At 36.3% G+C, this 72,089-nt stretch overlaps 3 protein-coding genes and 1 long non-coding RNA gene across 4 annotated transcripts; all 4 read left to right on the top strand.

The window, feature by feature from the left end:
• Positions 1-10,034: 10,034 nt before the first annotated feature.
• Positions 10,035-11,242, top strand: LOC113316384 (putative F-box protein At1g32420). The gene is made up of 2 exons (XM_026564576.1): positions 10,035-10,146; positions 10,260-11,242. Exons 1-2 carry the CDS (start codon positions 10,035-10,037, stop codon positions 11,240-11,242), a joined length of 1,095 nt encoding a protein of 364 aa, XP_026420361.1.
• Positions 11,243-36,701: 25,459 nt separating this feature from the next.
• Positions 36,702-39,595, top strand: LOC113319658. The gene is made up of 5 exons (XR_003345729.1): positions 36,702-38,346; positions 38,488-38,506; positions 38,794-38,885; positions 39,066-39,164; positions 39,429-39,595. It is a non-coding gene; the product is annotated as an uncharacterized LOC113319658 (long non-coding RNA).
• Positions 39,596-40,297: 702 nt separating this feature from the next.
• On the top strand, positions 40,298-42,338 carry LOC113316385 (F-box protein CPR1-like). Its single transcript, XM_026564577.1, has 3 exons — positions 40,298-40,547; positions 41,324-41,432; positions 41,630-42,338. The coding sequence occupies exons 1-3, from the start codon at positions 40,298-40,300 to the stop codon at positions 42,336-42,338; spliced, it is 1,068 nt and encodes a 355-aa protein (XP_026420362.1).
• Positions 42,339-44,695: 2,357 nt separating this feature from the next.
• Positions 44,696-46,651, top strand: LOC113315096 (F-box/kelch-repeat protein At3g23880-like). The gene is made up of 2 exons (XM_026563414.1): positions 44,696-44,900; positions 45,115-46,651. The coding sequence occupies exon 2, from the start codon at positions 45,120-45,122 to the stop codon at positions 46,401-46,403; it is 1,284 nt and encodes a 427-aa protein (XP_026419199.1). The 5' UTR covers positions 44,696-44,900; positions 45,115-45,119; the 3' UTR covers positions 46,404-46,651.
• Positions 46,652-72,089: the final 25,438 nt, after the last annotated feature.

A 72,089-nucleotide genomic window follows, 5' to 3' on the forward strand; every position in this document is an offset into this window, starting at 1 on the left:
CTAGTTGCGAATCACTAGTGACCCTGGCATTTTCTAGTTTCATTTCTATTGCGAAATTTAAGGAATGTATCACAGCTTCATATTCTGTTTCATTATTAGTGGATGCAAATTCCAATCTGAATGAAAAATCCATCTTTATTCCTTCTGGAGAAATTAAAACAATTCCAACTCCATTTCCTTCTCTATTTGATGATCCATGTCTCTTCTTCTACATCCATCATTTCTTCTACTGCTTCATCTTCTTCTAAAGGAAATTCTGCCAAGAAATCCGCAACAACTTGTGATTTTGGTGAAGACAAAACTTCATATTTAATATCAAAGTGGACTACTTGTTCATTCCATCTCTCCACCCTTCCTGATCTTTTAGAATTCTTCATCACTGATTCAATTGGTACTTTTGTTAATACCTTTATCTTGTGTGCTTGAAAGTATATGCGGATTTTAAATGATGCATAAAATAATGCTAAGATTAACTTTTCAATCTTTGAGTAATTCTTCTTTGCGGTATTAAAAGTTTTGTTAATGTAATAAATGGGTTTCTTCACTCCTGCGTCTACTCGCAATAACACAGCACTTAATGCATGCGATGTTGTCGCAAGGTAAATCAATAATTCTTCTCCTGGTTCTTCCTTTTGTAAAATATTTTTATTCATAAGATGTTCTTTGATTCCTTGAAAATCCTTTTCACATTCATCACTCCATTTAAATTTTGCACCCTTCTTGAGTATATCGAAAAAAATATTTGCATTTGTCTGATGATCGCAAAATGAATCTCCCCAGCGAAGCTAGAAGCCTATTTAACTTCTGTACATCTTTTATTGTTGCTGGTGTTGGCATGTCACGAACTGCTTGCACTTTTTCTGGATCAACCTGTATTCCTTCCTTTGATACAATGTAGCCTAAAAATTTTCCCGATGCAACTCCAATAGTACACTTCTCAAGATTCAATTTAATGTTATACTGCCGCATTTGTTCAAAAATCTCCCTCAAGTCTTGTACATGGTCTTTAGCTTCTTTACTCTTTACTAACATGTCTTCCACGTATACTTCTAATGTTTTATGTATCCATTTTGCGAACATCTTCTCTACCATTATTTAATATGTCGCTCCCGCATTTCGCAAACCAAATGACATTTTCGTGTAACAATATAAAACTCCAGGGCAAAGAAAGCAGTATGTTCTTGATCTTCTTCAGCGAGAGGGATTTGGTTATACCCTTTGTATCCATCTAAAGATGATACCCTATCGTCTCCCGCTGCGGATTCTACCATTTGAAGAATATCTGGTAGCGGAAAACTGTCTTTGGGGCAAGCTTTGTTTAAATCAGTGAAATCTATGCAAATCCTGATTCCTTTGTTGTTCTTTGGGACAATGACCATATTCGCTATCCATTCTGGGTATTTAGCTTCTCTTATGATTCCCGCATCAAACATTTTCTGCAATTCTTCTTCTATTTGGGAATGGTAAGTTTTTGCAATTTTTCTTATTCTCTGTTTAAATGGTCTCATATTTTTGTTAATCTCCAACTTGTGGCATGCAATTGATGGATCTATTCCCGGTATCTCATCCATGCTTTCTGCGAAAACATCTTTATATTCTCGCAACAAGTTAACAGTTCTTTCTTCTTCTTCCTAGTCCATTTTGGTTCCAATTCTCAATATTAGAGGTTCCTCTATAGTCCCAACGTTTATTTATTTTGTTGGTTATGCGGCAGTGTAACTAAGTTTTGGTTCTCCCATTGGTGTTGGTTTTTTTTTTTTTTCGTAGGCTCTTCTCCTTCTTCCGAAATTTCGCTGGGTATTCCTTTGACTTCTTTTTCCCTTATCATATATATTATAAATTCTTCTTCTTTCTTTGATTCCTTTGCCAATTTTCTGCGAAATTGCTTCTTTTTTGCTTGTCCTTCATAATGCTTTACTTCAATCTGATGACATAATTTCGCATTATCAACATCTCCTCTGATTTCATCTACTCCATTTGGAGTGGGGAATTTAATACATTGATGAAACGTTGATACCACAAATTCTATCGCATGTATCCATGATCTTCCTAGCAACATATTATATGGTGATTCCATATCCACTACGCACAATGTTACATGTGTTTCGATTTCTCCAAGTGGAATTCGTACCCGTGAGTTGAACTGGAAATTTCTTCATCTTTAAATCTCATTCCCCGGAATGCGTGATAAAATATTATATCAACTAAACTTCCTGTATCGATTAAAGTTCTGTTCAACATCCATTCTCCTGTGGATTTTATTGTTGTCTCCTTCTCTTTTCGTGTAATAGGAACTGTGATGACCAATGGAGACGTGTGGTTCAAATTTTCCTTTGGTATTTCTTCCGCCATGAATGCAATTTTTTTGTTTTCCCAATCTTTCAAGGGTGACGTTTTTTCTACCGCCATAACCTTCCTTCCTTCAAAATTTCGTTTATGTATTCTTCCTTTGATTTTTTCATGGAATTCATTAATCATCGTTTTTGTTATCCTATTACACTCCAATCTTTTGCCATTTTCATTAATTTTATTCATCTTCTTCTAACTGATTCACTGATTTATTTAATCACTTTCTTGACTTGAATATTCTCAATCAACAATCTTCAACTTTCGATCTTCAATCCCTGTTTCTAGCGCCATTATGTAGTTGCGGGAAATCCTACACTACACCACTCATATGATTTCATGGATGATCAGCTCATTTTTAGGTTTTCACTCTTAATTTTATTGATTAATTTTTGAATGTTCTTACAAGAAAGATAAAGAAGTCAAGAATGATCTCTGCTCTGAACTTTCCCTATCCTATTTACTTGTTTCTTACTCAAAAAAGATCTCTCCTTCTCTTTACAACTCGAATGACTATTTATAGGGAAATACATAGTGGATGACAGCTAATCTGTCCTTTATTTTCGGATATGTCTTGTGACATTCTCGCAACCTTACAAATGTTAATTTCGCAAGCTCTCTAATTTTTGCAGGACCGTCACATCTTTCTCATGATCCTAGCTGACGTCATTTGTTATATTCTTCCTGAAATTGCTCTGCGACGCTATTGTGTTGTGCTATTGATAATTTCGCTAAGACATTATTGTTGCGAGATTCTGATCCTACATTAAAGAGTCCGATACTCAGTACATATCAATATATACCGTGTTTCAGTCGGTACATATTGATATGCACTGGTTTCAATGCTAAGGTTTGTTTCTTTTGTGTCCTGTAAATTGTGATGTCTGAGTTGTTATAAGTATCCATTTTGCTAAGATAAATGCATGCACTCTCAATAGACTGATGTGATGCCCTGTACATCCTTCCAAGTTCTACTGTGAGTATTTAGAACATCAACCTCTCGAACATTAAGGGTATTCTTGCATTAACCCCTACACGCTACTTGATAGTTTTGATGTTGTTTTTGCTTAGAGTTTTCTTGTAGTTTCTATGAATCTACAATATAAACTTACGATTTGTATGTTTTTACTAAACGTGCAATTGCCAGGATGTCATGGACATTTGGCTAGACGTCAGGACGGTCAAGCTCTCTTGGATGTTGTTGGTTCTTAGAGACACAAAATTTTCTTTGACTACCAACGAGAAATTTGTATTACTTAATAAAAGATATAGTACTTTTAAAAATAGAGACCATCTGTTCGGAACTAGTTGTGAAACTTTTGGGTTTATCAATTTTTATTTATGCACGCATTGAAAGAGTTGATAGTTGTTTGTCCACCCTTTTGTTTTAGTGTAATACCTGACAATTTTGTGTTATTTCAGGAAAAGAAACAACAATATTTGATATTATAATAGTAGCTCAGTTCATTTGTTATTTAGAGATACAGGAAAAGAAACAATAATATTTGATCATTTACAGGTCCTCTTATCCAGCTTCTTCGGTTGAATTAGATATTACTTCTGCACTCCTTTCACAAGCAAGACCATTTTCTTGCCTTTGAAGTGTCAATTGACAGCTCATAGTTTATTTTTTCCTTGGGTAAACTTGCTTAAAGGAAAAAACTTGAAAGAGTCGGGTAGTCACTTAGTACATATGTACTATAGGATTATACTAAATATACAGTTGAAGAAAGTACTTCCTTTTATATGCAATGTTGGTACATATCAATATGTACTGTTGGATCAAGTATAAACTATTGCTATTTTTACCTGTACATATGGCATCACTGAATAAAAATATTTTCACCTACAGTACATATTGATATGTACCGCAGATAGGGCTGCACAAAACCGACCCAACCCACCAACCCAACCCGCACCGCCGAAAAATACCCGACCCGACCCAACCCTCCTAGGCGCGGGTCGACTATGGGTGACCATATCAGAACCCACTGTATGTTGGGTCGGGTGCAGGTAGCAACTTTTGTCACCCGACCCAACCCTCTCACCCGCCTAGAATACCCTAACCCTTAGATTAGATCCCAACCACTAATCCTAGTCATTCAATTCTTATATATAATACAAAATTTTAACCTAATACTAGTCGCTTTTTTTTCTTAGTTTCTATTATCTTCATCTCTTCTCCAGTCTTCTTCACTCCACCTCGGTACCACCTCATATCACCGTAAAGTTACACACATACAGAAGCATCCCCAACCTTATTAAATCTGAATAGAATCTCAAAGATTATCGAACGAAGACGAAGAACAATCATCAACAAAGCATATGAAGAACAGTCACCCAGCTGAGAAGAACAACCACTTAACAAAGCTTAAGAGTAATCACCTAACAGGAACAAGATAAAGCCCAAGCCACGAAGTTATTGATTGACTATTTGATTGATTAATTTTGAAACGAAAAGGGTGAGTAACATTGAAATTAATACAAGGATTTTTATTTTCCTTTCTGAATAGAGGGTTTTATCGTTTTCTTATGTTTTGGTATCATAAATTGAAATTGAAATTTGTAATTTTTGATAAGCATAAGATACAATTTTGTTTTCTTTCTGTGTCGTGAATCTGGATTGTGTTCGTATGGGTACTTCTCTAATTGTATTCAAACCCCAGAAAGTGAAGATATTCTGTTGATGGATTTCATATAAGATGTGTTAGTTTCAAATTTAGGGACTAATATATATTAATCACGATGTGAGTGGAATATTTCGCTAAGAACATATCTAAGAAAAATATATTTTTGGTTACACAATATAAAAATGGTTTTTATAAACCGAAAAGGTGGATGAACCACAGAAATTTTCATCAAGAATAAATAACGGGTATATCCACCATCCACCCGATCCAACCCGCCGTAATGTGGGTCGGGTGAAAACCGACCCACTGTAATGTTGGGTCGGTTGCGGATGACAACTCCTATTACCCGTCATCAGTGGGTTGGGTAGTGGGTGAGGCCAAAATCGACCCAAACCGACCCATGTGCAGCCCTAACCGCAGAATCATACAAAACAAAAAGCAAAAGATCAGGAGAGAAATAATAGATGTTTCAATGATAAAGAAAAAGATCAGGAGGAGATCATTTTTGATATTAAAGTTGTTTTGTTGTATTAGTCTATCCCAGTAAAGCCTTTTAGAGATATAAGGTTTCAGGTTGGTCTTTAAGTGGGCGGAACTTATGCGAAAATGACGCTCCCTTTCTTTTTACTGCGGTTAGAACCTAAAACAGGGTGAGGGTAAGGGTTCTAGCTTTGGTGGATGTATTTCTCTCTATTATTCTTTTGGTTGCATGGCTGGTATGTCCAACAATTTGTAATATTTCTTATTCTTTCATTCTAATACAGTTTCAAAGTTTTGCTGATCAAAAAATAAATAAAATCGAATGGGTTTAAGAATCTTATGCAGTCCATTTTTTTGGTATGTCCCTTTCTTTTGGCGAACAATATTTAGTAGATTTTATCAAACACAAGTAACCTTTTAATTATCGAATCTTAATTGCAGTGGAGGTATGATTGGCTTGTGAACGTATACATATCTAAATTTTAAAGTTAACAACTATATGTGACTGTAATCTCATGTCTGAAGTTGTGAGATTTTAAGCCAAGGACCTGAACTATCTTTATGACTTTATCTATTTTTTTAGTATAGAATATTGCTACTTGTGCAAGTTGTGCTGAATAAATTTGCTTCGGGTTCTAAAAATATTTCTGGTGTTGGCATCTAAACCGGCTAACGTTGCTTCAAGAAATATGCCTCCTTCAACATTACACATTTCCTGGCATAATAATTATGGTGACCACTTCTTGTTCCTTCCCGTCTATGTTGTTGGTTGTAGACCTTTTCTTTCTCCCGCTATTCTATATTTGTAGGAATGGCAGGGCCCGGTTGTCTCACGCCTAAAGGACTGATACTAAGAAAAACTATCTTGACCCAAAATTTTTATGTTATGACTTCAAATATGCCTTGTAATTGAAAGTCAGATGGTATACTTAGGCGGCTAGGCCTATGTATTAGGGTAAAATACAGAAGTAGGCCTGTTATTTTTGCATTTTGCAAATCTAAGCCTCGTCCCAGTTAAGTGATAGGTGGGAGTTACTAATTTCACGTATTAAAAAGTCTTATTTATCCATAAACCACATCTTCTTGGTGAGGAGGGTAAATGATTCAATGATCCTGAAAGCGGTGTAACAATTCTGAACTGGGATCCGCGAAACTGAAAATGATGTAATGATCCAGAACCGAGCTAGACAAACCTAAAAATTATTGTCGAAAGTCGATTTCCCACCAACTAAAAACCCCAAATCACTTGGGAATGATGAACTCTTTTAACGAATGATGTAACGAACCTGAAAATGGTGTAACGATTCTGAACCGAGCTCGACGAACCCGAAAATGATGTTGTGGCCGTAAATGCACCCTACAACAAAACTGGTGATTGATGATGATGATAATTCCAGCTATGCAAAACTGATTTAATTGAGGTTGTTAATTAATCTGTTCATCAACAATGCCGCAAATCTTCTTTCACACTACACGATTCAATTGATTATTATGCACTTACACACATGTCATTCTTTCAATGACCTTGGGAAGTACAAAACTTAATCAACGGTCAATATAAGATAATGCAGAACGGAAGCGTGAATAAAAAATTTTGGTAGTAAAGTAGAAGAATAGTTGAAAAATCTCAATATTGATTGATAATAATAATGTGTTCTAATATAAAGAACTTGTCCCCTATTTATAGAAAAGACAATAAAACTCATATTCCTAAAATAATTCTAAGACTCAAACTTGAAAAATAAGAAATCCCTAAAATAAATAATGTTCTAGAATTTTATAACTTCTAAAGATAAGTAATTCTAATAATAAAACACTTCCAAAAATAATAAAGCTCAAACATAAAATGTTCTACATCATAAGGCAAAGAAGAACCAAAATCATTCACAAATTTTATCCCCAAATTTCTCTCCCTCTCAGGGATCTCATACTCACCCAAAATCCCCACTCTCACAAATTTCTCTACAAATGTGTGCAGGAGACTCATTGGCTAAAAGCACTCCCAGCATGAACTCTTAGATCAGGTGAGTTAGTGTTTTACGACATATAAGCCTAAAGCTTAAGCAATGAACAAGAAAAAGTTGGAAGGGGCATTTATTGGTTGCCAATGGTCAACCTACCAATATATTTCATCCTCTTGAGAATCGAACAGAATTCTAAAGATGTGTGCAGGAATAATTGATTATGGTGTAAAACCGTTAGATCATTCAATTCAATATCACGCATAAATCCTTCCAACAAATACTACTGGAAATCTTTTCATTTTCTCATCAGCCAAAAAAGATTTCTAGTTTCTTCGCTTCCTCTCTCAATATATATATATATACAGACTTGATCTTGGTTGCCTTTGAAATCCACTCACATTCCTTGATTTCAGATGAGTTTATTGTCAATTCCGTGTGTGTTGGGAGGATCTCTTTGTTTATGTTGTTTTGATCCTCATATTGGTCTTGAAGTGTTGGAGTTGAAGGAATGCCGAGCCTCGGAGTAAGCTTTTTGCCATTGAATCGATCAAAAAAAAAGAAAAAAACATTTTGTATTTATTTTGTGCCCTTGCGATCCTTAAAGAACGATGAGTCTCTACTTGGATGTTGGTTTTCACGTCCAATATAACTCAAAATATAACATGAAACAGCAAGGATTCTTAGGAATACTTTGAAAGAACTGCAGTATAGTTGAGATTTTATTTCATTGAACTCCGCCAGCGAAACGAACCAAACTCTCAATATATACTCTAGTTCATTCGAAGTAATCCTCTGAATCCTTGCTGTAGACGAGATATTTTTTTTTTTTTTTTGGTAAGTCCAAAAGTTTATTAAAGCAAAAAACGTAATTATAAAAATTACAAGGGGCTCTAAGGCCCCCATCCCCATAAACCAAAGGGTCTAAAGCAAAACTCAAAAAGACTCGTAAAAGCAACTTTTAAGAAAAACAAATCCTAAAAGAAAAGAAAATGAAGTCTTCTTCTTAATCTTCTTTTATGTTTTGCTTTAGGAAAAATGTAAGCCAAAATATCCGAATTCTCATAATCTTCATTAAATTCACCCCTCTTCATCTTCATCAGAAGCAATACCAGGAAGAAGTTTAATGGGAGATTGAGCTGTTTTTTTTTTTTATTCTGAGAAGGTCTAGGAGACCTATCCTTTTGAACTTTGAGACTCGAGCTGTTTATATCCGGAGAATTGCCATCCAAGATATTCTCCTCCAAGTCAGTACGACCTTCTAACATGGCTTTGCCTAGGAGAGAAACTTCTCGATGCGATTTCATAGCATCCAATCTAGCACGGAAAGCATTCTTGGTAGTCTCGTCATTCAAAAAAATTAGTTTCACTATTAGAACCTGAAAACCCCTTACTTTCTGACCCGGTTGATTCCGAAGAGTCCTTCCCATTCCCAGCTGACTTCATAGACTTCTTATTCCCAGCTGATTTCGTAGATCTTTTAGCATCCGAAACAACACCCCATTTTTTTGAATTTTTCACTTCATTTGCCATAGCAGCAGCTTCCACAGCAGGATTGCCTTGGAATTGCTCATCAGAATCTACACTATCTTCAATTAACATTAACATTCTCCTCGTCATCAGGATTGCCGTAGACGATGAGAAGTCTAGTTGTTTCATGTTTTGAGTCATATTGATGGAGGTGAAAACTAAAAATGCCAGCGAAAAGAAAAAGTTTTTCAAATATATGGGGGTTGAGTTTTTGACAGCGATTTTGACAACGAAAAGAACTTTGGATGGTAAAAAATGTAAGAACCTAAACTTGTGAAACTTTTTTTTTCTAGTCTTCATCTTCTACCTTAGCTTCTATCCTTTTCTCTTTCAGTTGAAAGGCACGTACTGTGTGGGTTTCTTGTGGCAAATGCAATTGCTATGGCGTCCCAGGTGCTAGACTTGTGTTCCAATTGAAACTAAAGCTCACATAAAACAACACGGGGTTTCTGGTGGCGAATGCAATTGCCTCGGATATTATCAGACCTCCTAAAGGTTGAATTTAATCTGTGGTTTGTCCATAAAGAAGTTTGTAATTTTCACAAATACTCGTATTTCATCGGGAACCAACCGGGTTGGGTTGGACCTTGTGACACAAAATCGGTACTAAGAAAAAGTCTATCGAGTATAACGCAAAGAAGAACTAAAATTATTTACCAATTTTATCCCCAATTTTTCGTCCGCTCAGATCTACTCACTCAAAATCCCCACTCTTACAAATTTCTCAAAAGATGTGAACAGAAGACTCATTGGTTGAAAGCACTCGCTCCCAACATGAACTTCTTAGCACACGTGAACTAGAGTATTAGTTGCTTTCCTATATTTCTAGTGTATCCAGAAGAATTTATCAAACCTTCAAAATTCCTTTGATACACTTGGAGGTTGGATTAAGCGATCTAAGGTACACACACCTCTAATCCTCTTTGTATTATTAACATCATCGCCATTGAATGTTGGATTTTTGTAAAAAAAAAAAAAAGATATTAAAACCTCAAATCCTGCGTTTTTAGGTTGATTTATTGAGCCTATTAGATATATTAACTCTTGTCTTAATCTGATTTCATTTGATACATATTTGATTGCAGTGATGGCGAACCTCCCAGATGATATCATGTTGGATATCTGTGTTAGGTTACCCGTGAAGACAATTGGGAGATTCAGGTGTGTGAACAAGAACTGGTACAACTTATTGAATGATCGTAATTTTGTTCAAAAACACCTAGATCACGCTACTGAAATCAACAGATTCAGTATTATGCCTGATATTTGGGATAATAGCAATCACCGGGATTACGTTTACACTATACTATAGATTATGATCCATCATCATCTACATGTAGTTGTCGTGTTAATAGCAGTCTCCCATTTGTTGTGAAAAGAAATTATGATTATGACTTTCAAGTTTTGGGATATTGTAATGGTCTGGTTTGCGTAAGTTCTTACAGCATAAATATCTTTGGCATTTGGAACCCAGTCACAAATGAATATAGGAAATTTCCAGTAACACCAGTAGATGATGATAGTCCCACTGTTAATATTGAACATATCCAATGTGGGTTTGGTTATGATTACGAGATTGTGGAGTTCAAAGTGGTATGTCTTACCTCGTATGGCCTTGTATGTATGGGGTCCGGGGTTCACCTGTATACACTAGGATCAGATAACTGGAAAACACTTGAGAGCATCCCTTATACTATTTATAGTCAGCCTCATGTAGCCCAGGTGCCCGTTAATGGAGTTATTCATTGGGAAGCATATCGTGAATATGGTGGAAATAACAACAGCAATCGGGTTATTCGTTCCTTTAATTTTGAGAAAGAGACATTCCAAGAGATGCCATGGCCTGATTTGTTAAGTGAAGAGTTGGAAACAGATCTCTGTGCGTTGGGAGGGTCTGTTTGTGTATTTGGTTTTGATCCTGACGTTGGTGTTGAAGTTTGGGAGTTGCAGGAATGTGAAGTGATAAAGTCTTGGAATAAGCTTTTTACCATTGACGTAAAAAAACATTTTGGATTAGTTAAAAAATTTGTTCCATTACAATCTTTAAAGAATGGTGAGTTTCTATTTGGATTTGATGCTGATGTTGGTTTTCATGTCCATCAATATGACCCAAAACAAGAAACATCTAGACTTCTCTTGGCTTACGAGGATTCAGAGGAATACTCTGAAAGAACTACAATCTATTTTGAGAGTTTAGTTTCATTGAACTCAGGTAGTTATGTGGATCACTACAGCAACGACGATGAATCTGACAGTGATGTGACGATGATAATGAAGAGGATGATGCTGATGTAATGCGAAAAAAGATAATCATGAGGGTTTGAAAATCTTATGCACTTTTATTTGGTATATCTCTTTCTTTCCGCAAACAACATTTAGTAGATTTTATCAGACACAAGTAGTCTTCTAGTTATTAGATTTTAATTAATTGCAGTTGATGTATGATTGGATTGTGACCTGATTCCATCCCGATTGAGGTGTGGAAGTCCCTGGGAGATGAAGGGATTACTTGGCTGACCAAGCTTTTCAACTGCATCTGCCGTTCAAACAGGATGCCAAATGAGTGGCAAAGAAGCGTCATCGTGCCGATCTTTAAAAATAAGGGAGATATACAGAGTTGTACTAATTACAGGGGCATCAAACTCATGAGCCACATAATGAAACTTTGGGAACGGGTTATCGACCGACGGTTACGAGGGAAATCAGGTGTTACGAAGAATCAGTTTGGGTTTATGCCGAGGAGATCCACCACTGAAGCGATCTTCCTGGTTAGACAGATGATGGAGCGCTATTGTGAACAAATGCGTAACCTGCATATGGTGCTCATAGATCTGGAAAAGGCCTATGACAAAGTCCCACGGGAGGTAATGTAGTGGGCACTCGAGCAGAAGCGGGTATCACCCAAATATATAATCCTTTATCAAGGATATGTATGAGTGAGCGGTCACAGGGGTCAGGACGTGTGAAGGCATCTCAGATGACTTCCCTATCAACATCAGACTACACCAAGGGTCATCCTTGATCCCGTATTTGTTTGCTCTAGCACTGGACCAGGTTACGAAGGATATACAGCGGGAGATCCCTTGGTGCATACTCTTTGCAGATGATGTAGCACTTATTGGGGAGTCCAAGCAAGAGGTAGAAGGTAAGCTTGAGTTGTGGCGCCAGACTCTGGAATCGAAGGGCTTTTGACTCAATAGAACAAAGACTGAGTATCTGAAGTGCGCTTTCGGCGAAACCGGGAGGGATGATGGAGAACTGCTACTTGACGGCCAGATTGTACCAAGGAAAGAATCCTTTCTATATCTGGGATGTATGATCCAGAGTGATGGGGACATAAAGGAGGACATTGCACATAGATCCCAGTCAGGTTGGGCTAAATGGAGACTGGCGACTGGAGTCCTCTGCGATCGTAAGGTCCCAGTTAAACTGAAAGGAAAATTTTACAGGACAACAATCATACCCGCGATGTTGTACGGAGCGGAATGTTGGGCAACTAGAAGCGATCACCTCATGGCGCTCCACGTGACGGAAATGAGGATGCTTAGATGGGCATGCGGGCACACAAGGCGCGATAAAATCAGAGATGATTGTGTCAGTGGAGAACTGGGGGTAGCACCAGTGAAGGATATACTGTCACAACACCGGCTACGCTGGTTCGGGAATCTACAACGAAGACCACCTGACACACCAGTTCGTTTAGGACGCATCACACGACCAGAAGGTAGAATGAAGCGTCCAGGACGACCGAAACTCACATGGGATAAATTGATAAAACATGATCTGAACGACCGAGGCTTGGAAAGAGAGTTGGCGCTCGACAGAAGTGCGTGGAAAACAGCTATCCACGTGAAGGAGGTATGTACTCGAGGTACTGAGCTGACCCTATTATCTTTCAATTTCTATCTTTTCTATTAGTAGGATTGTTTAAACCGCGAACACGTAAACAACCACGGAAGAATTGTGAATGGCGGAGACCCCCCAGTAGCTCTGCAGCTCGCAGGATTGTGAATGGGGGAGACCCCCCAGTAGCCCTGCATCCGGGACATGGAGTATGTTGATACATCACCTAAATGGTCGCGAACGCGTAATTCCACTAAAGTGATGACCGATGCACCCTCTGTACCGAAAACGAACAGGACACGAGATGTGTTAAGGATTAGTCTTGCCTCCGAGCAAGTTGCGTCTAGGCCAGCAGACAGCCGGTGTAAAAATTTTAGCCGCATCTCTGGAGATAAGATCGTTATGCGGTTTATCTCCGCTCGACCTGATAGATCGTTATGCGATTTATCTCCGCTCGACCTGATACTTATTACTGGAAAACGAGCTCTTGTTCTGATTCTGATATGATTGGATTGTGAAGGTACACATACCTTGATTTTAAAGGTAAAAGCCATATGTGACTGTATTCATGTCTGAACGTAAGCAGGTATATAAGCGTATTTTATAAAATCACCAAAACGATTCCTAAGTGGATGCATCCCATCATTCCCCGCAATTTCTCTAACAAATAAATACCATGCTTCGGATGCAACCATTTCCTTATACTTAACTTTCTTTCCTACCATTATTATGGTCTTATTCGCCCTTCTGTAGGTTAACAGATTTCAATTTTTTGCTTGGAGCAGGTGAAGCCTGAAGGAACATAATAAAATTAACCAACAACCAAGTAAAACGTGATTTGTAGGAGATTTAACCGCACCTACCTGCCTGCCATAAAGCGAAGATGATTCCAAGCAATTTTCTTGCCAAAAGAAACTCTTACTGTACCAAACTGTGTAGAAACTATTGCGTCTTTTCAAGTGCAAATTTTCTTGAAACATTATAAGAGCCGCCGTTTGCAAATGTCGTTTCTGACGTGGCTTCTTAATTTTTCAGTATTGATGAGGCTGAATACGGAGCCTCCACATCCGCATAAACATCCTCCTTTAACGAGTATTGGAGTCCAAATTTGTTCACACTCCTCTAACGAGTGTATAATTATATTTCACATATTCTTCTGATTTTTTTTTTTAAAAAACGATATAATCATATATGATTTTGTTGAAAAATAAATGATAAAAGAAGTCTTTTACATGTCGGTGGTGGGAAGCCTAGCAACAAGCTGGGCACCAACACCTTTCTGAATAGCAATTCCAATTCTATGAAAAAGGGAACCACCTATCTTCTGATTCGCACCGTGGCCTATGAGGCAGCTTTTTAATCTGTTCAGAAAAGAAATTATGTCATCCCTTAATTCCCCTAAGGTTGAGAAAGCCAGTACGCCAAATCCATAACCATGAGCAGTGCACTTATCGAGGTATTTATTTCGTTTACGAGTGATTGCCATGGAGATTGCATGTTCGGGAGTAAAATTGCGGGTACTAGCACTTGTAAAGGGGGATACATCCATGGCATCAATACAAACATCCTTCCCACTTTCCCAGTTAAGCACAAGAATATCTGTAGGCTTAAAGTCCTTGGCCGAAGTAGAGCGTTAGCCCAAGGAAGCTTGTTTTCTGGCTGGTACACCGACTTTATAACATATATCTGAAAACACATCTTTCACGCCATCATATCGGTATTTACTCCCTACATCTTTGGCGCACTGGACAACATGGTCACCATAGATGTCCATAGGCTTGTTACAGCATGAACATAAGGTGTCGTCTTCGAATCATGAACATAAGATGTCCATAGGCTTGCTACATCATGGTCACTATAATTTCTTCTGATTGGTTGATTATTTAACTAATGGTCTCATTACCAAACATGTTTAGAACCACGATCCTAGTTATATAACCCCCTGAATTAAATCAAGGGTAGAAAATGAAATGTTACGTGCACAAATTAAAACTTCCAAATTAAAACTTCACATGCTAGTGTTATATTTGGAAACCCGAAAAGTCATTTCACATATTATAGTATTAATTAGTAAGTTGTATGGAAATATCCTATGAGCCGTTTGATTCTAGAAGTCTCTCTGAAGCAAAAAACTATAGTATTCCCTACTTAACTTCGATTTATTTAAAAAAAAATTATTAAAGCAAAAAATTACTTTTGAAGGTGTATCGATCCAAACACCCTCTAAGAGGTTTTTTCTTTCAAAAAATCAGCACCTGCTGGTAGATTGCAGACCTTCCATTATTGTGGATGGTGAATCAATCAGACAATCCCTAGCTAGCCAAGTTAGGATTAGGTTTTTGAAGACATCTTTAGTACCATGGAAGAACCCATTCCTTTGCTCTCAGTCTCATGATGATAATAAGCCAGCCAACTGATCTCCCTTCTTGAAATTACCTTTTTTTTTGTTTTTCTTTTTGTTTTCTATTGGTTAGACATCACCTTCGATGCATATAAGCTAGAGTTTTTACCCTAGGTGCTAAAAAGATACAGGAGCTGCACTGGAGGACATAATTTTTGAGTTAATTATATAGTTACAAAATTAAACTAGAATTTCTATATATTTTCTTTATATTACTTTGTAATCAAAATCATTAATCTTATGGAAAACCTTAGCAATGATATCATAGAAAACATATTTTGTCGAGTACCTGTCGAATCAATTTTAAAAAGTGAACGAGTATGCAAAACATGGAGAAATCGTCTCCGTCATGTATACCCTAAATTAGGTCTGCTTTTCGTATGTGGTGACGTTGTGCCGGCTTTGTACTACAACATATATATGAAACTTGATTACGTGGATGAGAATGATCATTATCGTAATATTTATAATCTTGGTCCAGCGCCGGAGAATGATATCAGTGTTGTTGGTTCATGCAATGGCTTGGTTTGTCTCAAAGGATATCTTCAAGATCCTACATTTATTTGCAATCCCATAATGGGAGAATCCGTTTCTCTTCCTTCTATCAATTGGGTGTTAGGGTTCTAGACCAAAACACAAGGTTTTACGTAACTGAATTGGGTATACAACCCGGATAAGAGAAGAATTTAGAGAATAAGAGGGTTTAGAAGAAGAAAAGAAGATTAGAAGAGATTGAAAAAGAATTTTCTCGTATTAATTCTTAAATTTTAACAGGGCTGAAGAGAAGTATTTATATCTTCTCGTACTTGTGAAACAAGTAAAGCTATAAATAGAGTTTAAACTAAATTAGGAATTCAAAGCAAGCTAAAAATAGAAAAGCTATTTAAGGTAACTAAGCTAACTTGGAATTGGCATCGCAACATCCCTCCCTGGATGAAAAACGGCTTGTCCTCAAGCCTTAAACTCTGTAAAACGAAGAAGCAACTCATCTGCATCCTCCCATGTAGCTTCATCATTGGGGTGATCCATCCATTTGACTAACCATTTAGTGCCAACATAAGACCCTTTCTTGTACATCTGTCGATCCAAAACAACTTCTGGTTCCTACTTATCATAATAAATAACAGGTGGGAAAATCTGTTGAATTAACTGCTCCCAATTTCAGTTTTAGTTGAGAAACATGAAATACAGGATGAATGCGACTTTCTACTGGAAGCTCCAATCTATATGCCACCGAACCTATCTTTTCAAGAACACGAAAAGGGACATAAAACCTTGGTGAAAGTTTAGAAAATGGTTGGTTAGTAACAGTGTGCTGGCTATAAGGTTGTAGACGAAGAAAAACCCAATCTCCTATTGAAAACTCTCGTTCCATGCGATGAGTATCAGTGTATGCTTTCATTATTGCCTGAGCATCAAGGAGATGTGATTTTAATAACTTGAGTGTATGATCCCTGGCCTTAAAATTTACATCCACATCATGCACTGAAGTTGTTCCCGGTAGATAAGCTGAAATTGTTGGTGGTGGACGACTGTAAAGAGCTTGATAAGGAGACATATTAATGGCAGAATGATGACTTGTATTATACCACCATTCATCTCATGGAATCCATTTCGACCAATCCGTCGGCTTCATACCAGCAAAATACCTCAAGTAACATTCTAATGTACTATTTGTGACTTCAGTTTGACCATCACTCTGAGGATGATAAGCCGAACTGCGACATAGCTGAGTATTCTGAAGATGGAAATAAGCTTCCCAAAAGTTGCTCATAAAAATGGGATCACGATCGCTGACTCTACTTCTTGGCATCCCATGAAGTCGAACAGTCTCACGTACAAATACTTCCGCAATAGAACTAGCATAATATGGGTGTGTGAGAGATATGAAATGTGCATACTTGGTTAAACGATCAAAAACCACCAAAATTGCGTTCTTGCGATCAGAAAAAGGAAATACATCAATAAAATCCATGGAAATATCAATCCATACATCAGAAGGAATAGGAAGTGGAATCAATAATCCTGGTGGTGATATAGCTTCAGTTTTATTTCGTTGACAAACATCGCACTGAGCAATGAAAGCTTTGATTGATTGTTTCATACCCTTCCAATAAAAGTTATGCTACACACGTTTAAAAGTTCTCAAAATCCCTGAATGACACCCTATAGGGTTTGAATGAAACTCCTCAAGATTTTGGTACACCATAGAGAAGTAGGTACCACAACTATTCTTCCTTTGTAGCGCAAAACTCCATTAGTGTATGAAAAATTTGATTTGCAAGAAGGAGAATTAATGAGTTTTTGAATCAATGTACTTAGCTCAACATCCAAATGACACTCACGAATTATCTCAGTGACTCCGGAAAAAACTGGTGCAGTTAAACTAAAACAAGATCCAATGTTGCGTGACAAAGCATCAGCTGCAAGATTTTCTTTGCCTTTTCGAAAAATTATCTCATAATCATAGCCCAATAGCTTGGATAACCATTTCATTTGTTCCATAGAAGAGATTTTTTGATCCAGAAAGTACTTCAGACTCTTATGATCTGTCAGAATCTTGAAATGTCGACCAAGTAGATATGGTCTCCATTTTTGAACTGCAGATACAATTGCAAGCATTTCTTTATCATATACCAAAAGATTTCAATTCTTTCCTGTCAAGGGTTTTCTATAATAAGCAATTGGTCGACCAGACTGCATCAATACAACTCCTAATCCATTACCAGATGCATCACACTCAATAGAGAATTCGTTTGAAAAATCTGGAAGTATTAAAACTGAGGTTGTAGTAAGAGCATGTTGAAGTACTTTGAACGCAGTAGTGGTATTATCATTCCAGATAAATGCATCCTTCTTCAGAAGTTGAGTTAAAGGTTTACTAAGCTTACCAAAATCCTTTACAAATTTGCGATAATAGCCGGCTAGACCCAGAAAACCTCGTAGTTCTTTGAATAAAGTAGGAAGAACCCATGAAAGAATACTTTGAATCTTATCTTGGTCGACTGAAACTCCTGCTGAAGATATTACGTGACCCAAATACTTCACTGTGTTTTGTGCAAAGGTGCATTTGGACTCTTTGACAAATAACTGATGAGTTCTCAATAATTCAAATACCAAAGACAAATGCTGAATATGCTCAGATATATTTTTACTATAAATTAAGATGTCATCGAAAAATACCAGCAGGAACCTGCGAAGGTGAGGACGAAAAATGTGGTTCATCAATCCTTGGAAAGTGGCTGGAGCATTTGAGAGTCCGAATGGAATGACCAAGAATTCATAATGGCCATCGTGAGTTCGAAAAGCAGTTTTGGGAATGTCTGGTTTATGCATAAGTAGTTGATGATAAGCAGATCGAAAAACCAGTTTGGGAAAAACTGTTGCACCATTCAACTCATCCACCATTCGTATTGGAAAACGATCTTTGATGGTTAACTTGTTCAAAGATCTATAATCAACACACATTCGCCAAAAGCCGTCCTTATTACGGACCATAAATATGGGAGATGAATAAGGACTCGAACTTGGTCTAATAAGACCAGCTTGCTGAAGTTCATGCACTATCTTCTCAATTTTTTCCTTTTGAAAGTGTGGGTAACGGTATGGCCTTACATTGACAGGTGCAGAATCTGGAAGCAAATTGATACGATGATCATGTAGTCTCTCAGGAGGTAATGTCGTTGGAGTCTTGAAAACATCAGCATAATTAAAAAGTAGTCCATGCAACTCAGGTGTAATGATTGGAGCAACATTGATTGAAGTATTTAATGCAGATATTTGTAGGAAAACTGCAAAAGTTTCTCTGGATAATAAATGCTGCATGGTTTTAGTGTCCAAAAGCATAATGCTTGAGGATTATGTCCTAGTAAAACCACATCTTGCTCTTGGATTCGAAACTTCATCATAACTTTGAAAAATCCCATGTAATAGGTCCAAATGTGCGTAACCATTGGACTCCTAAAATAACATCACATCCGCTGATATCGAGAAGATGAAAATCTGTGGAAAAAGAATAATTTGGAATTTTCACCTGTATATTACTGCAAAATCCACGAGTCTATATTTGAGCACCATCACCAACGGTAATTTGTAAGGCAGCCTCTGCAGATTGTGTAGAATACCCACATTGCTTAGCAATTTTAGGTTGAAGAAAATTATGGGTTGAGCCAGAGTCAATCAATATTGAAAAAGGCTGAGCTTTAGTGTAACCCAAAATACGCATAGTCCTAGGAAAAGAAGAACCTACTAACGAAGTAAAAGAGATTTTTGGTTCCAAATCCTCGGTAGTTTGAATGAAATCTGCATCAGTATCTTGGCTTGTCTCATCATAAGCTGCATCAGTATTCACTGAATCCGTAGGAACATCCAATAATAATAGTCTAGGATTCTCACATACATGACCAGGCTGATAAAATTGGTCACAATTAAAGAAAAGACCCTTTTCCCTCTTTTCTTTTTGTTCTTCCCAAGTAAGCCGTTTAACACCAGCTGGTAAAGGATTTTTCTTGATCTGAGGATTGGTAGGAGCTATAGGTGATCTGAACTGGTTGGTCCTAGGAAAAACTTTTAGGGATATCAACAAAACTTCTTCCTGATTAAGTGCCTTCTTAAAAGCTGAAGCCAACGTTGTTGGTTCAAATAACTTCACCACAGAACCAATCTCAGGTTTTAAGGAATGGATGAACAGATTAATCAAGTGTGATTCTGAAAAATCAACAAACTTTAAAAGACGTTCAAATGCAGGAATATGCTCTTTAACAGTACCTTTTTGCTTAATTGTGCTAATGGCCATTTTAGCATCAATAAACTTCTCAGGAGAGAATCGTTCACGCACCAGAGAAAAAAATTGGGGCCATCGTAGGTTGACGACTGTAGTTCGCTTCCAACAAAACTATGCATTAGCATCTCCTTTAAGATGAGCAGCAGCTAGTGAGACCTTCATATTTTTAGCAATAGTATGCCAAGTAAAATATTGCTCAGCTTGAAATAACCAACCATCAACATCATCACCATCAAAAGAAGCAAACTTCAGGTGAACAGGTAGATTGCGAGGAGGGGTGTCAAGAATTCCACCACCATTATTATGTGTATTACGATTGGTATTGGTTTGAGGAATATCTTCTATTGTTTTCAGATGAAGAACGAGTTCTTGAAGCACATCACGGAAATCTTTAGTTAACCAAGTGGTAAGAGATTTTTCATGTTCAGCGAGATCAATTTTACGGTTAACTCTATCGTCTTCTCAAGCTAATTTTTCTTCTTCACGTAGTTTTTTAACTGCACTTTCATCCAACTCGATCTTTGGTTATAGTCTCAACCAATGTACCAAGTTTGGTTGTAACACCATCAATACTATGTTGTAGGTGAGCTAGATCATCTGTGTACGTCATTGGAAGAAAAAAATTGGTGTAAAAATAGGTACAGGAAAACCTGCTCTGATACCAGATGTTAGGGTTCTAGACCAAAACACAAGGTTTTACGTAACTGAATTGGGTATAGAACCCGGATAAGAGAAGAATTTAGAGAATAAGAGGGTTTAGAAGAAGAAAGAAGATTAGAAGAGATTGAAAAAGAGTTTTCTCGTATTAATTATTAAATTTTAACAAGGCTGAAGAGAAGTATTTATGTCTTCTCGTACTTGTGAAACAAATAAAGCTAAAAATAGAATTTAAACTAAATTAGGAATTTAAAGCAAGCTAAAAATAGAAAAGCTATTTAAGGTAACTCAGCTAATTTGGAATTGACATCGCAACATTGGGATCACAATGGAAACGGCTGCTAGGTGGATTTGGTTACCTTCCCTCCACTAATGAGTACAAGGTTGGAAACGGCTGGTAGGTGGATTTGGTTACCTTCCCTCCACTAATGAGTACAAGGTTGGAAACGGCTGGTAGGTGGATTTGGTTACCTTCCCTCCACTAATGAGTACAAGGTTGGAAACGGCTGGTAGGTGGATTTGGTTACCTTCCCTCCACTAATGAGTACAAGGTTAGAAACGGCTGGTAGGTGGATTTGGTTACCTTCCCTCCACTAATGAGTACAAGGTTGTTAGAATAAAATATAGAGACTCCACGGAAGGTGGGAAGGTGGGCATGTCGAGGTATACATTCTTGGAGGTCCTCGCATTGGGTGGAGAAACATAGGAAAAGTCCCATACACATTCTGGTTGTCACGCATATTAGCAAATGGAGCCCTTCATTGGGTCGACAACAACACAGATCCAAGAAATATGTATAACTTGCTAGAACCTGTGATCGTGGCTTTTGATTTGGAGAACGAGATATTCCAATTGATTCCTTCGCCTGCTATTGATTACAGTAGTGGGTCAATCCAGTAACTACCGCATTAAACTCTTGTGCTTAAGAGGAAATTTATGTCTGGTTCACTTTCAAGCCAAATTCCTCGAGGTATGGTCATTTAAGAAGGAATCAATAAATAGTACAAGTTGCGAAGCGACTAAGGATCATCAAAATTGCTACTACGACTGCACTTGGAGTTGGAGGAATGAGTTCACTTCCGGATATATTAATTATATACTTTTAGTTTTGGAACCCTTCAAAAATACCCCTATCACATTATAAATATACTCCTCCTCTTATATATAAAGTTTATCCTCTTAAAAATAAACTATTTTAGTAATCTATTACCCATAACAAATATATAAAGTTACAAGCATAGCAAAAATCAATACAATCAGATTAATCACGTGCAAGTTCATCACACAAACATAGCAAACAGAGGTGGGATGGGAGAAAATGTAAAAACGGATTTCGGTATACCTTATGAGTACGATTGAGAGAGAATAAAACAAGAACAGAAGTACAGAGTATGATGAATCTCCACGAGGTAGAATCCACCGATTGAGAACAAAACAGATATACAGATCCAACTATTTTTTTTTTGGTATGTGGTTTTGATTTTATTGATTGAGAAGTATAAGATCAATCTAAAACAAAAAATCTTAGCAGCAGGGTTAGAGCTCGTTGCTGATGACGTTTTGTAGTAGAAATTATAGATGAAACAGAGAAAGATAAGGGGAAAAAAAACAACAATCTTATTAGGAGGTTGGAGTAGAAGCATTACATATTTTCCTTTATATACAACCCTAGGAATCTAGTTGGACCGCACATCCATGGGTCGTAGGCCTTGTAACAATCCATTTAATTTTGAATCATATAAATACCCTTTAAATATTAATAAAAATTCAGATGAAAATCATTTCATTTGTTATCTCACATGCTGGAAGTGGTGATGGTGGTGATGTCGGCGATGGAGGTGGTGGTGCCACCAGATTTGGGATCAACTTTTGTTGTTGATACCAGATTTGGATCAACTTTTGTTGTTGATACCAGATTTTGATGTCAACTTGGGTTGTAGACACCAAATCTTGACCTAACTAATTTCCGATTTTTCAATTTTTATAAAAACTTGGGTTGTTGACACCAGATATGATATCAACTTCAGTTGTTGACACTAAAATTTGGTGTCAACTTCGGTTGTTGATACGAAAATCCGGAAGACAACAGTCGTAGCATGGTTTTATATCTCACAGCATGGAAGACAACATCTAGTGGATCATATCTCACTAAAAAATATAAGATAATAAACAAATCGATAGAATCGTACATGTTAACTAAAAATGAAAAATAAATAAATTAATTAATGGTAACTAATATATAATAACCATAATTTCCTTCCACTAATAAATAAGAGTAATAAAATATTTTCATGCATTCATTCAAAGTCAAATATAGATATAAATATTTAGTTAAATACATTCATGCACATGCAAATTTAATTAACATAATAATTAAAATATATTCGTGCATTCATGCAAGTCAATTTAGCTTGCACAAATACATTCATGCACATGCAAATACAATTAAAATAAAAATATTTCCATGCATTCATGCAAAGTTAAATATAGAAATAACTTTTAGTTTCCGCAAATACATTCATGCACATGCAAATAAAATTAAAACAATAATAATTAAAATATATTCATGCAAGTCAATTTAGTTTCCACAAATACATTCATGCACATATACAATTAGAATAATAATTATAATTATATCGTATAAATATCATACTTACTTAAATATTGTGTCATTTAATTGTTTGTTTTATTTCCTGTGAAACCAAAACATTAAACTGCACTACTACCTTTTTTTAAATGGGCATGTAACTCTTCATGGGCCTTGAACACGTTATGACCTTAACGAGTTGACACTACTAACTGGATCATCGTAATTTGGTCATTAATCGGGCTATGGTTTTCTTTTAGTAAGGTTTTTTCCAGTTGGACCCAACTCGACTCAAAAATGACATTTTGGACTCAGAAGTACTTGAGCATCATTATTGTGTATTTGAGGTGGAAATCATTTCTTTCAAAAAGAAAAAGGAATTTATTCCTTCATACAACTTCATGTCTACACATGCATCCAATTTTTGTGGAAGAACTCACAAAAAGTGATACGAGTCAGATTTTTTCCCCCTCGTCCATTTTATCTATTTCTCAAAACTAATGAACCAATATATGTTAAAGTATCAACAAGAGATTCACTATATTTAGTAAGCTATTCAACCTAAAGTAAATGGTTGACATTCAAAATGCGATTCTCTTGGCCTGTTGAGATAAAGAAATTTCTCAAATTAAGCTAAATGTATCAAAATTAAAAATGGAAAGAACCCCGAAGTAATGAGGGTTAGACGTATCGACTCATATAAAGCATGTGAAAAGGGACATATGTATCATGAGACAAAGATTTATTATTGCCTTCGGTAGTAATAACACCAATACACAAGTATCAACCGAGTATGGGATTGGCTAAAATTTAATTGTAGCTCCCATCATAAATGAAAGAGTTGGAAATGCACCTGGTCATACGTACTGGTATATACAATGTAATGTGTGTATCATAGTAACAACCAATTTTCACCTCAACTTTAATGGCAATAAGAACTTTTCCGGTCCAATTGACTATCTTATTGAGTTGAACTAGATCCAATGTGTGCACTTATGGAATGAAAACACGAGACATAATTTCTCTAAAGCACTTGATATATATTGGGTGAAACGTAATATATATTCACTCTAAAGTACTTTGAGTTGAATCCCACTTTTATTACGTAATAAGGCGACACAACTTATTAAAACTCTCAAGACCCAAATGTCTACCTGATAGTTGTTTTTCTTCCACTAATTTAAGGAATTTAAACTAGTTGTTGAACTATCTCCTTATAATGTTACTACGAGGATTGGATCATCGAGCGCAGCATTGCTCAAAAATTTGTTTTCAAGATAGAACAAAGACGTCGCAAAATCTCTATATGTACCAAGAGATAATCACACCTTGTTAAATTCTCAAGTAACCCGTGCAAATGGATATCATGTGGAACATCACAATGATGATAATGTAATTGATTACATCTTTCATAGTCTCTAATATATTTGGAAGGAAATATATTTTAGAGAAACTAATGAGTTAACATAGTGAAATGTAATTCACTATAATATTTGGATTATTGAATCCATATTGACGTCGACGATGAAACGTTAGGAACTGACTCATACAGGCTTTGGGCATAACCATAAAGCAACTTTGGTTGTGACATGATGATTGTTTTGAAAGAAATCATACAAATATCACTTTATTTGGGTGAATGAAAATGGGAAAAACAGATTGACGGAATGCAAAGTGACGGCATATCTCTCAATAAGTGTTTTCTAAAGTACTAGATGCCCCCCCCCACACACGCTTTTAAATAAGAAAGATATCACTCATTTTATAAAGCCTTCAGTAAAACAGGATCGAGACCGTCCTAAGATGCAAATGGTAAACAATCCATATTACAAGGAAAACAATTTGATATTTAGAAAAATATCCATATAGAACGCGGACCATTAAAGTGACTTATGGTTCTCGTGGATGTTTTGACATTTTGGACTAGTTATAGTTTCCAAGAAATTTTGCGTATGGAAAACTACTAGCACTTAAAATACATGTAAGGGATCACCACCCATTGTAAATGCTAACGAGTGTACATCAAAAGGATTTGATGAATATTGCATGTTTAATATATAGGATCAATGTAAAGCACCTTATAGCCATTGGTCTCACACAGACTACCATCAAATGTTACATATGATGTCTAAGGAATAGGTTATGCGTACTAACCTACCTTTTATTACTTTGGGGATATGCAATATTACGCGCATCTTTACTTAAATAGTTTTTAGACCCCAATATTAGTCAACCTTTTTTTGCCTACCAGTTGGTAACTGGATTTAAGCCTGACATTTGTGTTCTTACGCATTTTTGGTTTCACTATACATGTGCCATTACGATTCCACATCGTACTATGATGGGTCTTCAAAACTGTTAAGTAGTTATGTTGGAAACGAGTTCCCAACAATTATCCGCATTTTTAAAACCTTTGGCAGGAGATCTCTTACCGCTAGATTTGCGGGTTGTCATTTTAATGAGACAGTCTTCCCTTCGTTAGGGGGAGATAAGAAAACGTATTTTCTAAGGGAACGACATCAATTGTTGTGGTGTGTTCCCACTGTGTCTCATATTGATTCTTGTACTCCACAAATGTAAATATGAATTGACAAAAAATAATTGATTTTCCGAATGTACACTGATGTCGCTAAAGTGAAAAAATCACACATACCAGCTGAAAATATTCCTACAAGGTTAGAAATCCTCAGTATGGGGTACACCAGAAACTTAGGGGTTGCAACTACACTTGGTGGAAGTGTAGTTGAGGTCATGGCTCCATAAAGGAAGATTGAGAGACCACCAAGTTCGATCAATCCTCACCTAGAAAGGAAATAGGTGAGTAAGGCACAACTTATTTATGTCATCATAAATCATCTCATAAGATTTTCTATGACTATGTCCATGAATCAAACTGGAGGACGCTCCAAAGTTTTAAATGATTCTAGAGAAAAATGAAATCCTAGCTAACGGATTATGAGAATGCACATGAGTCAATGGAAGGATCATGCGTGCACAGTGATGATATAATCCATAAATAGTTTCTCAAGAAGTAGAGCACAATGAGATCGAACCACGCTTTATTTTGATTAATTTCAAATAAATAGCGTATTTGGCCTATGCAATCCAGGTAGAACTTAGTTCTTTGACAAATATACAGGTATTTTGTGTGGTAGTGCTAACCAACCTAGTATAAAGCCCGTGGGACATACATGATTAATTTGTCACAAAGCATAATGAGAAGAAAGCAGCCTTAAAGTATAAAGACTCTCCTTGTGGCGCGAGGTTTCTCACAAAGCTCTGGAATTGTTCTCTTGTAATGAACTTTATAGTGTTCCGCTAATTAGTTAGCTTGTTAATTTCAAAAAAGACTTGAAATGCAGCATATGTATGTGGTTGTTACGTATCTCTAAAAGAATCAAGAGATAGAATATATTTGCAAAAGTGCATTATGGCCTTTTGCTTCCCAAGTCGAATGACTCTAAACCACGGAGTGTGTTTTCAGTTACACTGGAACACTCACTTATTGATTTAAACAATCAGGCGGATGTGGTATACCCGTTTAAGTGACTATCTGATTGGGAAGGGATAAACAAGTAAGGTTTTTTGTGCCATGCGTATTAAATAAGTTCCTGATTCAGAATTATAGCCATATGTGTCGACAATATGGACATGATAAGTACTCTTAATGGAATAAGAGATCTTACAAGCTATTTAAAATCTGAATTTGAGATGAAAATCCTGGGAAATCTCGATCTTATCTATGTTCTGTTCTAGAAGACCGAGCTTGTGGTATATTATTCCACCAGTTTGTATATTCTATTGTCAGGAAATATAACAAGGATATGCATCCTGCTACCACTCCCATGATTAGTCGAGTTTCAAATGTACATAAATGACCAATTTGTCTAAAGGAATATGACGAAATTGTGTCGGAAGATGAACTTTCCTTATCTAAGTATAATAGACGCATCATTGTACTTAGCATAATATACTCGACCAAATGTTACATCCTCACTGAATTTGTTAGCTAGATATAGCTCAGCGCCAACGCAACATCATTGGAATGGTATAGTGAATGTAATCATGTACTTAAAGGTAACCATTGACATAAACTTATATTATCCCTGCAAAGACATAAAAAGGAATGCTAACCAAAGTGCAATCTAAAGGTTGTTGATTATGAAAGAACAATAATCTATTTTCCAACGAAAGTAATCAGGGGAGATATGGTAGACTATTTTCTAAATCATTATTGATATTCAGTTTCGAAAAGTACATGACTATACGAACTGCCTGGAATAACTCTGAAAGTAATCAGGGGGAGATGCCGACATCAGGGGGAGGATCCAAGGATATGATGTCGACATATTTTACTTCGAAATTGAAGTTATGTTGTACTCTTTTTTCCTTCGATCGAGAATAGTTTTTCCCAAAGGGTTTTGTTACTCGGCAAGGTTTTTAGCGAGACAACACTAAAAACATCAAGTATGTTGAACGTTGAAGACATAAAGATCCCGTGGATATTACTGAAAATATCTGAATCAAAGAAATGAAACGTGATAACATGTTAAGCAACATAACTTCCATAATCAACAACATGGTCTTATAAACATTTCAAGTCACCAAAGTAAAGTGTGATAAACTCCTTTTGACTGCATTAGACTAATGAAAATTGTCTGAAAAACAGGGGGGGCATCTAATGGTGTGTTGAACTATTTTCCTTCACCGGGGTTACTTTTTCCTACATGGTTTTGTTACTCGTCAAGGTTTTTAATGAAACAACAACAAACACCGGGAATGTAATTTCCCAGCTAAGGATATTGTCTTTCCCACGAGGATTTTCTGCCTTAGAAGTTGTGAAACAACTAGTCAACTTCAACGAAGCAAAGTGATCATTTGAAACGGGTCACCTTTATGTGCATCTGTCTGGTTGTACTCTTTTTCCTTTGACAAGGTTTTATCCCACTGGGTTTTCCTTGTCAAGGTTTTAATGAGGCAACATATTCAAGTCTAACTATGTTCTACGTTTACGTAATATTGTACTCTTTTTCTTTAGTTCAGGTTTTGTCCCTTTGGGTTCCCTGACGAAGTTTTAACGAGGAAATTAACTTAGACTCGTCGATCTTTGAAGATCGTATTGCATGTGATGAACTTCATGTAAAATACGAGACAGCATGTGAATAGCTGTACCAAGGTTTTGTCCCACTGGGTTTTTCCTTGTCAAAGTTTTAGTGAGGTAATTGATTTCGGCACAAGTCATCAAGGAGAGGACGACATTTGAAGAACTATATGTGAAGCACTATGTATAAAGTTTTGTTTTGTTATTGAACCGCACAAGGGAGAATGTTACAAGGCCTACGACCCATGGATATGCGATCCAACTAGATTCCTAGGGTTGTATATAAAGGAAAATATGTAATGCTTCTACTCTAACCTCCTAATAAGATTGTTCTTCTTCTTCCCCTTATCTATCTGTGTTTCACCTATAATTTCTACTACAAAAGAGAAAATTTTTGATGGGGAAAAATCCGAAGGGGGCATGGGGGACCAATAAGAAACTAGCATTTTTCTTTCCTTTTTAACAACTAATCTAAATTATTGTAAATAATGCGTTGCATTTAATTCATTTTCTCAACCGTAGTTAGAATTGCAGTCCAGAACTCCAGATTGAACAGGGTAAATCTCTCATATCAAAGAAAAATATCCCGCAACGACCAATTCTCATCCATTTGACATCTAATTCACCATTGCTTATGTGCTTGATTCATCACTACCCTTCTTTGCTACTAAGGTAAAGTATTATAATCTAGCCATTGTATGGTGGTTCAAAATCTTATGATACACACAAATGTTTTGCGTAGTAAACTAGACAGAGCGTAATAATTGCTACAAAAACTTCAAATGGCAGTATGGCACTGCCAGCTTATTCCCATTTCATCCATGAGCCCTAGTGGTAACTGACTAATAGCTTGTTACTCCTGTCTCTCCAATTTAAAAAGAACACTAACAATATTAACATTTATACTCCCTTAGTATTATTTACTAAGAGAAACAAAATCCAGAGAGAATACAATGTTTATACAGTGCTAATAGTGGAATCAACTAGTATGCGTATTAGAAGAAACCTTGGACTTGGCGTATCTGATGTATTCAGAATATGGGTCACAGACTCACAGCAGCCACATAAGCTAAAGTGACTACTAATTAGTGCATTAACTCCCGTGGCTTCATCCCCTTCTCTGTTTTTGTGTGCATAATAACATGAATGTATGAACACTTATTAGTTGCAGTGAAGAATACTTAAAAGTCCAAGCTACCTACATCATCAGCCTATGCCGAAATACTTCAACTGTTCCTTTCTGAATTTTTGGCCCGCTCTGAATTTTTGTGCGCATTACATGAGTGTATGAAATTGCATATACTAGTTGCATCCTGAAGGTTCCCTTCTGAATGTATGTTCAAAGATGGAGATATCAATAAGTACAAAGAGTGCTGAAGATAGTCCAACATACTTGGGCGACGATGGAAGATCCTCGGGTCTTTGAGACCCTTTTGGAGGGTTGCCAATGAACATCACCAGCACCAACTCCACAGAGATTTGCAGGAAAAATTAATTCGTTTATTATCTTTTCGACCATATTTGATTGAAAAGATATTGCTTGTGGTTTTCCCTAAATTCACTGCTCGTGGTTTTCCCTTGTCTACTCTTAACAATAGCCTATTATCTTTTCAGCCATATTTGATTCCGCACGGACCTTATGGACCAGAACGTCCCCTCAATTCTACTGCAATATTGCTTCAGTGAAGCATCCATCATTTTCTTGAATATTATTACGATTAGATCATATTTTTTCCTTTAGGTTAGCTGTTATTTTTAGATAACTAAGAAGATTTGTTTTTGATTTGGAGAAGGGTAATATCGGAGGAAAAAATCAAAACTTAAATTCGTTAGAAACTATCAAAAAAAGGAAAGAAAAATGCTAGCTTCTTATTGGTCCCCATGGCCCCTTTGGATTTTGCCCCCATCAAAAATTTTCTCACTACAAATTGGATTACATTTTAGAAGATGAGGGGTATAATTATTGATGGATAATGGTATTTATGAAATCCATGAAAAGGGGGTATTTATACAATTTTCACTTCACTTTACCATGCAAATTTGTGGACCGCTATGAACCATTTGATATCACATTCGACAATAAAGTTCTATTGTGGCGTAACAAAAGAGAACTTTATAGCTATGACCCTAAAACTTCTACACTAACGAAAGTTATGGAAGTTAAAGACCGCCTATACCATCAAACAGTTCCTCACATGAACAGTCTTGCTTCTTTGAAAGATTTACAATCATATCAGTTGGATGCTTTCTATTTCCTTTTCCGTTATCTACTTCTTGTAGAACCTTGTACATTCTTTTTCTTGAATAAATTTTCTCTTCTGATCAAAAAAAAAAAATGATAATTGCACGGCCAAATAAGGTGAAAGGTGGGAGTATTTGCTCCATTGAGAAGAAATAATTGTTCGCTCCTACTCTGCTGCTATCTTGCTACTGTATCAGACTCTTCTTGTCTCGATTTCTATGTTGACTATTGGGTAGCTTGAAATGATAATTTGCCAGAATTACCATTAGTTTTTGTGAGCTTTGAACCAATGATAATTTTAATTTGTAGACAAACACTGCAGGATTGGTCATGTGTTTTTTTCTTTCTGTTTTGTTTTTTAAACGCACAATCTACTTGATTAATCTCCCAATTGAAGAAGAAGCCAAAGATCAGAGTGAGTTTAATCCGTGGTGGGTTGGAAGCAATCATAGTATGCATGAGCATCCTGTGGGTACGATATCTCATTGAGTAACCTGTTTTCGGTCTGAACTTCTTTCAAGTTGCATGAGTATACAATATACATAACTAGCTGGTGGATTACTATTCATTGATTCTTTACACGCGCGGGAATAATATGTAGAAGTTAGATTCAAGATTCAAAAACTTCATTCAATTCTTTTAAATTTCAACTTCATTACCTTGTTTAGTTCTTGGAGGGGATGGCCTGTTTAATGATGAGTTTTATTCACAAGAAAATAAGATAATACACATCATCATGGCAATGAACGGATAGATGGCTGCAATCAAGACTAAACATAAACTAAGACCCTTTTTTAATACTCTCGTAATTGAAAACTCTAGACCATGTATCCATAATCTCATCACACGTTGCTTCTAGACGCCAAGCTTCTGCCATCAGTCAATTTTATTGACATTCCAAGTCGCCACTTGCACTCCTTGCAAAGGTTCCAGCAAACCCTAAACAATTTCCTCTACAGGCCGTATCCAACCATGAAGTCCGTACTACCCAGTTTATTTTCTTTATTTTTTTTAAGATAAACATAGATTAATAACGTACAAACTTTACAATCTCAATTAGAATCTGATTACAAAATTTGTTTGCAGACTAACTGACCTAATTGTATCTGGAATAGGAGTTTGAGTACAACTAGGATAATTCTTGATACGAAAGCTATATAAAGAGAACAAGCTATCAAAGCTAGACACACCAATCTGGATACACCTTAAGAAGTAGTTTTTCTCCAATGTCAGAAGTTGAATTTTGTTTCTGACTCATCGGATTGACGGTATCCAAACGCCCTTGTTCTCCAATCTCTAACACAACTATAACATTATAAGTATACAGCTTAGGGTTCTTCTTCCTTCCAATCAAGAGAAGAAATTAGTTTGGGGAATTTGCTGCACTTGGAGATTGGATTAAGCGGTCTGAGGTACACATGCTTCTAATCCTCTTTATTAGTATTAAATTAAAACTTTATTTCCTACGTGTTTAGGTAGGTTTATTGTGTCTATCCGATATACAAACACTGGACTTAATCTGAATTCTTATGAAATATATCTTTAATTGCTGTGACAATGAACCTCCCAGACGATATTATATTGGATATCTGTGTTAGGTTACCAGTGAAGACAATTGGGCGATTCAGGTGTGTAAACAAGAAATGGTACTACTTATTGAATGATCATAAGTTTGTTCAAAAACACCTAGATCACGCTACTGAAATCAACAGATTCAGTATTATGCCTAATATTTGGGATGATCGCAATCGCCGAGATTACGTTTACACCATAGATTATGATCCATCATCATCTATATGTAGTGGTCGTATTAATAGCAATCTTCCATTTGTGGTGAAAAGAAATTATGATTATGACTTTCAATTTATGGGATATTGTAGTGGTTCGGTTTGCGTAAGTCCTTACAGCATAAACATCTTTGGCATTTGGAACCCATCCACAAATGAATATAGGCAATTACCAGCAACACCAGTAGAAGATGATCATCCCACCGTTTATATTGAAAATATGCAATGTGGGTTTGGTTATGATTACAAGATTGGGGAGTTCAAAGTGGTATGTCTTACCTCATATGGCCTTATATGTATGGGGTCTGCAGTTCAACTCTGTACATTAGGCTCAGATAATTGGAAAACACTTGAGAGCATCCCTTATACCGTTTATTCTCAGCCTCATGTAGCTCAGGTGCCCGTTAATGGAGTTATTCATTGGGAAGCATATCACATACACGAAGGCAGCAAAGTTATTCTTTCTTTTAATTTTGAGAAAGAGATATTCCAAGAGATGTCATGGCCTGATTTGTTAAGTAAAGAGTACACAACGGATCTGTGCGTGTTGGGAGGGTCTCTTTGCATATTTGGTTTTAATCCTAACAGTGGTGTTGAGGTGTGGGAGTTGAAGGACTGTGAAGAGAAAAAGTCTTGGAATAAGCTTTTTACCATTGATGTAAAAAAACATTTTGGGTTAGTTAAAGAATTTGTTCCCTTGCAATCCTTAAAGAACAGTGAGTTTCTAGTAGGATTTGATGCGGATGTTGGTTTTCACGTCCACCAATATAACCCAAAACATGAAACAACTAGACTTCTCTTTGTCTACGAGGACTCAGAGGAATACTCTTATAGAACTACAATATATGTTGAGAGTTTAATTTCATTGAATTCGGCTGGTTATGTGGATGACAAAGACAATGACGATGAATCTGACAGTGATGTGACGATGAAGTTGGCGTTGATGAAGAGGATGATGCTGATATAAAACACAAGTAGTCTTCTAGTTATTGAATCTTAATTGCAGTTGATGTGTGATTGGATTGTGAACGTATAAATATATCGGTTTGAAAGTTTAAAAGCTATATGTGACTGTATTCTCATGTTTAAAGTTGTGAGATTTCCCCCCTAACTCTTATTAATTAAACTCTTCTTTCTTCATTGCTTCCGATATCAATAACCTTTTTTTGCCCCCAATTATCTGATTTTTCTTCTTGTTCCGTAGAGATTAGGAGGATCAAAGAAAGGCTCCTAAATTGTTACTTGTTACTTGGTGAAGATATGTTCTGGATCTGGGAAAGGGATTTGGCAATTATACAATTAAGCTGGTTCCTGCTTTTGTCTATGGTGTTGTCACGGAAATTCAGTCGGTTTTTTTCTGGGTGAGAGGCAGGTCTTGTATGAATCCTCTTAACTCACAACAGGACTACTGCCTTTTGATTTCTTTGCTTCCTTGCTTGTCAACTGAAGCTTATTTTGTATTTGTACGGGAAGCTGTTGAGAAACTTTGTTATAGAGTAAAAGCAAGAGAAATTCCTCAATCTCATTGTCATGATGATTCATTCCAATTGGAAAGGGGTTCTTTGTTACCAAACTAGATAATGAAAATGATAAGATTAGAATTTGGTCGGGCAGCTCTTGGAAAGTGAATGATCAAACACTACAAGTAAGGGACTGGAAGCCAAGATTCAATCCTGAAACCCAGAGAACTTCTCTGGCTAAAGTATGGATCAAGTTTCTAGGGCTTTGCTTGGAGTACTGGACTGAAGAAAACCTGCTGGCAATGGCCAAAGCTTTTGGCGAACCTATACAGGCAGATAAAAACACTCTATCCATGGATTTCGGTTTCTTTGCTAGTGTTTTGGTAGAAGTAGACTTTGCAAATAAGATACCAGACCGTGTTTGGGTTGGAAATGGTGATGATGGCAGTGAAGAAGAAGGTTTCTGGCAGTGTGCCGAGATCCCCAAGGTCCCTAAGTTTTTTTCTCACTGCAGAATTGTGGGACACTTGGTTTCCGAATGCAGATCAGTCAACAAGGATGTGACCAAGGAGACTGAAGATTATCCTGCTTCACATGATATTTTTAAGAAGAAGAAAAAGAAAAAGTCTAAAATAAAAAAATAAACTTGGTTGGCTGAAGATGTGCAGGAAGGTAATAAGAATGATGTTGATATAAGTGTTCCGCTGGTTTTGCATGGTGTAAATTCCTCATCTTGTGACCCATCAGTCCCCCCTGGTTTGGAAACATATAACCGTTTCCAAGGGCTTGAAGAAGAGCAAGAAGTGGTTTCAGCTCCTTTAGTTGTGGAAGCCGCGGAGAGCAGCATCACCAAACCAGTTGTTTTTGAGCCAATTCTAGGAGTCAACACCACTGTGAGCTTAAAGTCTAAGGTGACTGGCCTCTTCCCTAATGGTTCCTTAAGTACAAAAAAGAAATGCTCCTCTAAATCTCTTACTGAACCCAATAAAGTTTCATCAGTTAATTTGATGGAGTTCGGGTCCATAATAGGGTTAAGCTTCCCCTCTTCGAAAGCAAATCACCAAGAAATGTTTACTGATGCGGAAAAAAACCATAAAGGGTTAATCAAAGAAGAGGTAGATGTAAGTCCCGCTTAATCGCAGCTAGAGTTCATGTTTTGGTTCGCAAGTTACACTTGATAATTTGTTTCTAAGGTACAACGCTCCAGTTTTGGTTCGCAAGTTACATTTGATGATTTGTTTTTAAGGTACATCGAGTTGCATTCTCTTCTTTCTCTTTTTGCTTCTTCTTGTGTGTTTTAGTTAGGGTTGTTGAGCTCTCTTTAAGTTGTATTCGCCAGCCCACGACTTGTGTGTATCTTAATAAAATTCCTTTTGAACGATCAAAAAAAAAAAAAAACTCCTTAATGCCATTGTAATTCAGTCTTCTATATTCAATTTACTGTTGTGAGCTAAAGAGTGATAATGTGACAATTACTTGAGAGCTTTGATACTATGAACATGTATTCATCTAGTTGTTAGAACTAAATTGTAGTTTTTGGTAGTTCATACTATGACTTGTTCAACTGATATCTAAAGTGCCTAGTTTTCTGAGGCTTTTAGCTTTGAATCAAATTTCATCATATGAGGTTAATACGAGTATGCTAAATAGCTCCTTATCTCAGTCCGAGCTTACCCGCCTAAACTGAAGGTCATAAGAGTCGCTGCTTTGTGGTCCCCTGCGCCTACAAAGTCATTTCATTTACATTTGTGGGCTAACGTCCTGGACGCCAAGGTAAGCTACTGATAGGCGAATAAATCCGTCTGTATTGACCGGCCGATTGTAACGAATGTACGGTACGCGCGGAACAAGAGAAGGCAGTGGCGAAGAACGAGCGCTTCCCCCTTTTTAGATCTCTCCTTTTATGCGTGGGGCATGCTCTGCCTTAGCAGCGGAAAATGAGTCTATCTATCTGCCTAGCTTTGTAGATTTCCACTCAAATTAAGATAAATGAGACGGAACCCTAGGAAGAATCCTCAAGCAAGGGAACCTCACCCCGAAGACCACCTTTACCGCTTGTCCTACTTGTCATTGGCCTAGGAACCTTATATTTGAATTGACGATCAGAGTCCTCTCTCTAAAAGAGCTTGTTTAATACTTTAAACTTAGCTTCTATTACTTTAACTCAATCGAAGTGAGCACCAATTGTTGTTAGATAAAGTATGCTACGATCCTGGTGATGTATGATTGGGATTTCCGCAATCAATTAATTTATGTTTAGGTATCTAATTTGTTTTTCAATTGTGCCTGGTGGTCTCACCTCTTTTTGTGAAGCAAAATGTTCTTGCTTGTTACTTCTACTTCTGGAGAAGCAAAAGTGAAGCAAAATTGTATCCAAATGTGATAATTGTTTCAATCTATTCGCTCCAAAAACTACCATGTTTATTGTCGTTCTTTCACTAGTCCATGATATTCAGTCGAGGACCTGAGGCCTTAAGGCTTCACTATTCCTCATATATTCATTATACGGATCATTGACCTTTAACTTCCTATAAATTACCGCAATGCCTCAGATTGATGGAGATGTGCTTTTAAGATTCTACCACCCTATGAAAGTAAAAAAAACTTCATTTTTTCCTGGGATAATTGGTGCTTGGTACTTAGGTTTAGACCAATACTAGTGTTTGGTCTAACATTTGTCCAATGTTAGGGCTTGGTACCTGGATCAGACGTGCACCCTCGTTGACTTGGTTAAGTTTTAATTTCTGTTTAGTTATTATTAAAAAATCATATAAAATGTAATTATTACACCAATTTACTACCGTACCCTCCAGTTTCTTAATATTTACCAAATTCCCAGATTAAATATACGAAGCCTCTTCCTTTTCTGAACCTTCACCACCACCACCACGGCTCTATCTCCACTCTTCATCTCTCCGACACTTCCAATGCAATCACCAAAACAATAAAAATCAAACAACACGACGGAATCGATACAACTAGGTTTTTGATATGTTTTTTTTTCTTTTTTTATTTTCTTGCTGAGATTGAATCTATTGATGGGTTATATGCAAGAACAGTCGGAGAAGAACGTGAATCTGTTATGGGTTTTATGCAAGAAATCACCTGGAGAAGCAGTGTGGGTGTTTGATGATTTGTAACATTCTTTATCTATGATTTCACATTCTTTCAATTGTAACAGATCTAAATTTTGGGATAAAAGGATTGAAATTAAGCTTTTAAATCAGATTTACCATAGAATTTATACTTCCATGGTAAAATTTCAGAAAGAAATTTTCCAATCTCTGGTTGAAGATGAAGATATACCAGTCAAGAATTTCGTTAATTTGGGTCTGGGTTTTTTTCTACGGGGTATTGAATTTTTTATCAAATTTTTGGCGGTGATTTGAGATGATTGTTTAATTTGCTTTCTGTTGATTGGGGTCTCAGATGATTGTTTGGTGGAATTAAAAGATGAGGAAGGAGAAACAGAGAACCGATGATGCTATCGAGAAGACAAGGGAATGATTGAATCCATGGAGTTTTGGGAAGAGATCTTGAAGCCGAGAAGAACGATGTATAATTGGTTTTGTTGTGGTCAGTGAAGATTGGGGGATTTGTGGTTTCTGTCAAGAACCAAAAATCGGGGAAAGAAATAAAGTTGATGCTGCTGTGAGATTTGGGTTCCGGCGACTGCAACTTCCATATAGATGGCATTAAAGAAAAACAAGGGTTCCTGAAATCAGGATTGGTCATAATTGTTGGTGAAGATTTCGTTTCTATTGAAATGGATTTTAACACAACAATGGTGTTGTTTCCATTGATCACTGGAAGGTGTCGATGGGGGAACTCAGAGGAGACTGATGATGTTGTTTCATGGTTGGAGTTTGCTGATGAAGGAAAAGAGCTCGAGTCTAGTAAAACAGGTCCATTATGATCCAGAGGAGCTGGATCATTGATGGAAGACGATAGAAATGGCAAGTATGATGGTCGTAATCAGTCAACATAGGTCCACGTCTGGTCAAGATACCAATCCCTAGCGCTGGACAAATGTCGGACCAAACACAGTGGTCTAAATCCGAGTGCCCAACACCAATTATCCCTTTTTTCTTCTCAACTTGTCGAGGGAGTGCTTGCTTAGACCTCGGCCACTACGTCGTTAAACCCATAGCTACAGTTGGTAAAATTTAGGGCTGGCAACGGATAACCGATATCCGATATCCATTTCCGAAATCCGACATCCTATAGGATTTTATCCGACATATCGGATATCGGATATCGGAATCGGATATTTTATCGGATATTTTCTCTTAACGATAACGATATTGGAATAGGCCTTTCCGTTAGGTTAATATCCGATATCCGATAGTCTAGGGGTGTACTTGTAATTTCCTACCCCTAGATATATGTTGCCCGCTGCCGACAGGGAGAACCTAATCGTAATCTAATCTTCTGAGTTCTAGATATTTTGGCAGTGGGAATTTTTGGAGGAGAAAACGAGGACTCGAGGAGGGATAAGGAGATTTGAAGAAGTTGAACAGAGGTCGGTGTGGATCTTGGTGAGTATGATTTTGTAAGTTTTTTGTTTATTTTCTTTGTTTCTCTGTTGATTTAGGTAATTGAAAGTGAGATTGAATAGTTGGATTTTGAATAATTCGATTAGGGATTACTGATTTAGTTTTTTGTGTTGTTTGAATCAGCTGTGCGAAAATCCTCAAGGTAAGCTAGGGTTTCTTTCAATTGTTTTGATGTTTTCATTCTTGTATGAAGCAGCTTCAACTTCGATTTAGGGGTTACCGGTTTAGTTCATTTTGTGCGTGTGAAATGATATGCTAAGTTCCAATTATTGATTCTTCAGTTAAATGTTGGGTGTATTTTGGGTTAAAACTTCATTTAACCTCTAGTTCGATTTGAGATTTTGGGAAGTTAAAACATCTTATGTTGTGATAGAATTTGTCTTCAACGTTTGATTTGTTGTATTTTCTGGATTTCTTGGAGATATATAGGTAAACTGATGTTTTACTTGCTTGCGGGGCTGAAGACTGGTGCTTGTAACTCTGCAGCAGGATCTGCAAACACGGAGTTTGGAAATACCAAGGTCAGTGTGTCTGTGTGAGTGAGTATAACTTGTATGAGTTTAGGTAAAGGATTAGAGTTTTATTATTGGTTGAAATCGATAACATCCAACAGAGTTTTTCTATTTCTTGAACAACATGCTTTATGCTTTATGACTTTCATGTTCTGTGTTTTACTAATACTTTATTCATGTTGTTCTCAGAATGTCTGAAAGTCATAAAGCATCCAACAGAGTTGGAACTTCAGGCAGTCCAAGCATTGCTATGCTTAAGTGATTGGCTTCCAGACTTCTTTGATGCAGGTAAATCTTCGTTTCTTTTCCTTTACTTAATTCTTTTCCATATTAGAACTGTAACAATATTAATATTAGATGAGCTACCATATTAGATGAGCTACCATATTAGAACTGTAACATTAGATGAGCTACCATATTGCACTTGTTCCATAACTGTAATTAGAACTGTAACATGTAAAAGCATATTAGATCTCATACGCTAGTAGATGAGCTAATATAGTGTCCAAGTATTGAGCTACCCTAACCAGGTTTTTGTGATTGTGAATGCAGATATGGAAGTCGTCCACTGAAGTTGATGCAAAATGAAACCAGCAAAGAAGATCTAGCCTGTTTGAGTGTAGTTTTTTGTTTGTAGTTGCAGACTATGTTGTTGTTTGTTTTTTCATGTGTGATGTGACTGAGGTGTTTGTGTGGTTTGTATTTCTTACACCTGAACAAAAAAGACTGTCAAAAAAACTTGAAGAACAACCTAAATTTTCAGCATTTCTGCATTTGCTTCTGTGACAGGCGTTATCGGATTTTAACGGATAAATATCCGTTATCCGATAGATTAACGTTAACGATATCGGTTTGTATTTTTGATATCCGCCGGATGTTAAAGGATATCGGATATCCGATAATTCTTAACCTTACCTTATCGGATTGTCTAATATCCGACGGATATTTATCCGTTGACAGCCCTAGTAAAATTCTAATTCTCTCTTTAGGTTCAAAATTTTGAGTTTATTTTTTCTAATTTTTATGGTTTTTGCCCTAAATCTTTTGTTTACGGTTTATTTGGTAAGATTTTTAGGGCTTATTTGTTTCTGCCTGCTGTGTTTATTTTGTTGTCCCCTGTTGATCTAGTGAAATTGTTACAATTTTGTTTTAAAATGTGATTTTCTTTAAACTATGTATGTCTTGGTTCATGGTTGTTTGTTTAATTGATGGTTTTAGATGTTTTGTTTGATTCTGTTTTCCCAACCATTAGAGTAGCTTAAATATAATCTGCCATAACTTGAATCCGTTTTCGCAAGCATAACTTGAGCCTATGATCTATCTGAAATTACAGGGTTTTGCAAATTAGGTAGATATCTCAGTCTACTAGATTTATATATAAATCCTGAACTTCTCATGAAATATTTTTTTTAATTGCAGTGATGGTGAACTTGCCGGAGGAAATCATGTTGGATATCCGTGTTAGGTTACCTGTGAAGACAATTGGTCGATTCAGGTGTGTTAACAAGACCTGGTACGAGTTATTGAATGATTGTGAGATTGTTCAAAATCACCTAGATTATGCTATTGAAATAAACAGATTAAGTCTTATGCTTTATTCTTGGGAATTGAAAAATCATCAGGAGGACATTCACACCATAGATTATGATCCATCAGCACCTACAAGTAGAGGTGTAAAACGTGACAGCCCAGCATAGCCCGACACACGAACTCACGTGCTTCACGTGCCATGTGCCGTGCTGGACTGTGCCAACGATTTAAACATGTTGTGCCGTGTTGTGCTTTACTAGTCAAAAGCTAGGCACAACACAACCCACGGGCACAACACGTAACGTGTTGTGCCGTACTGTGTCGTGCTGACACACGTGCTATAAACAATTTGAGATCACTTAATGTATATATTAGGTCGGACATTATCACGATATCTACATATAATTTGAAATTATTTCAGAATTTATTTCATGTAAAATTAACAAGTTTATTCAATAAAAAGAAATATCGAACCAAATATAAAATTGGATCATTGTCATGTGATTTAATGTTCTAGTCAAGTATATATAGGTAACGACATTATAACAACGATATTGAGATATATTTTCCAAATATTTAGGCATTATATGTGTTGCTATAAAAATAAGCTAGCATAAAATGTCAAAAACTAGATAAAATAGTGACTCTTTTGTGAAATATACACAAAATGTGATGTATTATACCTTGTTATATTATGTATTTGTGCATGCTATGACGTGCTTTTTTAACGTGCTGGGATGGGCTGGGCCACGAGCTTATCCGTGCCGCGTGCTGTGCTGTGCTATTGTGCTGATTAGACTAACCCAGCACAGCCGACAAAACTAACGTGTTGTATCGTGCTGGACTAAATCACATGATGGGCTGGGATGGGCTCCGATTTTAGCGTGATGTGCTGCACTGTGCTCGTGTTGGCACAGCCCAATTTACACCTCTACCTACATGTACTGGTTGTGTTCATAAGAAACTCCCATTCGTAGTGAAAAGACATTATTTTCGTGACCTTCAGTTTCTTGGATATTGCAATGGGTTAGTTTGTTTATGTCCTTACAACATGAATATCATCATATACCTTTGGAACCCGGCCACAAATGAATATAAGCAATTGCCAAAAACACCACCATCAGATAGACACGACTATTATATTGAGCATATACAATGTGGGTTTGGTTATGATTGTGAAAATGGGGAGTTCATAGTGGTGTATGTCTGACCAAATATGGCAGTTATTCTGGGCGTCAAGTTAAGAGGTCTGAAGTTCACCTCTATGCATTAGGATCATATAATTGGAAAAAACTCGAGAGCATTCCTTATACTGTTTATGGTCAGCCTGATGTTGCTAAGGTGCCCGTTAATGGAGTTATTCACTGGATAGCATATGGCCGTAAAAATAAAGTTATTATTTATTTTAGTTTTGAGAAAGAGATATTCCAAGAGATTCCATGGCCTAAATTGTTAAATGAAGATAAGTTTGAAGCAAGTCTTTGTGTGTTGGGAGGGTCTCTTTGCATATGGCATTTTAATCCTGACATTGGTGTTAAAGTGTGGGTTTTGAAGGAATGCCAAGGGAGAAAGTCTTGGAATAAGCTTTTCACCGTTGACCTGATTATTTTTTTTGGGTCGGTTGTAGATTTTCTGCCCTTGCAATCGTTGAAGAATGGTGAGTTTTTGTTTGGATTAGACACAGATGTTGGTTTTTATGTCCATCAATATGACCCCAAACATGAAACCTCTAGACTTCTTTTTGTCTACGAGGATAAGGTTTACTCTTCAAGCACAACAGTCTATGTTGAGAGTTTAGTTTCACTGAACTCTGGTAGTTATGTGGACGACATCGATAATGTTGTGGATGCTGACAGTGATGCTGAATTTGAAGTTTTATATGATGAAGATGGATCGACGTACTGTGAACACAAGATAATCAAGAGGGTTTGAGAATTTTATGCACTCCATTTCTTTGGTAAGTCTCTTTGTTTTCGCAAACAACATCCAGTAGATTTTAACAGACACAGGCAGTCTTCTAGTTATTAGAGCTCTAAATCCAGTTGATGTATGATTGGAAACGTACACATAATTAAAAGCTATATGTGACTGCATGTTTGAAGTTCTGAGATTTTTGGCCAAGGACCTAAACTATCTTTATTTACATTTTAGTATCGAAAATAGCCACTTGAGCTGTATAATTCTGCTTTGGGTTTTAGAAAAATGTTCAGTGTTGGATTTTAAATTGGCCAATAAGCAGCAAGAAATATGTCTCCGTCTCCATTACTTTCTTGGCATAACTATGGCGTCAATTTCCTGTCCCTTCTGGTCTATGAAGAGACCTTCTGTTTCTTCTGCTTTTTTTATTGTTGAAGGGATTGCCGACCTAAGATTTTTCTCACTCTCCTCTAGAAGACTATAAGTATAATTGACCTTATACTTTTCTGTGATGTTTCTGTAAATTCATGGAGCAGTTGTCTACGTCTTTACTCATTTTTATAGGGCTACTTGTTAATCACACTGTTTTGGTCTGGCTAGTTTGTTTTTTTTTACCTTGAAGAACATCAATTTAAGATATGGCTCTATTCATATTTTTCATCCAGTGACATTTTTTGCAAGGATGTTACATGTTTGTCTTGAGGGACATGTCTTAAAAATATGATCATCCAACTGCACTTCTTCTTAGTTAAAATTCCTACTGAGCAATGCTTGTAAGTAACTTCTTCTGAGAGCTCGTCCCTTTTTCGAAAATACTTGCATTTCAACAAGAGCCAAACCAGGCTAGTTGGATCCATCGAGCTCGATATATATCTTGTGACTCAAAATGGGTGCCGTAGCTCAAAATCTGCCTAGTGGCTCCAAATTTAAGTCGGTGAGTACTCTAGGTTCGTCTTCGAATTCAAAAATCCATAGGTATGACGAAAAATTTGCCTCGTAAAAGCGCAAAGCTTCTTTGCGGCCTAAAGTGAATAAAGATGAAACTAGTTCTTCCCAACGGAAAGAAACCTGTTTTGACGCAACTGAAATTTTTTGAGACATACTTATTTATTATCCCATTTAGGGTGGTTTTATAAGGGTGTCTAAAGGTAGTGCAATTATCTATATATTCTTAAACAATCTAATTACTAGAGTGCCCTTATCCTTAAAAATCAAAAATCAAAATAACCTTTAAACTTAAACATTTTGGACTTCAATTCAATCAAGTAATCAATCAATCAAAGGAAATCCAAATATGATTTTGTTCAAATCCAAATCTCAATTGCTTATAGATGTATTTTAGAATGCATTTGTAACAAACTCATCTTGTTTTTGATTGATTTTATTTTGTTTGATCGATAAAATACGATTTCAAAGATGAAATTAGGGTTTTCAGAAGATCAGTTCGGCTGATCTTGGAATATCAATTTTGATCCGAACCTAGTATATGATTTAGTGAAATAAATACTATGTTCGGCTAATGCGATTTTGCTAGATTTGTTCGAATCAACCAAACCTAAATTCGTCAGTTACAGAGTGAAGTTCGCCTGATAACTTGTCATCCGAACCTCTGTTTTTGAAAATACACCTGGGTTCGTCCAACAACGATTTTGTTCGAATTAACCGAACCTAAATTCGTGAGTTACAGAGTAAAGTTCGCCTGATAACTTGTCAGCCGAACCTCTGTGTTTCGAAAATATACCTAGGTTCGGCTGACAAGTTGTAAAAATTCAATGGTCAGTAGATATGGGTCAGTAGATATGGGTTTTAAAAATTCAATTTTTTGATAGATTCAACTTATAAAAAGGACATTAAACCTCGAATAGAAGTCTACCTCTGATTTGAATCACACATTTTGGTCACTTCTAATCACTAAAATCCCAGAATCCAAGTTTTTTCCACTTCTTCTTCTTCCTCTCAAAAATTCCAACTCACATAAATTTGATCTCTCTACTACTTTAACACTAATGATTTATTTTTTAATCAAACCTTAAAATTTCTAATTAATCAAATCTAATCATAATCATTAACACTAATTATATAAGGGTACTTATGCCATTATCAAAAAGAATGGATAAGGGGTGATGTTGTTTTTTATTTAGTGACCCTATTTTAACATTATTTAGTATGCCTCAAAAAAATCCAGTATGCCTCCAAACAAGTTTCAACCGAAAGGCTCGCCCTAGTTTGCAATATGGGCTCCAAAAAAAATCGGATCAAGGCCTAGGCCCAGAACAAAAACCGAACCATCAAATCTGCACGTGTCGTCACTTAAAAGACATTGGAACTATAAATCTCATCAACGGCCAATATAACAATACGACGAACTAAAATCACACACAAATTTTATTCCCAAATTTTTCTTCTTCTCAGATTTCTCTCCTCAAAAATCTCCACTCTCACAAATTTCTCTTCAATCTTTCTGAAATTTTAATCCCTTCATCCTCTTAATCTCAATCCATCTCGATTGAAATTCATTCCACTTCTTGATTTCTTTTTGTTCTTCTGCAATTACAGTGAATTTTTCGGTTATAACAGGTACTACATTCTCCCTGATTAACACATTTGGATGTTATTTTTTCTGAATTTGATGTTGGAATCACCCAATTAGAGCTGAAAAAATCATGGGTTTCAAGTTAATTTGTGTGTTTAAGTGTTATTAAATGTATATATTTCTAAGCTAATGTTTGTGTAATTAGTGTATAAAATGCAAACCTTTGATTTTTCAATTTGTTTTTTTTTTTGTATGCAGTTAAGATGAATAACTGCCATGATGATATCGTGTTAAACATCCTTGTTAGATTACCAGTAAAGTCGATTGGGCGATACAGGTGTGTGAGTAGATACTGGTGTAGGTTATTGACAGATCCTAGATTTGTGAAACAGCATTTAAATCATATTCTTGGATTGAAAAAGCTTGGTTTGGTGCTTAGTTCGTATTATAATTTTCACAATGATATCTACATGATCCGTAATGATCCGTTATCGTCTGCGTCTAATGGTCTTGTTATTATGAAAGATCCTCTCAAGTCTGAGAGGGTGACACTTGAAATGGAAGTGTTGGGATATTGTCATGGTTTGGTTTGTATAAGGCCGATGTTTATGGGGCAAGTTTTTCTGTGGAATCCCTGTACGAAAGAGTATAGAAAATTACCCCTGAGACCGATTGAATCGTCGAATATTATTAGTTATATAAAATATGGATTTGGTTATGATTGTAAGATGGAAGATTACAAGGTGGTGAGCTTTGTGGGATATAAAGATGAACATGATTGTGAAGTGCAGGTTTACACTTTAGGATCTAATTGCTGGAGAAGAATGAACCGCATCCCATATGATCTTTCTTGTAATGATATAGTGAATCAAGTGCCTGTTAATGGATCTCATCAACTGACTTTCGACGGAGCTCTTCATTGGATTGCAAAGACTGACTCAGAAGGAGACCAAGCTTCGAAAGTTATGATTTCTTTTGATTTGGAAAAGGAGATATTTAAAGAGATACCGCTGCCCATGGGTTTCAATGAAAGATTTAGACCTCAAATGTGTGTGATAGGGGGGACACTTTGCTTACTTGAATATAAAGCTGAGGTTGGTTTTGAGGTGTGGCAGTCGAAAGACTACGGAGGGAGTCAATGTTGGAATAAAATTCTGACATTTGGCAGGCAGCAACTTGTTAGTCCTGTTGTGAACTTTACTCCCTTGCAGATTTTAAATAATGGTGAGATTCTATCGGTTGTACGCACTGATGTTACTTTTCATCTGGTTTTGCATGAGCGTGGTGCTTGTAGAATTCTCGAGTTCAAGGAGTTAGAGACTTACTCTGTCGAGAGTTCCGTCTTTGTGGAGAGCCTAGTGTCGCTTAACTCAAAAACTTATGTGGGGCATGCAGAAAAAGAATACTTCGAAGACGTGGTTGGTTTTGGTAACAATGAATATTGGAAAAAGAAGACGATGAAGTACTCGAAATATATGTGTCTGTTTTCTATATTTTTGCTAGGCTGGTCTCTTAGTAATTTGTGGGCAAAAATATACTACATATAGAGCACTCTGACTAGAGCCTGGAAATGTGAAAACTCAATCTCGTTTCTCTGAGGTTCAATAATTTACTACTTATAAAGGCTCTTACATCTTTTTTAGATATTTGCTCCCCCGGTTGTGAGGTCGTCTTAGTTGCTGTGGATCTGTGAAGATAGCTGATGTTTCTGCTCTCCATTTTATGTCATATGTTTGAGCATGTAAAATTCGGCTATTAGTCTAATGATATACAGGTTTCCTTGTTCTTTATCTTCTGTGTTTTTCCATTGGCTGATATCGTATCAACTGTGCACTTCACAGCGGAAGCTTGAGATTCAGTCAGAAACAGAGTGTTGAGCTTTATTTATTGACGCTCACACATTTCTGTATGGAAGTATGAAGTTTTATTGTCTTTTATGCAAACCCTGTAAATTCTTGAAGGTTGCATGTTCAATCAGATGGCAGACTGCTTACTGTTCCCTTTTGATGTGTTTAACCTTTTGGTTTCAGTCAGTTTCAACGTTTTTGCAGTTCATTTTATGGAATGTTTCTGTTTTTTGAAGTTGTATGCTATTGGTCTAGGCATAAGTTGATCATAGGTTAGTATTGCTCAATTTCTGGAGGGGCTAATTGGAGTTGATGATCAGATCTTATACTACTGTGGATGTTAATACAGCACCGAATTAAGTTAAGGTAAGACTGTTACAGATTGTCCACATACTTTCTTTGTCTATATACCCTGTTTGATATCTTCATAACAGTTAAATCCTTATCTACATAAGGATTTAACTGTTCGAGTTCAGCTTGTTAAGATTTTACTTAACGTTTTAACTGTGTAATGTGGGTAGATAATTTGATATCTTGATATCTTGTTGTAAGATGGAAATTCGAAATTGATATATACTATAGAGTTCATCTACTGAATATATGAGGTTAAAGGTGCATTTGGATTGTAGAATTTGCTTTTGAAATGTTGGAATTAATTGTGTGAATTCGACTGCAAGGTTCACTTGAGTAAACTTCAGCATCCTAAATTTAATAATTCCAGGTTAACACAATCTGAGAATTCCTTTTTGAGAAGTCAGTCTAGACATTTTTGCCTCAGCTCCGTGTATTTGTGAACACACTAATTCTATCAGCTCGTCTTGGGCTTACTTCATATTTAATTCTATCAGCTCGTCTTGGGCTTACTTCATATTTAATTTAGGGACCATGATTTTTTTGAGGGGACCATGGTTTTTTTAGGCCACCTTCTCTATAGTGATAAGGGGTGTCCTAAAACATTGAAATGACGAACCTACCCTTAATCTAATTTAATTTAAAACCAACCTAATAACCACCTATATATATATATATAACCACCACCACCGCCCACCACCGCCAATTACCATCACCACCACCTCCGATTATCACCACCACCAACCATCGATTACCACTGCCACCGCTGATTACCACCACCACCTCCGATTATCACCACCACCAACCACCGATTACCACCACCTCTTCCTCCCACCACCGCCACCGCCTATTTAAAAAATGTAACAACATCAATGCAATCACAATTAAGTTCAGTTACAAAATAATTTTATCGAGTATAAAAGACGCCAGCCGCAACCTGATTCTGCCATGAGACCACTCCGGAGGTATTTTCCAACAAACCCTTCGCTTTAATTTGATTTTGATTGCTTCAATCGAATAAAAATCATCAAAATAGGGTTTTAATAGGAGTTACAGAGCCATGTTCGATTAGGTCGATTTTCCGAAAAACCCTAGTTTACTAACCGAACTTCTTGAATATGAAGAACACGAAGAACAGTTCGGTTCTATTGGATTTAAAACTAAGTCACCGAACTCTCTGCTCGGTTGTTTCGCAGAAAAATTTAAAATTACAAAGTAACCGAACTCCACCCTTAGAACCAAAAAAAAAAAACAAATCCAGTCTAACCGAACTGTGTTATTGTGGCCACTATGTTGAGTTCCAAAATAACCGAACTTAGCCAATAGAGTTCGGTTTGTTCGCAAAAAATTTTAAAACTACAAAGTAACCGAACTTAGCCAATAGACGCTGGAACTTCACATTTTTTTTGTTCGTTAAGTTTGGTAACTTCACAATTTTATCGCAGAAACCGAACTCAGAGTTCGGTTGGTTAGATGTTAGGTTCAAGTTTGCGAAAGAATCGAACTTTGTAAACTTATATACTCGTATATTACGTAAAGTTTGGTTAGATCAAAATTGCATGCAGTTTGCGAACCAACCGAGCTTTGTACACCAAAGTTCGGTTAGTTGAGAACCAACCGAACATAACGCTGTAACTCCTAGAAATTATTAGAGAGTTCAGTAACCTGCGTGTTTGGAACAAGTAACCGAACTACACTTTCAGATGAGTTCGGTTACTTGTTCATCTCACGGGGCAACCGAACTACAGCTTCAGATGAGTTCGGTAACTTGTTCTTCATATAAAGTAACCGAACTACAGCTTCAGATGAGTTCGGTTACTTGTTCTTCATATAAAGTAACCGAACTGTTCAAAATCCAGTTCAAATCCGGATCATTTTGAAGATTAACAAATATTCTAGGAGAGGATGGAGATGAAGAATCAGATGAGTTTTCATCATTTGAATACTCAAACTTAGTGAATTGGAAAAAAAATTATTTTCCATGTTTTTCTCCTTCATCTTCTCTAACTCTACTCTCTCAATAATTCTACTTAACTAATAATAAACCCATCTTTTAATTTAATCTCACTAATTGTTTTTAACTAAATCATTCACTAATCATAACCTAAAATTAATTAAGAGGGTAGATTAGGTATTAAATAAATAACTAGATATGGAGTGATCTAGAATTACTTCTAATGCCTTTACCAAAAATAAAACCATGGTCCCCCCAAAAAAACCATGATCCCAAAAAAATCGTTCTTAATTTCAACCTTTAACTTGGAACTATGATTTTGGGCATACCAAAATCATTCAAGGCATACTCAATAAAGAAAAAAAGGGTTGTGAAATAGCAAAATCAGATATCCCCTTAACCCAAATTTTTTTAAATGGAAAATCTACCATTTACGTATTAGTGTTAGTAATCTGGATTAGTGGTTAAGATATTTTCAGAATTATAAAGGTTGTTTAGATGAGAAAATTTGTGGGAAAAAAAATCAAAGTTTTGGTCAAGAAGGAGAGAAAGAGAAGGAGAAAGTGAGAACATTTTATTCTTGATTCAATGGAGGATGAGGAGGGTCATAATTCATATAAAAACCTAGGAAAATACATATCAACTACAACAATGATTCCCAAACGGCTGATTTGTTAGATTATGAGAATAATTTGACACAAACTCAAACTCAAGCTCAAACTCAAACACAAACTCAAGATGATGATTTTTATGAGCCAAATCCAGATGAGGAGCACATATATGAGGAACCCAATGCTTCTAATACACAGGTACACTTCTATCTTATGCTCAATCTCACTTCTATATCTACAAATTATCAAAAGTTTGGATTTTTGCTTCATGGTTCGGCGAACCAGGTTTAGGTTCGGCTGACATCTATGAGCCAAATCAACCAAATGATGAACGGTTCGGCTCACTGAATCTGTTTACAGCATGCGCCGAACCTATAATTTTCAATTCTCACCCTTTTGTTACACACTAGTTTGGCTTATATGAAAGTTTCACAGTAAGCCGAACAACATCCTGCATAGCCCGGAATAAGAAAATTAATGGTTCGGCTTATATTGATAATAGCGTATAAGCCGAAACCTCTAAATGTTTAAGGTTCGGCACATAATTTCATTATCGTATGAGCCGAACATAATTTTGTTAATTTTTGGGTTAAAATATTGAGTGTGGTTCAACACATATTTAGAATATCGTATAAGCCGAAACATGTAAATGTTCATGATTCGGCACATAATATGATTGTCGAATGAGCTGAACCTTGCTATTATAATTCTTTTCTAGTATTTAACCTTGTGATATTCTTGTAGATCGTGGTTGGACCCATGGAAAATCAACCTGATCCAGTAGACATGATTCACGAGGATACCAAGGATCACTTCCAAAATGATTTGGTATGTAAGAACTTTTTGAGCACCTTAATGTTGTCGGAATATTCCAAAGTTTTTCTTACAAATTATTTGTTTTGGAATGAACGTAGACATGGAAAACTAAACCCGAAGTTCTTGATTGGCTTGAGTAACATGCGATGAAGGTAAATTGTGTACTAGTTAAAGGGAAACGAAGCCGATGGGATCGGTTTGAAATGATTTGTGAGCGTAGTGGAACCGGCGCTAGCAAGGTTAAAAAGGGTACCGTATATATTGTCTGATATGTAAAACTTCAAGGGTCCTAGATGTTTTTGTACTTTGGAAGACTTCAAGTGATATGCAACTGGTGTAGACTGTAGAGTAGGAATTTCAGTGCTATGACCCAAAGAACAAAACATCAAGAAATCTTTGTCCATGAAAATTTGGAGTATTGGTACCCTTTTCTTGTATGTATTTTTTTTTATCGGCAATAGATAATTTAAGCATCAGTATGTTATATTGGGTTGCTGCTGGGAACTTTATCAGGAAATGTACAAGGATTACATTGTCAAAATAAAATTCCAATATTTATCCACTCGGGGAAATATTTTTTCACTTTGTAATTGATCTCTTATTTTAACGTTAACTAGTACTACCTGTAAGTCATCTAATTGGAATTGGAGGTACAGGCAAATTCCAAATCTCCAAGTAGGATAACTTGTTTTCTAGATACTTTGGCGGAAAGAGGGAGATGCTTTTGCAGTTTAGAAGCCTCCTTTAAGATTATTCCAAACCTACATGAAACTCGTCTTCAAGCTCAAGACCATTCTAATCCTAAATCTGAAGTTTGAAAGTTGCCTTCAAAAGGCTATTCCAAACCTACTTTGAAAGTTGCCTTTAAGGTTATTCCAAAACCTACATTGAAGCGCTTCAAAACCTACACCAAAAGCGCCTTAAAGATCATACCACTCTTAAATAGATTTATGGAGTTGAGTAGGAGAGACGGAAAGATCGGTTCGTTTTATTTTTTCTTTTCATTTTCAATGTCCTCCGTTGTCTCGGTGACAAAAACTGGTTAATACCAAATTCCAAATGTACTATTTTATGTTAAAATCGCTACTATGTGTAAATGCAATACTGATAGACGATATCAAAGATGAATGCAATAGGAATAGACGATGTCAAAGAGGAGAAATAAGAAAAGATAAAAAAAAAATTCATGTAAATGAATAATAAGTTTGATAAAAATTATATCAAAAGACAATCTTCATACCTGTTTATATAGGCTTCTACAAGATAATTAAGATAACTAGAACTCTAAATAAAGAAAATATTAAAATAAAAAAATAACAATAACTTAGAAAATAAGGTAGAATAAGGTAGATGTCCTATACCAATCTCATTTTCTTGAGAAAAACTCGTCCTCGAGTTGTCATCACTGAACATGAATTCTTTTCTTCCATGTCAAATGTAGATTAGACGTTCAATGGCTTACCACGATCAGGGATTTCGGGGCGGATCTACATGAAGGCTTGGGCTAGCTTAAGCACCCACACACTTAGAAATTTTTAAAGAATGATTTTTTAGGGACCATGGTTTTTTTGAGGGGACCATGGTTTTATTAGGCCACCGTCCCTATAGTGATAATGGGTGTCCTAAAACGTTGAAATAACTAACCTACCCTTAACCTAATTTAATTTAAAACCAACCTAATAACCACCTATATATATAACCACCACATCCTCCCACCACCGCCGATTACCACCACCAACCACCGATTACCACCACCACCGCCCACCACCACCACCTCTGATTATCACCACCACCAACCACCGATTACCACCACCACCTCCTCCCACCACCACCGCCTATTTAAGAAATGTAACAACATGAATGCAATCACAATTAAGTTCTGTTACATGATAATTTTATCGTGTATAAAAGACGCCAGATGCAGCCTGATTCTGCCATGGGATCACTCCAGAGGTATTTTCCAACAAACCCTTCACTTTAATTTGATTTTGATTGCTTCAATCGAATAGAAATCATCAAAATAGGGTTTTACTAGGAGTTACAGAGCCATGTTCGGTTAGGACGATTTTCCAAAAAACCCTAGTTTACTAACCGAACTTCTTGAATATGAAGAACACGAAGAACAGTTCGGTTCTATTGGATTTAAAACTAAGTCACCGAACTCTCTGTTTGGTTGTTTCGCAGAAAAATTTAAAATTACAAAGTAACCGAACTCCACCCTTAGTTACAAAAAAACAAAACAAAAATCCATTCTAACTGAACTGTGTTGTTGTGGCCACTATGTTGAGTTCCAAAATAACCGAACTTAGCCAATAGAGTTCGGTTTGTTCGCAAAAAAATTTTAAACTACAAAGTAACCGAACTTAGCCAATAGGCGCTGGAACTTCACATTTTTTTTGTTTGTTAAGTTTGGTAACTTCACAATTTTATCGCAGAAACCGAACTCAGAGTTCGGTTGGTTAGCTGTTAGGTTCAAGTTTGCGAAAGAACCAAACTTTGTAAACTTATATACTCGTATATTACGTAAAGTTCGGTTAGATCAAAAGTGCATGCAGTTTGCGAACCAACCGAAATTTGTACACCAAAGTTCGGTTAGTTGAGAACCAACCGAACATAACGCTGTAACTCCTAGAAATTATTAGAGAGTTCAGTAACCTGCGTGTTTGAAACAAGTAACCGAACTACACTTTCAGATGAGTTCGGTTACTTGTTCATCTCACGGGGCAACCGAACTACAGCTTCAGATGAGTTCGGTTACTTGTTCTTCATATAAAGTAACCGAACTACAACTTCAGATGAGTTCGGTTACTTGTTCTTCATATAAAGTAACCGAACTGTTCAAAATCCAGTTCAAATCCGGATCATTTTGAAGATTAACAAATATTCTAGGAGAGGATGGAGATGAAGAATTAGATGAGTTTTCATCATTTGAATACTCAAACTTAGTGAATTGGAAAAAAAAATCTATTTTCCATGTTTTTCTCCTTCGTCTTCTCTAACTCTACTCTCTTAATAATTCTACTCAACTAATAATAAACCCATCTTTTAATTTAATCTCACTAATTGTTGTTAACTAAATCATTCACTAATCATCACCCAAAATTAATCAAGAGGGTAATTTAGGTATTAATATATATATTTAGATAAGGGGTGACCTAGATTTACTTCTAGTGTCTTTACCTAAAATAAAATCATGATCCCCAAAAAAATCATGGTCCCCGAAAAATCGTTCTTTTTAAAATATAGGTAGTGGGGCTTAGTCCACTCCATGCGAGCCCAGCTAAAATGGGTATTAAACCAGGATAGAATAGTACAAGTATGCATAAATTTTTTCCAAACCACTCCTAGTACTAAATCTTAGGCTGTGTTTGATAACAGAGAAAGGAAACAATTCCATGGAATTAGTTTTCTTGGAGAAGCGAGGAAAGAGTTTAAAACATACTATAGGCCACGCTTTTTTTACAATTCCATGGATACGAATTTTTGACCAAACGATAGAATAGGCGTCATTTTCATGGAAAGATGATTATTTCCATGGAATGAACTCCTATCAAACAGAGCCTTAGTTCCCCTGATCACCATCAATTAAACACAAAATTACTCAAAGCTTTGGAGTTCCTAAAACTAAGTTTCCAAAAAATGTTTCCTAATGCATCATATGACGTGTGTTTAGATTTTCCGCGATCAAACACAAAGGTTACATCACTATTAGTAAGGGTAATGAAGTCAACCACACGATCAGCAGTGACACAAGCAAAGAGAATGCCTCTGTAAATTTTCGAGCTACATAATTGAATGCACATTCAATTGATTCCTCACTACAATTGTGAAGTATTTTGTGCAACTTTGTGATATTTTTGCCCTTTTCAAAGTCGCCTGAGAGGGAAGGACCAAAATCACTATTATAGCTCATGTAGTACTTTTGAATTAGTAGTAAGTACGTCTTATTACAACTGATTAATGAGTTCTTTCCCCATTTCAGAATGATTCATTTTAATTGAGACTACTTTTCCTCCGTTGTAATAATTACTTCCATACCTTGAAAACAGAAAAATATCATCTGTGAGAATACTACAAAGGACCCAAGACTGAGCCAAAGGTAACTTATTATGAGCTGCATTTATTTTCAAAATTTTAGCAATCAGGGGAATAACTCGTATTTTCCCCAGGTAGATGTATGATGTATAACAGATCTCTACATAAGTAAACTTTATTTTTTGGGGGAGTGGGGGCTAATATTGGTTTTATTTTCCTAAAACTAAGGAAATTACTACAACTAATGATGATTTGTAAAAAGGGGAGGCGAGAAGCCCCCTACACACACGTAGCTCCGTACACAAGCGTTCATCGGAGCACTTGGCAACCACCTAGTGTATTGAACGCCATGTTTAGCGTTTTTAATTACTAGGAGTGTGTAATTTTGCAACAAGAACCTTATGGAAGTGGCCGAGGCTTTGGGATTCTAAGTTGTACTATAACAAAACCCCTCCTATGTAACTATTGTTTCCTGTTAGTTAGCATGAATATTTGCTTCGCATTTACTTTTGAAGATTAAGAACCGTGGGTGAGGAGAATTGTGTTGGAAGAGGCTTTGTGTACGTAGTGCGTTAGTATGGATTCAAACTGCCAAGTACATGTACGTAGCAGTGGAGATATGAATACTCATGTGGTTTTGTTCCTTGTACGTTATATGCATGTTTGTTTTTGTTCTTCCAGTTCAAGATCTTACCTTTCGGGTTGATAATTAAACCATGGCATTCCAGTGGCAGCAGTGGGTCGGACCTAAATGGTCAGAACTTGAGAATCCAAACTTCCTGTTTTTTTTATTTTTTAGAGAAAGATATTTATTAAACTACTGGAAGGCTATTACATGAGAGTAATAATATCCCAAAATTCATCGATTACACTTAGATTGGTAAGCCAAGAATCTACAACAACACGATATTGAAGCATAGTAACAGTTTTCAGATCAGAGTTGCAGCGGCAGCGGATGCTGGTGTCGAAGGTTGAAAGACCTTCGATCAATGTTTTTCACAAAAAAAACTGTATTTTTATTAATAAAAAACTAAAAAACCTTGCTCAGATTTTGCTGTAGAGATTTTTTTCTTTTATGAGAGACGGGGAGAGATGCATGCGTGGTTGCCTGGTTGGGGATGTGGAATTTAGACATGATCACATGATTTTTTGTGCTGGGTTACATGATCACATGATCACATTACTAGAAGCAAGAAAATAGGTACCAAAATCGACCGGTGCAAACACTATCAGTTAAGAGTAATTAGGGAATCCACATTTATGTATTCATGAACAACCGCACACATCTCATCAATATACGTTAGTAGTTAGTACAAAAACGTACATATGATCATTAACACAGTAGGTACGTTAGTAACAAAATAGTTAACCATGCATCTCATGCGTGCATATTTGGAAATGCGTCTCATGTAGGTTAGCATGTATATGTTAAGAACAACTTTAAATATCGCTCTGCTTGATCAATATAAATAATAAAGCAAGTTCAAGAACATATTTATACAACCATAGTGGTAAACATAATAATAAGTGTGCATCTAAAAATAATGGCTGATGAACCAGTTTATAATTTGAAGGGTGTGGTACAGTTGCAGCAGACGAAGAACAATCCACTGGTTCGTTCCAATAAAAAATTGGATTATCTCGGGGATGCCTTGAACTGGGGTATACTAATAGTGGAACACATAGGACTTTTAGCTGCTCCATTCTACTTTACTTGGAATACATTTTGGGGTGCTTGTGCATTGCTTTTTCTGACACATCATATTGGGATAAGTCTTTCTTATCACAGAAATCTTACTCACAAGAATTTTAAGCTCACGAGTTCATGCTGTACAGGTTAGTTAGTTATATCTATTTTGCGTGGATGTGTACGAATGTTTATTGAGTTTGCTGAACTTGATTATCAGGGAGACCCGATATTTTGGGTCAGCGTTCATCGATATCACCATCAGTTCACAGATTCTGATAGAGACCCTCATAGTCCAATTGAAGGATTTTGATTCAGCCATATGACTTGGCTTTTTCACCACTCACGTCTCAGGGAAAAGGTTTTATTCTTTAGTTTTATCTATAGTCTTATGCATTCAGCATGTCATTGACAAATTTAGAGAATTGTTTTTTAAAAATTTATTTCAATAATAAAATGAAATCATCTACTTATCATAAACTGCACTCTGCTGGGTGGAAAACGAAACAATGTAATGGATTTACAAAACCAAGCATACTACAGGTTCCTTGGAAAAACATACCTGCTTCATATAGTTGGACTTGTAGTTGTATTATACTCTCTCGGTCCCATTATTAAGTGACCTACTTTAACTTTGCACAACTTTTAAGGAAAGCAAGGAAAAAGAGTATATTTAAGCATTTTTTACAATTATACCCTTATAGATAATAACTAGTGAAATTTTGAAATGATTTATCTCTCAAATTACACCACCGATGTTAGCAAACTTCATACCATTGAAAAGCATTTTAAAACACCTATATAACGAATATAAGCATGCCTATCAAATTATGCATATTTCTTATAATCAATTAAAAGGATAATTTTAGAAATATCTCTTATTTAGTGATATAGGTCACTTAATGGTGGGCCAAAATCTAAAAGTAAATATGTCATTTAATGGTGGGACGGAGGGGTACATTGGAGGGGGCTTACCGCACCTTGTTTGGGGAATGGTAAATACTTACATTTACACTACCTACCAATAAGGTTTCTTTATGTTTGTATTTCTGACTTGATATTTTGCCCTCTGACTTGGTTTGGTCTGGCTTGCTCTTTTGGCCTCTGACGTATTTGAGTCGGGGACAACTTTGTAGCTCTACTTTAAAAAAAAAAAAAGAAAAAAAAAAAAAAAAACTTTGTAACGGACTTGTTGCCACATACATTTAGATGATTCAAAATAGTTCAATAAGGTATAATCCTATTATTTAACGATATTTGAGTCAGTTGCAATAAACCCAATTTGAGTATGAGTCAACCGGTCAGTTGGGCCACTAAAACAAATACTATTGTTTAGAAGTGAGTCTAAATATGTTGATATGGGGAAAACGAACAGTGTACCCCTTGGCGGCTCTATTAGGCCAAACTTGTCTCAACTATACATGACCAAGAGTCTTTACAGAGTTCGAAAATCATGTACTTTTTGCAAGCTAACCGAGCAGCTTGATAACTTTGTTTTAATACTTTTAGGGTGTTAGAACAGCACTCGGAACCCACAACTCATTCATGGTGAATTCTGTGTACCACAACAATTGGGTGGTAAACTTATTCGGACTTGGGGAAGGTTGGCACAACAACCATCACGCCTTTGAATTGTCGGCTCGGTTAGGGCTTGAATGGTGGCAGCTCGATGTGCCTTGGTACATTATACAGCTACTTGAGTATCTTGGATTTGCGACAGAAGTAAAAGTCCCTACTGAGATTCAGAAACTTCAAATGTCTTACAAAACTCATAATGAAATTCATCAAAGTGAAAAGGAGTGCTAAATCCATGAGTACTTTTAGTAAGTGACTTTTTCCTTCGATCAAAGTACTCGAGGAAATTTATATATACATGTTGCCTACTTTCACTCGTTAGTAAGTTTACGACAATAAGGTACAGGACAGATACAGTATTAATGTTGGGTGTAACTGTAATGTCCTTGCGTCACACGTAGCTACTAGTGTGATGTAGTATTTGTATAAATCGTATCGGTTGAAAGGTAATAACCAAAAATGAAATATTTATAACTAGTGTTATGTAAACTTTTTCTTTGGCCACTGGTGGCAGCAGCGACGAAGCGTGGCATTTTTTCATGTGGGAGTAAAATTCATATGATGGAAATCGACGCACATAGGATCAGCGGGTGCCATTTATTTTCACATGGGTAGTTATAAATAACCTCCATTATTGTTGATTTTATGCACAAATATCTTTGAGGGATAAAAAATAATTTTTTTAGGATCAATTTGATAAAGTTGCATCCACTTTTTGGAAGCAACTTATAAAAAGTTGTGTTTACTTGTGAAAGCAACTTGTGGTAGTTGCGTCCACTTCTGAAAACAATTTTTGCTAGTTGGCTTCCACTTGTTAGAAGATAGGAGTAGTTTTAAAAATTGAATAAGGGTAGTGGAAAATGGGTCATTTGTCCAAATACTTTTAAATCATGATTCAAATGGACGAGTAAAAAATAGTTTGGGTGAAATGGTCAAAAAAAAAATAGTAAGGATGAAATTGGTTTCATCTTAACTTAAATTTAAAAAATAGCCAGGATGAAACTGAATACATCCTGTGTAAATTAAAAATAAGAAAAAATATTTGAAAATGGGCACGATGAAACTGGTTACATCCTGCCTATTTTTACATTTTTGTCCATTTAAACAGTATCAAAATCTAACTGTCCATTTCACCCAGGAATTGTTGGTTTTGGTGTTTTTAACCAATTTTGTGTAAGGGTATAAGGGACGAATTTTGAGGGATAATTAAAAAATGTTCCCTTTTAATTGATGTTTTAGTATAATTCGAGTGATTATCAAATTATAAAACATTTTAATTAAGCTAAACATGGTGTTCACATCGTTTTCTTGTTTTTTAATATTTAGGTCATACATCTGATCTCTTTTTATTTATTTTATACCAATTATCCCCGTTAGGAGTCGGATATCAATTTTATTTATTTGATGTCTCAGAGAAATTCAGAGCCCAGACAGCGTGCCGGATGGAGAGAGAAAGAGCGAAACCTCTCTATTCTGAGAGAAAAATCGTTCATCTTTTGATTGAAACTTTAATTAGGAAATCAGAAGTTCATCAAACTTGAAGAAAGGAAAAGGGGAGGTTTTAGTTCTTGGTTGAATTTCTCAGTAGAAGTGGCATACTAGTTGTGTGAGGTTATTGGAGAAGCAATTGATAACAAAGAGAAGAAGTGGCCTAAGAGGGAGGGAGAATCTTCTTATCTCTGAAAAGTGAGGTGAGTCAAATGATGATGGAAGATACTTAAGGATTTCAAGAGTAAAACGAGGAGATAGAGATAGATCCTATGCTATTTGTGTTCCTTCTGGAGATAGTGGTTATTATTGGGGTGTGCTGTTGAAGGAGATGAATAAGGTGCAGGAGAATTTTTTGATGCGGAGGGGGATTCAAACTGTACCAACAGCCAAGGATTTCCAAGAATCTTTGCCTGCAGTCTCTATTGCAGTGAAGAAGGATGCTAATAAAGGTCAGATCAGGTGAAAGGGAAGAGTTAGATGATTTAAAGTTATTAGGGAAATGAAGAAATTCATGGGATGGAGTTGCTTTATTGAGTTAGATATTTTAAATCCGAGATTGGCCTTGTTTGGAGTATCAGATGCAATGTGGAGGGACTTGTGGAAGTCAAGGTTTTTATTCATTGATGTAGTTGAAGTCCATCTTTCAAGATATGGTAGTTTGGAGAATGAAGTTCAGCGTCCAGTTAAGCAACGAAGGGAGGAAGGGGTCATTATTCCAATTCAAATAATGTGTAGATATTACAAGTGGTTAATAGTTATAGGCATTCCATGCAAGTTCTGGAGCTGCAAATTATTTAGATCGGTTGGAGATTCACTGGGGGGATATGCAGATGTGTCTGAGAGTACATGGAGGCTTAATCATAAAAAAAAAATTCAGAATTGGTGTGAAGGGAGATTTTGCGTCAATCCCGACGGTTTTACTGGTTGAAGAGGATAGTCCTCAATGGGTTGCTACAATTGAAAGGGATTTCAATTTCGATCCGAAGAATAAGGTTTCTATGGAGGACTATCTTCGACTAGTTCAAAATTTTGAACGCATGCAGAATATTACTGTTGTTTCAAATTTGGAAACTCTCACGAATTATGGGGTTAAATCCCTGTAGTTTTCACTAATGAATTATCTTTAGCTGATTCTGTTGCGGTGGTGGGAAATACGAGTTTGGAGCCTGTTTCTGGTGTTTTACCGATCTCTGCTTTGAATAAAGGTTTCCATGGTAAGAGTGGACGTGAAGGTGAGGTCCCCACTATTACAGGCAACCTGATTTCAAACTCGGAGACTGCAAATATTGTTCCAAGAGAGGTGGGAAGTGATGATGGTGTTCCCTGCTGCTCTTTGGTTAACAATAGTTGTAGAATGGAATTTGGTATAAATGGTGGAGGTGAAGGTGAGGTACCTACCAGGATTATCAATTCCATGTCGGCCTCTAGTTCTGGTAAGCAATCTAGTGATAAGGATGGATGTGTAGGTGATGTTCCCACCTTGGTTACTAGTTTGCAAACTGGAAGTGGAGAACAGTCTGGTGCTTTAGTGCCTTTTCAGGCTGGCGATGGATGTGGTGATGGGTTACCCATCGGCTCTGATAGACTGGGTTTGGCACCAACCAATGATAATTTGCTGGGGGTAGAGGGCTTGCCTTCACCAAGACCTCTTGCGTTAACTTCAGAAGGAAGTCTTTTTACAGTGGTTGAAGATCAAGTTGTAATTAAACTAGGAGATTTACAACATGCGAAGATATGAGGGAAGTTATTCTCTCTACATCTAAGATGGTCTTTGACCTGTATTGTACTTATGGTGGTATGAGTAGATCAAATGAGGATCATTCTAAGGCACTTATTGAGTCTATTCTTACGAAGTATAAGGATCGTTATGATACTATTGAAGCTGGGAAGGAGGTCCAAGAAAGTGAAAGCAGCGATAATGGAGGAAATAATGAGGAGAATGTAGATGAGGCGGACGATGAAGTTAACTCAAGGGAAATAGTGGTTGTTAATGGGGTCTAAATTGGTGAACTGGAATATAAGAGGCTGGAATTCATATCACAAGTAGGTGGCAGTGAAGGACTTGATACAAGCTCATAGGTGTCTTATGTGTGCTATTCAAGAAACTAAAATTATGCAAATGTTTTTTTGGTTTGTAAGACAAATGTGGTACAATTCATATTCCGACTGGAGATTTCTACCTTCTCAAGGGGTGGATGGAAACAGTGGGGGGTTGTCAACGATTTGGGATAGCACCAGACTAGAGTTGTTGGATGAGAGGCAAGGATTGAATTCTATTTAGGTGTTGTTAATGTGCAAAGCTACGGGGTTTACTTTTATCTTATCCAATGTCTATTCTCCTTGTGATTATGTTCGGAGAGAGGAGTTTTGGGAGGATTTAAAGGAAGTGAGACAGTGGAATGAAGTAGCATGGTGCATTGTCGGAGATATGAATGCGGTAAGAAGCAATTTAGATAGAAACAGGGGGGAGGGGGATGCAAGAAATATGCAGTTCATAAATGACTTTATTTCAGACTTGGAATTGGTTGATTTACCGCTGAATTGAGGAGCCTTTACATGGAGTGACAAACAGAGTTCTCCGTTGCTGTGTAGATTGGATAGATGTCTTTTTGATCATGCGTTTGATGTAAAATTCAGTAGAGCCACACAAACTGCTTTGGTACGTACTTGCTCAGATTATAATGCTTTGTTGATTGAACTGGAACCCGAGGTCATGTTTCGATCGTCCTTTAAGATCAACAGTCAACTGGTCAAGGTCCACTGAGTTAAACAGGAAATCAGTGAGACAACTCAGTCCACAAGACTGATTCAGATTATACAAACCAAGGCCCTTGCACAGGCCATACTTCTATTACACAAACATGAAGCAACACAACTCATGCCAAGACTGACATGATGCATTTCTTACTCTAATTGCAAACCTACAGCTTAAACAATTTACAATCCTTAAATCACATTCTTGAATCTCAATCAATTCCATCACTACTTCATTAACACTCTTACATAATTTCAGCTCAACAGGAACTTCATCAACATTTGTTCCATACTTATATCTAAACACAATTAACTTAGACTATCCTCTTCATAATAACCAACTGCTACTTCATCTCTAAACACTCATATGCAACAACAAATCATTTTGTAACTCCAGTTCACTTTAATACAATTCGTCCTCCAATTCTAATTCCCAAACTGTATATAAACCCATATTCCTTCATCTAAACTTCAACTTAGACATCTGCAACTTCCAACTCAACCAGCACCACCATTTTAGCCAAAACAAGATATCCCTATCAGAGCCTCAAGCCAAGACAACAATTCAGTCTTCATCATCTTCCTAAGTTCATCACAAATTCCACTTTCATCAAAAATCTCTGGTCACGGAACCCTGATTCTAAATCACCAACATCAACCCCAACTCTCCAATTCATCTTCCTGCCAATACAAATCGGTTGATTCTCAAATACAAACTCAAACCCTAGTTTCCATTTCTTCTATGCAGAACCTTAAATCAGCAACCCAACCTCAATCTATAACCAATTCATCTTCTTCATCAGCAGGTTCCAAATCAGACACCTTAATATGCATGAACCCTAATCTCTAGTTGATTTAGGGAAGCACAAACCAGACCTATATAATATTCAACCCAACGAGGTCTATCTAGGTTTGCAATAAATAGATATACAATTTGGGAGCACAATATCACACCAATCAAAAGGAAACCTTCTCCCTTTCATGCTAACAACAAATAAATACTGTAACCACTTTCCAGTCAATCGAAAGAATCACATTTTGGAAAATAAGTAAATACTCCCAAAACACAGATATTAGTTGCTTCTAAAGATCCAATCTCACCCCAAAATGTAAAAGAAAACTAGTTTGTATTACACACAAATAATACATACATACACCATCATATAGTAACAAAGATTTGCATGAATTTCACAAAAGATAGATTTATAAAACAATAATGAATACAAGAGAGTTCTTTATTGATTCCCACCACTTTTGATGACAAGCCTCGCCTATCTCGAGATGTTCAATCCACTGGATCATCCTTTGAATCGATCGTTGTTAATAACGACTAACTGTTAATCACACAAGCACTCTAAAGATTAGCCAAAAGGCGCACACAAGGCTCATAACATAATCTCATACAACACTCTAGGTCTCTAGTTATAGACTAAGTGAACTATCTAATGGTTCTAAGCCCATTAATTATTCTACACCTTTTCACTGTCTATCTTTAGCAAATATAAGATTTACTAATTGATTTAGGCTGGTTCTATAGTTCATTAGATATGTCTTCTGAATATCTACAACTTTGTAAAAGGAACCAAAGGTCAACTCGGACCACAAGTGGTCCAATTCATCTAAATAAGAAAACTAGATTAAAGCCCAAGTCCACTAAACTCGGCCCACTACACAAGAACTGACCCAACTGGGTCAACCAACAGTCACTAACAGTCTACGTCGGGTCAAAGAGGTCTAATAATAGTCAACGTCCAAAGTCAGGGCAACACAAAGACAAACTCTATGGTCAAGGTCAAGTCAAACTAGTAACACTAGTCAAAGTCTGGTCAACAGTCAAAGACAAAGTCTATGGTCAAGGTCAAGTCAAACTAGTTAAACTAGTCAAAGTCTGGTCAACAGTCAATTGGTCAAGGTCCACTGAGCTAAACAGGAGATCAGTGAGACAACTCAGTCAATAAGACTGATTCAGATTATACAAACCAAGGCCCTTGCACAGGCCAAACTTCTATTACACAAACATGAAGCAACACAACTCATGCCAAGACTTTCTAACTCTAATTGCAAACCTACAGCTTATTTCTATTTACTTCTATGCAAAACTTCTATTTACTGTACTTATTTGCAATAACTGGTCATTTTCACAGTCTCCATAATATTTATTGCATATGTTTCCAATAAGGGTAAAGTGTTCATTTTCATAGTCTGTAATATTTACTTTACTTATTTTTGATAAAGGTAGTTTGGTAATTTTCAGTCTCCATGATATTTATTGCACTTATTTCCAGTAAGGGTAATATGATTACTTTCAGTATGTAAACTTTACTTATTTTTGATAAGGGTAGTTTGGTCATTTTCAAAGTCTCCATGATATTTATGGCATTTATTTCCAGTAAGGGTAATATGGTCATTTTCACAGTCTGTAATATTTACTTTACTTATTTCTGATAAAGGTAGTCTGGTCATTTTCACAGTCTCCAAAATATTTATTACACTTATTTCCAGTAAGGGTAAAATAGTCATTTTAATAGTATGTAATATTTGCTTTACTTATTTCTGATAAGGGTAGTTTGGTCATTTTCGTAGTCTCCATGAAATTTATTGCATTTATTTCTAGTAAGGGTAATAGTTATTTTCATAGTCTTCGTGATATTTATTGCACTTATTTCTAGTAAGGGTAATATGATCATTGTCACAGTAAGGGTAATATGGTCGTTTTCAAAATGTGTAATATTTCCTTTACTTTTTTCCGATAAGGGTAGTCTGGTCATTTTCACAGTCTCCCTAATATTTATTGCACTTATTTCCAGTAAGGGTAAAATGGTCATTTTCACAGTATGTAATATTTTCTTTACTTATTTCTTATAAGGGTTGTATGGTTATTTTCACAGTCTGTAATATTTAATTTACTTATTTCCGATAGGGGTAGTCTGGTCATTTTCACAGTTTCCATAATATTTATTGCACTAATTTCCATTAAGGGTAATATGGTCATTTTCACAGTCTGTAATATTTACTTCACCTATTTCTGATAAGGGTAGTCTAGTCATTTTCACAGTCTGCATAATATTTTGTTGCACTTTTTTCCATTAAGGGTAATATGGTCATTTTAACAGTATGTAATATTTACTTTACTTATTTCCGATAAGGGTAGTCTGGTCATATTCACAATCTTCGAAATTTTTATTGCACTTATTCCGATAAGGGTAGTCTGGTAATTTTTACTGTCTTCGGAAGAAGCAGATATGTCAAAGTCAAATTTTTATCACGTCATGACTTGTTGACTTGGTCTTGATCTTGTTTTCTAATTTTAAGAAAATTAAAAAGAAAAAGAAAAATGTATTTTGATTTATAGAAATGAAATATAATTGTTAGTTTGTACAAATGTGGGAAAATTAGTGACAAGTAAAATTCAAAGTGTCGTAATTTTGGAGTTGTTTTAGATGTGGTGAAATATTTGGGTGGAATCATCACTTTGAATTATAATTGTGATTGTCTGTAAATTGTCAACAAATATTATTGTGATTAATAAAAAAATTTAATATTCCTAATTATTATCACGAATACATAATTTAATAACAGTTATAATTGTTGCAGGACTTATCACAGGTGTATCTGTGACTGAAAGATAAACTGTGACAGGTTGCATTGTTACAAAATCCTGGTTTTGGTGTAGTGATATCCCACCAAAAGTCTCGTTGAATAGCATCCACTTTATCTGTCAAATCTTTTGGCATGAGAAAAAACGACATATGATGAGTAGCTAAAGCTCCTAGGACACTTTGATTCATAACTGTCCTACCAGGAGAGTTCGAACATTTTGGTTTCCAAATAGCTAATCAATTCTTAAACTTGTCTAAAAGAGGTTTAAAGGATTCAATTTTACTAGTTTGAAGTAATAAAGAAACACCTAAAAACTTTTTCTGAAGAGTCATTCTCCTAATCTGAAGTATATTAGATATTTCATTTTTATGTTTCCTGGAACCTTAGGAGTAAAGGCTAAGGCTGATTTTTCAAAGTTAACAGCATGCCCTGAAAATTTGCTAAATTTTTCTATGATACTAGCAAGTTTTCTAGCTTCTCTAGGCCTAGCTTTAGTGAAGATAAGACAGTCATTGGCGAAGAATAAATAAGAGATAAAAAGGCTAGAAATGGTTACCTTAACTCCATGGATCTAATTATTTATTTAGCAGTAGAAAGGGACATGGACAAGGCCTCCATACAGAGAATGAAGAGGTACGGAGACATGGGGTCATCCTGTCTCAGACCTATTTGAGGAATATAAATATCACCTGGTGACCCATTTAAAAGAATATACGTTGTCACCGTAGTAACACACTGCTCAATTAACTTGCACAACTCATTAGAAAAACCAAGGCAAGATAAACACATGCAATAAAAAAGGCCATTATATTCTATCAAATGCCTTAGACAGGTCAAGCTTAATTGCATTACTATCGTCCTTTGCTTTACACTATTTCATAGAGTGAATCATTTCATGCGCAATCACAATATTGTCCGTAATTAATCTACCTTTAATAAAAGAAGTTTGAGAAGGGGCAATGATTTTGTCCAAAACAGTTTTTAGATGATAACGACAAGAATATATATTGTCAGATCTATATATATATGTTACAAAAGAAAATTTTTAGTCGCAACAGTTTCTCAAGTGCAGCTAAAAGCTATAATTTACTGCTGCAAAGTGGAACTATTACCGTAAAAATGTAGCAATGTAGGATCGAGCAAGAGAGAGGAGAGCACAAACGCAGAAGCAATAAACGACTACATTGATAATCAATTTTGGTGTGTAAACTCTCGTAGCTTAACAACCTATTTAAAGTGAAACAAACTTGACGACCACTCAAAGCACTTTCCTAATGAAATCAAGCTCTAAATAAATGACACTTCTAGAAACACAAAGAACTTCTAAACATAGTAATACCCCAACAATTCTTCTGTTTGTAAGCCACCATGAAAGTTAGGGATATCAACCTTCAACTTATATTCTGGTAAAGCTCCATAAGGATTTATACCATATTTTAACAGTTTTTCTTCAGTCCACCTTTGCTCTTGGTTTTCTTCAGCTTTATCATCTTCATCTTAGTTGATATGCACATCAACAGGTTTTTTGTTAAGAAAACCTTCAAGCGGATCTTTGTGTTAAAGATGATCTGAGATATTCTATGGAATAGAAGTATTCTGAACAAAAGAAATTTCCTTAACTTTCTTTGTTTCATCGTCTTCTTTTTCTATTGTTTTTTTTTTTGCTTCATTGTCTTCTTCTTTACCGTCAGATAAACTTGGCATGTCCTGATCTTCTAATCCTGCGATTTTCCATAACTTGAGTATGCACTCTTCATGAACTCCTAGTTTGGTCTCGAGACAACTTTTAGTTTCATCAATCTTGGTTTCAAGTTTAGTCTCAAGAGAAGTAATAGAATTTTTAATTTCAGTGATGGCGTTTTTCAAGAAAAATTTCAGTGATGGAGTTTCATCTGCCATTTCAAAGAAAACTAATATAGTTTTGAGAAGAAAAATTAGTGTTCTGAGTATTTGCGGAAGCGGTGTAAGAATTTATTTTTAGATAAAAATCTAAAATTGTTGTATCTGATACTAACTAGTGTAGCACAGATAAGGAGATAGCAAACTAGTTGCTAGGGTTGTGAAGATAATTATAAGTTCCGTCAGAAACTTAATTAAAATCTGATTCAAGGATCAAGATTATAAGGTAGTAAGATTGATAATCAAATTTGATAATAATATTAATAATAACATATCTCTCAAAACAAGAAGGCAAATCCTTTAAATAGGTTCTTAAGAACCGACAAAACAGAAAAGAAAAGGAAATCTAAACAAACTAGGAAAGAAAAGACTTGCAAGGAAAGCAAACTGAAACCAACGGATGGGATCAACTGTTATGTTTGATACGTTTGCAAAAAATCAACAATTAGTTGATACATAAGCAAGGGATCAACAACCATTGTTGATACATATAAAGATGTACTACATCACTATGACCTCTACCAAGTAACTCATTATTACATTCATTTTTCACGCATAAGTTTTTCAACAACAAGAGTTTGATTTTGGTACTCAAGAGCTAAACCAGAGAATATGTCTTTTCTTTCTTTCTCCGACCCTCCAGAAGGTGCTCCTAGCAAGGAAGTGCACTTGCACTTGATTAGAGCATTCACATTTTCAGAGCTAGACTCCAGAAGTCTGTTAGAGTTATCTTCCTCTCAAGCCCAATAACATCGGATTCTTCAATACGATCTTCGCTTGAGTCAAAAAGGTGCATTAAATCCATATCATCCCAAAACTCAGAATTATTTGTATTGAAATTAGGATTGGAAGGTTCTTCGTCTCTATTTTTTGACTCAAATATTGACATTTAACACGAATGTGGCTTGTGTCCCATCACTTCCCCTGTGATACTAACTTTGCGTTGCGAACCCAAATGTATATTTTGATCTAAAATCTGTTTAATTTTTATCTCCACTTACCCGAACACTGTCAGAAATTCCCATACAACCGCACTTGTTCATATGTATGCTAAGCTGCTAACTTCTTAAGGTTGGACCCACCAACACCCGACAAAGAAGATAAGATAAGTGATAAACATGAGCATAGAGATTCTAATGTAGTTGTGAGAATAATTCTCTGTATCTTCATTGATAGGCAAAAGCCTGATTTATACATGTTTACACAACTAGATAAGGCAAATAAAAGATACACCTAACAACTAGATAAGGCAAATAAAAGATACACCTAACAATATCTAGGATATATACAGAAAGAATATATATGCAGTTACAACCAAATAACAAACACAATAATGTCAAGATATATCATATCTTGACCATATCTTAACACCCCCCTCAGACTCAAGGTGGTGGAGTACACATCTTGAGTCTGTAAATTAAGAATCGAAGACGAGCTGCAGAGTGAGTCTTGGTGAAAAGATCATCCACTTGAAATTCTGATTTAACATGCGGGATAGTGATTTTACCTTTCTTGAAATGATGACGAGTAAAATGACAATCTATCTCTATATGTTTTGTACACTCGTGAAAGAGATCATTGTGTGTAATTTCAATAGCAGCCTTGTTATCACAATGCAGTGGTGTAAGAGCAGAAATTAGAACTCCCATATCACGAAGTAGCCACCGTAACCAAATGAGTTCAGATGTGGTGTGAGCAAGTGCTCTATACTCTGCTTCAGCACTTGAACGAGAAACCACACTTTGTTTCTTACTTCTCCATGAAATCAACGAGTCTCCTAAGAACACACAGTAGCTTGTAATGGATTTTGTATCCGTAATATCCCCAGCCCAATCGGAATCTGAGTAAGCTTGAAGAGTGAGATCAGACTTTGATGAGAAACACAAACCTTGATGAAGAGACCCCTTGATATATCTTAGAATTCTGAGAACAGTTGTATAATGAGTAGACCTTGGAGCACACATAAACTGACTGACTATGTGAACTGCATGACTTATGTCTGGTCTCGTAATGGTCAAGTAATTTAGATTCCCTACTAGTAGACGATACAGCTTTGGATTAGACAATAGAGTCCCATCTGTAGGACTGTATTTTATATTCAATTCAAGAGGTGTGTCAGTTACCTTATTGTCAGATAGCCTGCACGCTGTAGAATCTCAGATGCATATTTGACTTGTGATATGAAATAACCAGTGGGTGACATGCCAACTTCAATGCCAAGAAAGTAACTTAAAGATCCAAGATCTTTCATCTTAAAACAATCACTGAGATATGATTTGAGTTCAGTAATACTTTGTAGATCACTGCCAGTAATAACCATGTCGTCAACATACAAGAGAAGAATGACAATTCCTTTTTCTGACGATCTGACAAACATAGATGAATCACAGAAGCTTTGTGTAAATCCATACTAGAGAATTGCATTTCCAAACTTCTCAAACAAAGCACAAGGTGCTTGTTTGAGTGCATATAATGCCCGTCTAAGCTTACATACTTGATTAGGTTCATGAGGCAAACCAGGAGGAGGTTGCATGTAAACCTCTTCTTGTAACTCACCATGAAGAAACGCGTTTTTCACGTCCATTTGATGAAGCCCCCATTGTCGTGCTGCAGCAACAACAAGTAACGTGTGAACTGTATCCATTCTGACCACTGGTGCAAATGTTTCTTCATAGTCAACACCATACTCTTGTGTATAACCTTTTGCAACAACTCGTGATTTACATCGTTCAAACTCACCATCTGACTTGGTCTTAAATTTATAGACCCATCTGCTTCCAACAATTGATTTTCCAGGAGGAAGGTCCACCATTTCCGATGTCCCTGCCTCTACATGTGCTTCCAATTTATCATCCATTGAATCTTGCCATTCTGGAATGGCTGCAGCTTCTCTGTATGTTTTTGGTTCATAAACTGACAAAATAGAAGACAAAGAACAGCGATAGTCTGCATACTTAGCTGGTGGTCTTCGATTGCGAGGTGGCAAAGAATTTTCTTCAGAATCAGGATCTCGTTCCTGAGTTGCACTGTCAGGTTGAGTCATAGAGTGGTCTTGGTCATCCGTATTTGGTGGATCAAAAACTAGAGGAGATGAACTTTCAGGAGTAGATATAGGAAAAGTTCTAGGATTGGATTCACTAGGAAATGGATCAGAATAAGTGAAAGACTCAAAATATGATGATTTACTGCTTGGAAGTGACCAGAATGGAACTTTCTCGCAGAATGTGACATGACGAGAGACACGAAGCTTTTTTATTAACTGAATCATAACAACGTACCCTTTTTGTACAATACCATAACCAAGGAAGACACACAAGACATTCTTTTGACCAAGTTTATGACGTTCACGTTCTGGAAGGAGTATAAAACAAGTTGAACCAAAGACTCGAAGCTCAGAATAGTTTGGTTTCTTACCATAGAGACGCTCATAAGGTGACATTCCTCCTATGACAGTTGTTGGGACTCTATTGATGGTGTAGACTGCAGTAAGGACTGATTCTCCCCAGAAATTTGAAGGAACTGAGCCAGAAATTAACTGAGTTATAGCTTTCTCTATAATATGATGGTGTTTACGTTCTGCAACTCCATTTTGTTCTGGAGTATCAGTACATGACAGTTGAAGAATGGTGCCTTGAGTTTTAAGAAATTCTTTGAATGGATTAGAAATATATTCCCCTCCTTGATCAGCACGAAAAACTTTGATCACTTTACCAAACTGAGTTTTTATCATGGTTCAGAAATCAACATATAACTTAAGAAAATATGCTCTAGAGCTGAATAGATATACCCATGTATAACGCGAATAATCATCAATAGAACTGACATAATACAAAGCACCTCCCTTTGACATAATTGGAGATTTACCCCAGACATCAGAATGTATAAGAGCAAAAGGTTCAGTTGAGACAAAAGTGCTAAGATTAAAAGAAAGAGCTGGTTGTTTTGCCAGTTTACAAGATTTGCAATTTGGTTCTTTATCTAACTGAGTATCTCCTAGTAAACCCTTATTGATCATATATGAAAGACGAGAAAAGGAAACATGACCTAACCTAGAATGCCAGGACATGAAGGGAGGTATTGACACAGGTGCAGTGGGAGTAGCAACTACGACATGACTTTTAGATTCTGCTGAGAGAGCATGAGATTGAAGGAGATACAACCGACCAACTCTACGGCCTATCCCAACTAGCTTCCCGGTTTTGAGATCCTGTATAGCACAACCAAAAGGAAAACTATATGTGTTATAACTTTGATCACATAGTTCACCAAATGAAATAAGATTCATTGTAATATTTGGAACAAGAAGCACATCTGGTACATAAAAGTTATTTGAATTATTGACCAAGCCTATATGACTTGCAGTTACTGTTGTTCCATCAGCAGTATGAATCTTAGGGGTGATGACAGGATGAAGACTTTCAAAAAACTTTTGATTAAAAGTCATATGGTTTGATGCTCCTGAGTCGAGAAACCGTTCTATTGAATAAATACCTGAGGATATAGAGAAGGTAGATGCAGCTGTAGGGTTGTTACCAATTGAGAGTGCTTGTTTAATAATCTCTTGTATATCAGCAAGGTTTGGTGCTGAACCACCACCAGGTACAACTAATGCG

This window comes from Papaver somniferum, chromosome 10, assembly GCF_003573695.1.
Source record: "Papaver somniferum cultivar HN1 chromosome 10, ASM357369v1, whole genome shotgun sequence".
Taxonomy (NCBI): domain Eukaryota; kingdom Viridiplantae; phylum Streptophyta; class Magnoliopsida; order Ranunculales; family Papaveraceae; genus Papaver; species Papaver somniferum.

Excerpts from the sequence above, each read along its gene's own strand:
- LOC113316384 (XM_026564576.1), top strand. The coding sequence starts at position 10,035 with ATGGCGAACCTCCCAGATGATATCATGTTGGATATCTGTGTTAGGTTA. Across the intron at positions 10,147-10,259 it reads GTACAACTTATTGAATGATC|ATTATGATCCATCATCATCT; the intron begins GTAATTTTGTTC and ends ACTATACTATAG.
- LOC113316385 (XM_026564577.1), top strand. The coding sequence starts at position 40,298 with ATGGTGAACTTGCCGGAGGAAATCATGTTGGATATCCGTGTTAGGTTA. Across the intron at positions 40,548-41,323 it reads ATCAGCACCTACAAGTAGAG|CCCAATTTACACCTCTACCT; the intron begins GTGTAAAACGTG and ends GTGTTGGCACAG. Across the intron at positions 41,433-41,629 it reads TTTCTTGGATATTGCAATGG|TTATTCTGGGCGTCAAGTTA; the intron begins GTTAGTTTGTTT and ends CAAATATGGCAG.
- LOC113315096 (XM_026563414.1), top strand. The coding sequence starts at position 45,120 with ATGAATAACTGCCATGATGATATCGTGTTAAACATCCTTGTTAGATTA.